At 48.2% G+C, this 72089-nt stretch overlaps 1 protein-coding gene and 1 long non-coding RNA gene across 4 annotated transcripts; both read left to right on the forward strand.

Annotated features, from left to right (window-relative positions):
• Positions 1–39269: 39269 nt before the first annotated feature.
• On the forward strand, positions 39270–40144 carry LOC120646347. Of its 3 annotated transcripts, none has more exons than XR_005664397.1 (3): positions 39270–39611; positions 39683–39814; positions 39897–40144. It is a non-coding gene; the product is annotated as an uncharacterized LOC120646347 (long non-coding RNA). The 3 variants fall into 3 exon arrangements; XR_005664396.1 differs by having other exon boundaries at positions 39274–39611; positions 39765–39814; XR_005664395.1 differs by having other exon boundaries at positions 39280–39611; positions 39715–39814.
• Positions 40145–42674: 2530 nt separating this feature from the next.
• LOC120645806 (PE-PGRS family protein PE_PGRS33-like) lies at positions 42675–42971 on the forward strand. The gene has a single exon (XM_039922542.1). The coding sequence runs from the start codon at positions 42675–42677 to the stop codon at positions 42969–42971; it is 297 nt and encodes a 98-aa protein (XP_039778476.1).
• Positions 42972–72089: the final 29118 nt, after the last annotated feature.

Below are 72089 nucleotides of genomic sequence, written 5' to 3' on the forward strand. Positions count from 1 at the left end.
CATTAATCTCATGAAATGGCTTAATTTTATCTAAAACTCGCTTTTTAAATGTTAATATCGTGATAGAACCCACTTTCTGTCGAAAAGCAATAGTTTGAAAAAATTTATTCACCTAATATATTTTTGCATGGTCAAAATAAAAATATAATATGAAAAAAGTTATATACTTCGTTGACCCAATCACTTGAATGAAAATTAAATATTTTTGTTGCGTATATCAAGTCTATATACAATAAGAAATTTTGTTCCATAATTTTTGGATTCATAATTTTTTTTACTCAATTAACAAATGAAAGCCTATTTTAAAAAGAGAAGTAAAAAGAAACAAATGAAAAAGAGAAAGATTTGGCGGGAAGAATGGAAAACGGGCCCCTTTTGTCCCGGGTGGTAGATCCACCCAGGACTAAAGATGGGCCGCGGGCTAGGAATTTCCCGGCCCGCCAAAAAAAAACACTTTTTGTCCCGGGTGAAGCCACGACCCTGGACAAAATGGCCTTTTGTCCCGGGTCGTGGCTTCACCCGGGACAAAAGGCCCCCCCATATATTTCCTTTCTCCTTCGCCCTTCCCCCAAACACTTGGTTTCTTGATCTGCGCCTAGTGCCGCCGCCGTCCCCTACTCCCCCCACCGCGCGAGGCCAACGTCCCCGAGCACCGCCACCGTCGACGTCGCCGCCCAGAGCCCCGCCGCGCGAGCCCAACGTCCCCGAGCGCCGTCGTCCCCGCGAGTGCCGCCACCGTCGACGTCTGCCATCCCGGCCCGGCCCCACCCGCGCGAGCCCAATGTACCCGAGCGCCGCCGACCTCACGCCACCACCCAGAGCCCCGCGTGCTCCCCGAGCACGATGTCGTCCTCCTCCTCCCCGACTTCGTGTATTCCACCGCCACGCCGTCGTCCCCCTCCCCGGCGTGTCGTCCTCGGCCCTCGCCTCAGGGCTCCGGCTCCATCTCGGTGTGTCCTCGCCCCTCGCATCCGGCTCAGGCTCCGCCTCCCCGACGTGTGCTCCGGCTCGCCCCGCCGTCGCCTGTGCGCGCCCTCGCCGTACGTGCGCCGCGCGCCGCCCTGGCCCTGCCACTGCAGCGCCCGGCCGTGCGCCGCGGGCCGGCGCCGCCCTAACCCTAATGTTGATTATTTGTTTAAATTTGTTTAGAAATTGGTTTAAATATGGATTATTTGTTTAAATTTGAAAATATGGATTATTTGTTTAGAAATTATGTTGTAAAATATAGATTATTTGTTAATTTGTTTAATTTTGATGACAATTAGGGTGTTAATTACTTTTGAAATTATATTATTTAGAGTTCATGTTATTTAGAGTGAAATCATAATTTGTTGTTTAGAGTGAAATCATAATTTGTTGTGTAAATTAAGGTATATTTACAAATTTTTAAATGTATGAATGTGTATGTATGTATGTGTAAAGTGAGTTTAAATTTCTTTTAAATATTTCATGTATATTTCTTGAATTACTTAGAGAATATTTCTCGACCTCATCCATGGATCATTACTTAGTGAAAAAACCATCTAGAATATTTCATATATAGATGATTTCAAGTTTATTTCTTGAATTACTTAGAGAATATTACTCGACCTCGTCCATCGATCGGTACTTAGTGAAAAAAACCATCTAGAATATTTCAGGATCGGCACTTAGTGAAATTATAGATAGAATATTTCGTGTATATTTTTTAAATTACTTAGAGAATATTTCTCGACATCATCCATCGATCGGTACTTAGTGAAATTATCGATAGAATATTTATTTTATATTTCTTGAATTACTTAGAGAATATTTCTCGACCTCATCCATCGATCGGTACTTAGTGAAAAAAACGTCTAGAATATTTCATATATAGAATATTTCAAGTTTATTTCTTGAATTACTTAGAGAATATTACTCGACATCATCCATCGATCGGTACTCAGTCAAATGCTCGCAAATATGTGGATTATTTAGAGATTTTTTTTAATGGTTTTATTTGTATTCATATTTTAGTTACGATGGACCCGCGACACACAGACGCGGAAGACGAACAGTTCCTGTTGAATATGATTGCCGAAGGTCAAGGAGATGCCCCTGAACAAAGCTGATGATGGCAGCAATACCGACATATATTTGAATATGTCCGGTGATGGAATTGAGCCACCATCTATTCAGGATGACGCTGCTGGTGAACAAAGTGCTAATGTACATATCACAACTATACTTATTTGTAGTGAAAATCATATTTTCATTTGAATCTATATGAATACTATGAATGTTTTTTATAGCCGTCTGGATCATCATCGCAGCAGAAAAAGATGAAGCGAGGCACGACAAAAAAACTGGAAGGGCGGTTCATTATAATGGAAGTTGGTCCAGATGGCGAACCGATCGCTCTAGAAGCTGCCGCCAAAAAATTCATAAGACAATCCGGACGTATTATCAGGGACCACATCCCGATCAGCTTCAGGCTTTGGAAAGCTTCCAATCCAAGCGAGGAACGGGATGCTGTACCAGAAAGAGAAAAAGAATGGTGCTGGCGGGAGTTTAAGAAAAACTACACGGTTCCAGCTGAATCCGAAGAGATGTGCAAGCGCTGGACCCTGAGCAAGATGGCCGAACAGCTGCAATCATTCAAGAAAACTTTGACGAAGAAATATATCAAGACCGGGACCACACCCGTGTTTACCGGCGGGCTCGAAAAGCTCAGGGGCCACTGGGATGCATTTGTGCAATACAAGTCTTCAGAGCTTGGGCTTCAGAAGGTGCAGAAGGCCCAAGATAACGCCTCGAAGAAAGTGTACCATCACACTCTAGGCCAAGGAGGCTACAAGCTTGCAATACCCAAATGGGAGAAGATGGAGCAGGATCTGCTTGACAGAGGCATCCATCCTGCGACCATGAACTGGCCTGAAAGGTCAAGGACCTGGTTTTATGGTCATGGTGGAACCTTGGACCCATTGACTGGGGCCTGCATCTATGGGTCAAACATCCAGCTAGCAGCCCAAAGACTACAGGAGGCCATATGTAACACCCTAATTTAAATTTCAGCATTTATTAATAAATTTAATTGGCTTTATTTAATTTTCTAAGGTTTATTGTGATAGACTTGCATTTAATCTAGAATTTTGTTCCTTAAGTAACTAAAATTTTGTCTAAGGTTAAAACTTTGTTGATGCATTCATGCTGGTGCACATTTTGTTTAAATTGTTTGAGTGCTTGAGTGAATTCAAATTCAAATTTGGATTCATTTGGGTTAAGTTTGTTTGATTTAGAAATAGAAAAGAGAGAGAGAAAATAGAAATAGAAAAGGGGCCCAACAACCCAACCCGCTAGCACCAGCCCCCTCACGGCCCACTCCTCCCTTCCCCTTGGGCCCGCTCCTCAGCCCAGCACGTTCCCGCCCCACCACGCGCTTTCACTCCAGCGTCTGCTCGGCCCGCTCACCCAGCACATGGCCAGGCCCAGCTCTCACGACCCAAGCGACGCCAGCCTCGCGGCCCATCCCGCGCCCCCGCTCTCACGCCGCGCTCAGCTCTGAGTCACCGCACGCCCCGCAGCCCGGCCTGCCTCGCGTTGCCTCTCAGCCCGCTCGCCCCGCTCCGCAGCGCGCGTCGCCCTCCCCGTCCCGCTGACAACCGGCCCCGCAACCCAGTCGGCCCACCTGGCAGCCACACCCCGCTCGGCCCGCACTGCGCCGCTCGCCACGCCTCTGACCGGGCGGACCCACCTGTCATCGCCCTCCTCCCCCTTTCATTCTCCAGCGCGCCAACGGAACCCGACTCCCCCGCCGGAGATCTCGCCCGCGTCACCCACGGCATGCCTCCCCAAGATCCCCGCAGGCCCTTAAATTAGCACCCCACGGACCCCTCCTGCATCCTATCCCGCTAGCGCCGCCACCCCAAAACCCTAGCTGCGCCGCCCGTGTTCCCGGAGTCGGAGCAGAGAGCCTGCGCCGTCGGGGACACGCTCTTCCGCCACCACTCCGCCTCCGCAAGTCGACGCCACGACTTCACCTTGGAGTCAAGAGCACCGTCGACCCCTTCTTCCACGTCCTCGGCCCGCTGCGCACGGAGTTCTTCGTGGAGGGGCGCTGCCGACCCACCCCTACGCCGCCGCGAGTCCTCGTCGCCGACCACCCTACGCCGCTCTCTCGCCCGATCCAGGCCCTCGGTGAGCACCCCCAAGGCCCCGTCGTACTTTTGCGCTAGCTACTTTAGTCTGTAGCGCACCCCAGAGGCCGCGCGAGCTCACCCCGGCGATGCCCCGCCGCGTTCGCCCGCCATCGCCGCCGCGCACGGCGTCCCGCGCCCCAATCCCCTCCCCTGAGTGCCCCAGTGGCTTGCGCGTGCCACTGGCAGGCTCCCGAGCCAAGTCGCGGCCCGAATCGGCCACGGGGACGCCGGTTTGGCCAACCCCGGCGACCCCCCCCCCCGCCGCGGAACAGAGCTCCGGCGACCAACCGCCGCCGCTCCCGCGCGCGAATCATGTCAGCCGCCCGATCCTGAAACAACGGCCACGATTAGATCCCTAGGACGTCAGATCTGGACCGCTAGATCTCGATCCAGCGGCCTGGATCCACGCGTACCGGTTCGGCCTTGGATTTTCGCTAAAGAGCCCTCGGCCTTTTACTGATTCAACCCGCAGTCCTATTTAGTGTAAAATATTTACACTGAGGCCCAGATTTTAGCGCGTAGGCCCCTGCACTTTCCAGTAATTGTACCCGCCGTCCTTCCAGGGTTTTTTCACGCGTTAGACCCCAGAACTAACCTTTATTTACGTTTAGGCCCTCGGTTTTAGCAGAAAAGTCCCTGGAACCCTATTTTTATTACAAATAAGCCCCTGAACCTTGTTTTAGGCCTAGTTTATGCGTTTTAGCTCCGTTTTTAGCGTTCTTTATGTCCACGCGATCGTTGTAACGCGTAGAATAGTTTTAGACTAGTTTAGTATGCTGTTTTTATGTATTGATGTATTGTTTCTTAGTTTTTGTTAGTGTTTGCTTGTATGCTTATTGTTGTGCCTCGTTTTGGCCATGTGTTCGTGAGTAGACGTCGAGCTACCGGAGGAGCCCCAGTACCAGTACCTGGAGCAGCCGTCTTCTGACCACTTTGAGCAGCAGCAGGAGCAGTACGAGGAAGGCAAGTATAACATGAACAACCTATCACTTTTAAATACAATTTCATACTGCATTTTAATACTGTATGCCTATAAGGACTTTCCTAGCCACTTTATATCCTTTATATATACCTTTGGGTTGCTTTTTGGTTAGTTGTGCTAGGTTGTTGCGCTGTAACACATTCTGGTCCTTTTTAATTAATTTGATTAATGGTTTACCTGAATTTAATTCTGAGAGTGGCCCTCTGTGCTTCGTGCTTGAGTGGCTCATGTCTCGTTAAAATATGGTTTTTGTAGAAACATGGTTTAGGGGGCCAGCACGGTGCTTAGTGCTTGGTTGGCCACTCTCCATAAGGACCGGTTCATAGAGCGACAACCTGGGACAACAGCGCTACCACAAGGCTAGAATGGGATAGACTTGGCATAATAATTAGATCCTTTTGGTTTGGAGTAACTTACCTGCGGGGCAGGGGCGGTAAGCTTCTATGGCCCTCGTGCTGAGTGGCCTCGTCTGTGCTTCGTGTCTTGACGCCCGCTAGACCTGCTCCATAGTCGCCGATCCACCCTCGCGGTTACTCCCTACCAACGAGATTCTTTGTAAAGGCCTCGTAGTGAGCCGCTGGCCATCTCACCTAAGTAAGTGTGATGAACAACTGGCGTAGCTCACGACTTGTGGGTAAAGATGTGCAACCTCTGCAGAGTGTAAAACTGGTATACTAGCCATGCTCACGGTTATGAGCAGCCCAGATCCTCCTTTTGATTAGTGGGGTTGTCTCCTTCCGACGAGGGAGGTGCCTCTCGGGGTTACCTTGGTATGGTTTGGTATGGTTCTCAGTAGTATCATGATTAAATTTGACTAATTACTATGTAACTGGGTTAATGGTAATTCATCAACTTGTAGTAAATAGCCTTAATAAAATTTTGCCAAGACTTAAAAGCTAATGCAGTCAGTCAGCCAACCTAGAGCCTCATAGTTTGTGTTATACTTGTTGAGTACAAGTTGTGTACTCACTCTTGCCTCTTCTCTACTTTTTCCTCTTGGCTACGCTACTGCTGCTCAGTTCCTGCCGACACGAGGGAGTTCACTCAGCGCTACCAGGACTACGAGGACTTCTAGGCATTCGTCTCCCAGTCGACGTCCCTGTGGCGCCCTGCTCAGCTTCGGAGAGTTCTTTTATCGTATTTGTACTTCGCTTCCGCTGTATCAGACATTTTTGTCATTAATGTAATAAATATATTTGTATTCGTTTTATTATATCTTTATTCGTGATATGTGCTGTGATATACTGTTCATTCTGTTGTATATACGTGTGACTTGATCCTGGCACGTATATGATTGCTCGGTTTATGTCCTTTTATAAACCGGGTGTTACAGAGTGGTATCAGAGCCGTATCGACTGTAGGACGAAGCCTAGATAGAACTGGTCGAGTTTTAGGACTTCTTCTCTCCAATCCTTGTCTGCTGAAACTATTCTACTATTATACCCCTTGAATTCTATGACTCTTACTCGTCTCGCCTTGATTTCTCTCTCTGAAGAATAGTTATCGTAGATTTTGGCCTGAATCAGTCATCTGACCACCATTGGTATGAGATAGGTGACCCTTTTATAATAATACGATAGCACGTTCTGCGACGCGTTGTGTTAGTCGAGTCGTATGTTAAACTCGGCTAAGTTGTGGAAATTGTCTGCTTGTTATTATGCTACATGTTTGGTTTGGATTTTTGAATGATTGCATAGCTTAGTAGTTTAAATTTGTTTAGAGAAAATTACTCTCATGTTAAGTTAACTAATTAATAAAATGAGTTAGATCGATGGGGGTAAAACAGTCCACTCTATCCTATCTACTTTATCATGGCTGAGTCTTTTTCCGCAAAGAGTTATCATATCCATCTAAATTTATTCCTGCAATATCCTTACTCGTGAAATCTTTTGTCCAAAATCAGATGGTGAACACCAGGCGTGGTTCTGACCAGCAGGGGCAGAACAACCAGGGTCAGAACACCCAGGGGACCGGGATCCCGATGCCTCCGCCTCTGACTCCGGAGCAGTACTTCCAGCTCCAGATGCAGATGAAGGCCACCCTGAACAACATGGTTCAGGCTCTTCAGCAGGCTCACACTCAGCCTCCGCCTCCTCCACCGCCGCAGCCTCGCGACAGGCGTGCTGAGTTCCTGAGGGGTCACCCGCCGACGTTTTCTCACACGTCCGACCCTCTTCAGGCTGATGACTGGCTCCGTGCAGTGGAGCGTCAGCTGGACATCGCCCAGTGCGATGATCGTGAGCACATCTTGTATGCAGCAGGACAGCTGCGAGGGGCAGCTTTGGACTGGTGGGAGTCCCACCCAGTTCAAGACCGTGAGGCTCTCACTTGGCTCCAGTTCAGGGAGCGTTTCCGCAGCCACAACGTCCCCGCGGGCGTTATGAAGATGAAGCAGAAGGAGTTCCTTGCACTGAAGCAGGTAATCTTAGATATAATCATTCAGCGGTTTCTTTTGAGCTAATGCCCCTTGTTCTATCCTTATGAATCTTGAGTTAATCTTTCGATATCTATCTGTCTTTGTCACTTCAGGGTACTATGTCTGTCACGGAGTATCGTGATCGCTTTCTGCAGCTTGCTCGCTACGCCCCTGCCGATGTTGCGGATGACCGCAAGAAGCAGGAGCACTTCATGGAGGGCCTTGAGGACTACCTCCAGTACGCGCTGCTTAACCTCCGCTTCGACGACTTCAACCATCTGGTTGACAGCGCGCTCAACACTGAGCGCAAGCACCTGGAGATGGAGGACAAGAAGAGGAAGATTGTCCCCGTTGCTTCCGGCAGCAACACTCGTCCTCGCCTCCAGCCGCCCCAGCAGTACCAGCAGCAGTACCGGCCTCCCCAGCCGTACCAGCCGAGGCCGCAGCAGTACCCGCCTCGACAGCAGTAGCAGGCAGGTCAGGGCCCGAGGTTACCGGCACCTCTGGCTCGTGCTGCTCCACCAGCTCCACCGGCACCGCAGGCTCCACGTCCGGCAGCTCCTACCGGACAACAGTCTTCGACACTTGCACGTGTCTGCTATCACTGCGGCCAGCCGGGGCACTACGCCAACACTTGCCCCCAGAAGGCGCAGGCGGGACAGCAGGGGCGCCCAGCTCAGCCCAGGGCGCCAGCACAGGGCAGGGTGAACCACGTGATGGCCGAGTCAGCGGCCGAGGCTCCTAACGTGGTTATTGGTACATTCATGGTCAATTCTCACCTAGCTACAGTGCTTTTCGATACCGGTGCTACCCATTCTTTCATTTCCAAGTCATTTGCCGAGCAGCATGGTATACCGGTTTCTTGTATGAGGACAGCTATGGTAGTTACCTCACCTGGGGGTCAGATACATACATGTTCTATATGCTCCAGAGTTAGTATTGTCATAAAGGGGGTAGAATTCCGCACTGGCTTGATAGTTATTGACTCCTCGGGGATAGATGTGATTTTGGGCATGGAGACACTTACCAGATGGGGAGTCCGTATTGATTGTGCTCAGCGGACAGTTCACTTATCGGCATCTGATGGCCAAGAGGTGACAGTCAGTGCTTCAGAGCCTTCGGGATTTCTTCATCAGATGAAGGCTAGACCCACAGACGGTATTCGCGTGGTGTCTGAATTCCCGGACGTCTTTCCGGATGATCTGCCAGGTATGCCGCCTGAACGCGCCATTGAGTTTTGTATTGACCTCTTGCCTGGCACAGCTCCTATTGCAAAGCGGCCCTACCGTATGGCACCTATAGAGCATGAAGAAGTTAAGAAGACTATTGATGAGTTGCTAGCCAAGGGCTATATCCGTCGCAGCTTCTCTCCTTGGGCTTTTCCATTGTTGCTGGTAGATAAGAAGGATGGCTCGAAGAGGATGTGTGTCGATTATCGGGAGCTGAATGCAGTCACTATCAAGAACAAGCATCCACTACCCCGTATTGAGGATCTCTTCGATCTGCTTCGAGGTGCCCGTATATTCTCGAAGATTGATCTTGGTTCGGGTTATTTTCAGCTGAGGATCTGTCCTGGGGATATTCCGAAGACTGCATTCACCTGCAAGTACGGGCTATATGAGTATACGGTCATGTCCTTCGGCTTGACTAATGCCCCGGCCTACTTCATGCACTTGATGAACATGGTTTTCATGGACTATCTGGATGTCTTCGTGGTGATCTTTATTGATGATATTCTGATCTTCTCCAAGACAGAGGAAGAGCATGAGGAGCATCTGAGACTCGTATTGCAGAGGCTGAGAGAGCATCAGCTGTATGCCAAGTTCAGCAAGTGCGAGTTCTGGATTGACGAGGTTCCATTCCTCGGTCATGTTATCTCTCAGGGAGGCGTTGCTGTTGATCCGAGCAAGGTGAAGGATGTGCTCGAGTGGGAGACACCGCAGACAGTGAAGGAAGTCAGGTCATTCTTGGGCTTAGCTGGATATTATCGGAGGTTCATTGAGAATTTCTCCAAGATCGCAAAGCCTTTGACTTCTTTGCTTGAGAAGAATGTGGCTTTCGTATGGACTGATGAGCGTCAGAGGGCCTTTGATGAGCTGAAGAAAAGGTTGACTACGGCGCCAGTCCTGACTCTGCCAGACCAGACTAAGAGGTTCACGGTATATTGTGATGCTTCGAAGGATGGTCTTGGGTGTGTTCTGATGCAGGAGGGCAGAGTGATTGCTTATGCTTCACGGTAGCTACGCCGGCATGAGCTGAACTATCCTACTCATGATCTTGAGTTAGCCGCAGTTGTGCATGCTCTGAAGATTTGGAGGCATTACTTGTATGGGCAGCGGTGTGATATCTACACTGATCACAAGAGCCTCAAGTACATTTTCACACAGAATGAGCTGAACATGCGGCAGAGAAGATGGCTAGAGTTAGTCAAGGATTATGACCTGGAGATTCACTATCATCCGGGCAAGGCCAATGTTGTAGCAGATGCTCTGAACAGGAGAAGCTATGTCAACATGGCCGTGGCTTTCCAGATGCCTCCAGAGTTAAGCGAGGAGTTCGAGCAGTTGAGTCTGGGCTTCTTGCATCATACCTCCAGTGCAGCATTTGAGGCAGTACCGACTCTAGAGTCAGAGATCAGGCAGCATCAGAAAGATGATGAGAAGCTGCAGGAGATCCGTGAGTTGCTCAAGAAGGGCAAGGCTCCTCATTTCAGAGAGGATGATCAAGGTACCTTGTGGTACAAGAACCGGATCTGTGTGCCAGATGTGAAGGTTCTCCGGAAGTTGATTCTGAGTGAGGCCCATGATACAGCTTATTCTATTCATCCGGGCAGCACGAAGATGTACTATGATCTGAAGGAATGCTTCTGGTGGCATGGGATGAAGCGTTCAGTGGCCGAGTACGTGGCTATTTGTGACACCTGTCAGCGTGTCAAGGCTGAGCATCAGAGGCCAGCAGGTCTGTTACAGCCTTTGAAGATTCCAGAGTGGAAATGGGAGGAGATCACGATGGATTTCATAGTTGGATTGCCTCGTACTCAGAAAGGGTACAACTCCATTTGGGTAGTAGTGGATCGATTGACGAAGGTTGCTCACTTCATTCCAGTGAACACTACTTACTCCGGTGCTAGACTTGCAGAGTTGTACATCTCTCGGATTGTCTGCTTGCATGGTGTGCCCAAGAGGATCATATCTGACAGAGGGTCTCAGTTCACTTCTCGATTCTGGGAGCAGCTCCATGACTCATTGGATACGAAGCTGCGTTTCAGTACGGCTTATCACCCTCAGACAGATGGGCAGACAGAGAGAACCAACCAAGTGTTGGAGGATATGCTGAGAGCTTGTGCCATTCAGTACGGTACTAGTTGGGATAAGTGCCTGTCATATGCTGAGTTCTCATATAACAACAGCTATCAGGCCAGTCTGAGGAAGTCCCCCTTCGAGGCATTGTATGGCAGAAAATGCAGGACTCCTCTCTATTGGGATCAGATTGGTGAGAAGCAGCTCTTTGGCCCTGAGATCATAGATGATGCAGAGCAGATGGTTCAGGCTGTGCGAGAAAATCTGAGGATTGCACAGAGCAGACAAAAGAGCTATGCAGATGGCAAACAGAGGGACCTGACTTTCAGTGTCGGTGACTATGTGTACCTGAAGGTGTCTCCGATGAGAGGAATCCGCAGATTTAATGTCAAGGGGAAGTTAGCACCTCGGTATGTGGGGCCATTCAAGGTGCTAGAGCGGAAAGGCGAAGTTGCCTATCGCCTGGAGTTACCTCTCAGCCTCTCAGGAGTTCATGATGTCTTCCATATATCTCAGCTGAAGAGGTGTCTGCGAGTACCCGAGGAGTAGGCACCACTGGATGGAGTAGATGTGCAGGAGGACCTGACTTATATACTGAGCATCCGGTGAAGATTCTGGAGACATCAGAGAGGGTTACTCGGAACAAGCGCATCAAGATGTCCAGAGTTCAGTGGAGTCATCACAGTGAAGCTGACGCTACATGGGAGCGAGAAGATGAGTTGAAGAAGACGTATCCAGATCTCTTTGCTAGCCAGCCCAGCTAAATCTTGGGGACGAGATTTCTTTAAGGGGGTAGGGTCTGTAACACCCTAATTTAAATTTCAGCATTTATTAATAAATTTAATTGGCTTTATTTAATTTTCTAAGGTTTATTGTGATAGACTTGCATTTAATCTAGAATTTTGTTCCTTAAGTAACTAAAATTTTGTCTAAGGTTAAAACTTTGTTGATGCATTCATGCTGGTGCACATTTTGTTTAAATTGTTTGAGTGCTTGAGTGAATTCAAATTCAAATTTGGATTCATTTGGGTTAAGTTTGTTTGATTTAGAAATAGAAAAGAGAGAGAAAATAGAAATAGAAAAGCGGCCCAACAACCCAACCCGCTAGCACCAGCCCCCTTGCGGCCCACTCCTCCCTTCCCGTTGGGCCCGCTCCTCAGCCCAGCACGTTCCCGCCCCACCACGCGCTTTCACTCCAGCGTCTGCTCGGCCTGCTCACCCAGCACATGGCCAGGCCCAGCTCTCACGACCCAAGCGACGCCAGCCTCGCGGCCCATCCCGCGCCCCCGCTCTCACGCCGCGCTCAGCTCCGCGTCACCGCACGCCCCGCAGCCCGGCCTGCCTCACGTTGCCTCTCAGGCCGCTCACCCTGCTCCGCAGCACGCGTCGCCCTCCCCGTCCCGCTAACAACCGGCCCCGCAACCCAGTCGGCCCACCTGGCAGCCACACCCCGCTCGGCCCGCACTGCGCCGCTCGCCACGCCTCTGACCGGGCGGACCCACATGTCATCGCCCTCCTCCCCCTTTCCTTCTCCAGCGCGCCAACGGAACCCGACTCCCCCGCCGGAGATCTCGCCCGCGTCACCCACAGCACGCCTCCCCAAGATCCCCACAGGCCCTTAAATTTGCACCCCACGGATCCCTCCTACATCCTATCCCGCTAGCGCCGCCACCCCAAAACCCTAGCTGCGCCGCCCGTGTTCCCGGAGTCGGAGCAGAGAGCATGCGCCGCCGGGGACACGCTCTTCCGCCGCCGCTCCGCCTCCGCAAGTCGACGTCACGACTTCACCTTGGAGTCAAGAGCGCCGTCGACCCCTTCTTCCCCATCCTCGGCCCGATGCGCACGGAGTTCTTCGTGGAGGGGCGCTGCCGACCCACCCCTGCGCCGCCGCGAGTCCTCGTCGCCGACCACCCTACGCCGCTCTCTCGCCCGATCCAGGCCCTCGGTGAGCACCCCCAAGGCCCCGTCGTACTTTTGCGCTAGCTACTTTAGTCTGTAGCGCACCCCAGAGGCCGCGCGAGCTCACCCCGGCGATGCCCCGCCGCGTTCGCCCGCCATCGCCGCCGCGCACGGCGTCCCGCGCCCCAATCCCCTCCCCTGAGTGCCCCAGTGGCTTGCGCGTGCCACGGGCAGGCTCCCGAGCCAAGCCACGGCCCGAATCGGCCACGGGGACGCCGGTTTGGCCAACCCCGGCGACCCCCCCGCCGCGGAGCAGTGCTCCGGCGACCAACCGCCGCCGCTCCCGCGCGCGAATCATGTCAGCCGCCCGATCCTGAAACAACGGCCACGATTAGATCCCTAGGACGTCAGATCTGGACCGCTAGATCTCGATCCAGCGGCCTGGATCCACGCGTACTGGTTCGGCCTTTGATTTTTGCTAAAGAGCCCTCGGCCTTTTACTGATTCAACTCGTAGTCCTATTTAGTGTAAAATATTTACACTGAGGCCCAGATTTTAGCGCGTAGGCCCCTGCACTTTCCAGTAATTGTACCCGCCTTCCTTCCAGGGCTTTTTCACGCGTTAGACCCTAGAACTAACCTTTATTTATGTTTAGGCCCTCGGTTTTAGCAGAAAAGTCCCTGGAACCCTGTTTTTATTACAAATAAGCCCCTGAACCTTGTTTTAGGCCTAGTTTATGCGTTTTAGCTCCGTTTTTAGCGTTCTTTATGTCCACGCGATCGTTGTAATGCGTAGAATAGTTTTAGACTAGTTTAGTGTGCTGTTTTTATGTATTGATGTACTGTTTCTTAGTTTTTGTTAGTGTTTGCTTGTATGCTTATTGTTGTGCCTCGTTTTGGCCATGTGTTCGTGAGTAGACGTCGAGCTACCGGAGGAGCCCCAGTACCAGTACCCGGAGCAGCCGTCTTCTGACCACTTTGAGCAGCAGTAGGAGCAGTACGAGGAAGGCAAGTATAACATGAACAACCTATCACTTTTAAATACAATTTCATACTGCATTTTAATACTGTATGCCTATAAGGACTTTCCTAGCCACTTTATATCCTTTATATATACCTTTGGGTTGCATTTTGGTTAGTTGTGCTAGGTTGCTGCGCTGTAACACATTCTGGTCCTTTTTAATTAATTTGATTAATGGTTTACCTGAATTTAATTCTGAGAGTGGCCCTCTGTGCTTCGTGCTTGAGTGGCTCACGTCTCGTTAAAATATGGTTTTTGTAGAAACATGGTTTAGGGGGCCAGCACGGTGCTTAGTGCTTGGTTGGCCACTCTCCATAAGGACCGGTTCATAGAGCGACAACCTGGGACAACAGCGCTACCACAAGGCTAGAATGGGATAGACTTGGCATAATAATTAGATCCTTTTGGTTTGGAGTAACTTACCTGCGGGGCAGGGGCAGTAAGCTTCTATGGCCCTCGTGCTGAGTGGCCTCGTCTGTGCTTCGTGTCTTGACGCCTACTAGACCTGCTCTATAGTCGCCGATCCACCCTCGCGGTTACTCCCTACCAACGAGATTCTTTGTGAAGGCCTCGTAGTGAGCCGCTGGCCATCTCACCTAAGGAAGTGTGATGAACAACTGGCATAGCTCACGACTTGTGGATAAAGATGTGCAACCTCTGCAGAGTGTAAAACTGGTATACTAGCCGTGCTCACGGTTATGAGTGGCCCAGATCCTCCTTTTGATTAGTGGGGTTATCTCCTTCCAACGAGGGAGGTGCCTCTCGAGGTTACCTTGGTTTGGTTTGGTATGGTTCTCAGTAGTATCATGATTAAATTTGACTAATTACTATGTAACTGGGTTAATGGTAATTCATCAACTTGTAGTAAATAGCCTTAATAAAATTTTGCCAAGACTTAAAAGCTAATGCAGTCAGTCAGCCAACCTAGAGCCTCATAGTTTGTGTTATACTTGTTGAGTACAAGTTGTGTACTCACTCTTGCCTCTTCTCTACTTTTTTCTCTTGGCTATGCTACTGCTGCTCAGTTCCTGCCGACACGAGGGAGTTCACTCAGCGCTACCAGGACTACGAGGACTTCTAGGCGTTCGTCTCCCAGTCGACGTCCCTGTGGCGCCCTGCTCAGCTTCGGAGAGTTCTTTTATCGTATTTGTACTTCGCTTCCGCTGTATCAGACATTTTTGTCATTAATGTAATAAATATATTCGTATTCGTTTTATTATATCTTTATTTGTTATATGTGCTGTGATATACTGTTCATTCTGTTGTATATACGTGTGACTTGATCCTGGCACGTATATGATTGCTCGGTTTATGTCCTTTTATAAACCGGGTGTTACACCATACAAGCAGCGGCCGATGGAACATTCCAGCCGGATAGAGAGAGGGATGAGCTGACTTATGCCCTTGGGAATCCAGAGCATCCAGGCTGCACAAAAGGCAAAGGCGTGGTTCCGTGGAAGTATGGGTTCAGGGATTACATTGAATCATATAGAAGCCGGCAAAGAAGAAAGAATGATGAGCGGGAGCACTTGCGAAGGCTAGAGGAACGGCTCATGTCACACGATCAAAGACTGGAGGAAGAGGTTCAACGCCAAGTGGCCATAGCAATGAGCTAGCAACAGCAAGCGCAAACGGTGCCTCTAGAGCCTAATGTCGCAGCCGATCATCTGTCTCAGCGGAAAAGCATCTGCGCTTCCACAAACGTCGCCGTCGAGCCAACGGGGATCCAGGCCGCAGTTGAAGCGACGGCCCCGCAGCGATTTTCAGTAAATGAGATCACCCAGCGGACACCTTATGACCTGCAGACTGCCATTAAGAACTTAATATTCACTATTTCGTACGGTACCGCCATGCCAACCCAACCAGGCGACGTGTACCACGAGTAGCAAATTCCGGCAGGATATACAAGAGTTGGCATGGAGAAGGTGTGCTAGGGTTGGGAGATGCTCGAGCTTGATATTCCTGGAGGCGATGGGGAGAGGACACTAGCAGAAACCATTCATGGCTACATCTTATGGGATAAGCGCTACAATGTCCTAAAGTCGGATGATCGAACACCAAGACCGGCATCTCAGCATACCTCTCCAAGGCCGTTATCTCCACAAAACCCCCCAAGGGTAGCACTGTCTCGGAAAGGTTCACCGGCACATTCTCCATCACCATCATCTTATGCGCCGATGAACACTCAAGCGTCACCGTCGCCTCCATGGTCACCCCCTCCGCCGCCGGCAAAGAAGCAGAAACAGCCGCCGGCAAAGAAGGTAGCTGCACCGGCTAAGGAGCCTCCAAAGAAGAAGAAAAAGAAGAAGAAAACCAAGGAGGCTCCTATTAAACCCTGGGACGTGTGCCTTGAAGAATGCGATCGGATAACTTAAGAAAGAATTAAAGAGCACTTCAAGCCGAAGCCGAAGCCGGAGCCCGAGAAAGTGATAAATCCGAGAGATTTGAAATTTTTTAAGGGAATGTGCGAAGAAAATAAGAGAAAATTCATTCCGAGAGATCCCCCTTCAGACTACAACCGCACAATTATCAAAACTACTGAGAAAAAGAAGAGACAATCATAGTCGTCGTCGTCCGACGTTCCACAGCTCAGAGCCCAAAAGAAATAATCAATAGAGCCTCTCGTAGTGGGACGGACGATGCAACAACAAGACTTTGTTACATTTTTGAAAGAATCAAACCTGACGGCGGCTCAGATTGCAGGGGGAGAAGATATTCCTAAGGCCGATGTGGTCGTCATATGGACGTATGAGCTGGGCAAATCTCTTGTACCCCCCGAAGTAGTGTCCGTGCTTCCAACGCAAATGTATAAGCTGCACCAGCACTACATGCGTGCGATGGCCGATTGCATCTTCATGCAGGGCGCAAAGATTAAAGATGACGATTTCTTACGGGGGGGAGGCCATTATATGGATAAACTGGGAAGAAGTTTACCAACTATTCTATCAGGAGGACCTCGACATCTCTATGGTCGGCTTGTGGGTTCTGTAAGTATTTTACTCTCCTTACGTATTGTTTTGCATGATCTCAACATACTGGTCCCTTGATTTATTCGGTATCATGTAGAATAGAGCTACAAACTTGCAGGAGAAAAGGATACTCACACATCGGCTTTATCGACCCAATTACTTGTAATTGGAGGCTTCTATGCAATAATTCCGATGAGATATTCCAAAACTTGTTCAAGTACATAAGCGTTCATCACAACAAGCAAATGATATTGTTTCCTTACAACTTTGCGTGAGTGATTCCTCCCGTCTAACTCTTTCTATTCTGTAATCGAATTGTTTAAACCTTAACTACCAAGAACTGCCTCCATATAATTTTGCAGTGAACACTGGGTCCTAATTATCATAATTCCCGAGAAGAGCCTACTCGTGGTTATGGACTCATTGAGGAGAAATCCAGAACAATACGAAGATCTTCTTAACATGATGAAAAAGTAATTCTACCACTACTCCGTCGATGACCGATAATTTGAATCACTTTGTTACTTGACTATAATTGTTCTAATCATGCACAGGGTTTGGAAACAAGTCGCTAAAAATCATCCAGGCAAATTGGACAAGGAATTGAAGATCAAGACAGATTTTGCGGTACACACTTGGATGATTCGTTGCACGTTTCATTAGTTTTATTATATATTCATGTAAATAACTGATAATTTCTTTTCTCTTAAAGTGTATGAGGCAGGAACAAGGCACTAATTTATGCGCATACTATGTATGCGAGAACATCTATGGTCTGGTAGGTCCTCCAAGGGCCTGGACAGATTGAGAGGAGGAAGTAAGTAAAAAAACTTGTTAATGTTTGAACTCGTATTTTAATTAGTCGAAATTAATTATCCCCTTTTTCCATAGGTCGAGGACATGCGCGATAAACTCATACTGGAGGAAAAGATTATGGCGATTCAAGAACAATTGTCCAGATTTATTGTTGAGCAAGTCCTCGATCCAAAAGGCGAATTCTACTATGATGGACAATCTCAAATTGACAATCACAGCAAATATGATAATATACGCGTATATATGTAATTAAGAACGAATATACCTATGTAAATATATATGTGTGTGTATGTATTATATTTCTATTTATGAGTATGTATGTATTATATATATAAGCATTCCAATGATATATATATATATATATATATATATATATATATATATATATATATATATATATATATATATATATATATATATAATTTTCGTCCAAGACATTTTCATATGTAAAAGAATTCACACGTATAGATATGTGTATACATATATATAAGTGAATTAATTTATATATGAAAATTATCTAGGACAAATATTATATAAGTAACTATATATATATATATATATAAATATATATATGTATATATTAGTGGAGATCATACACACTGAATTCCAATACATAAATTTAATTAAAATGCAAAAGTATAATTGAAATAGAAAAAGAATTGAGAAAAAGAAAACATGGAAAATGCGCCATCCACGAGGCGCTGGCAGCATCTTTTGTCCTGATTGGTGTTAGTCTTTTGTCCCGGTTGCCAGACCCGGGACAAAAGGGCCCCCCTTTTGTCCCGGTCTGGCGTTCCTGGCAACCGGGACAAATTAGTGTTTCTGTAGTAGTGCACGTGGACATACTCTGGAGGATAAGCTCGACGGAAAATAAATTCATTGATATATAGTACAATGAGTACTCGTACTAATGCCACTAGTGCACTCAGTACCAGCGAGCACATCAAAGTCAGAAAAATAGTTTAGGCTGTGTTTAGATCCGTAAAATGGTGGTAAAAAAGGTAACATCGGATACTGTAGCACACTGTAGTACTTTTCGTTTGTTTGTGGTAATTATTGTCCTACCATGACCTAACTAGACTCAAAAGATTCGTCTCGTCGTGTACATCAAAACTATACAATTAGTTTTTTTATTTACCTACATTTAATGCTTTATGCATGAGGCAAGAGATTTGATATGATAGGTGAATAGTAAAGTTTTGAGAGAGAAATTTTGGAACTAAACATAGCCTTAAAATATTATGACACTAGTGCGTACTTGCTTTAAAATATGATAGGTGTTTAAAATATGTATCAGTACTTGCTTCATCCTATTATTTCACAGCAGTAAATTAAATAGTAATAGAACAACAAATATTATCTCTAGCATGAGCAGCAGTTAAAAAATAATAAAATATTGTACTAGTAGTAACCGCTAACCAGCAGCCATAAAAATATTACTCCCTCCGTCCCAAAATATAAGTATTTGTGGACTTTTACTGATCACGTTTGATCATTCGTCTTATTTAAAAAATTTATAAAATTGTAAAAACATTTATAACATATTTAAAATATATACGATGACAAAACATGTCATAACAAAATAAATAATATTTTCATAAATTTTTTGAATAAGACGAATGGTCAAACGTGAATCGCGGAAGTTGATAAATGCTTATATTTTAGGACTGAGGGAGTATCACTGAAAGGGGGCGGCGGTTCAAAAAAAATGAATAGTGAAACTTTCACTTGCTTTTCACGGTCCACGAGACTTTTATGTCAACCATCTGTCATGGGGACTGCAAACATGTGTAGAGATATAACAATAAAAAAATAAAAATATATAGTAATACACTCATATAAAATAAGATGACACAAATCTCGGTACAGAACCAGTGGACACGATAGAATCACCCGCAGTAGTCGGGTCCAAAATCGTATTTTCTGCTATCAGCCAGCTAATATAAGATGGCGAACGGCAAACTGTAGAATGGGATAGGACCATGACGCACTCCCACGGTTGCCCCAACTGTGGAGGACAAGTACGATAAAGATGGGTGGTATTGAATGCGGCCGTTGCGTCTAACCGATACTATCTGCCATCCTGTCACGTCCCATCTGGGTTGGCACCGCGCATCGAGCCATTGATAAAATTATGTTAAAGCGCGACCTTCACTTGCTTACCCTGTCGCCCGTTTCTATCAGCCACATGGCATGCCCGCCGAGCAGGTCATTGTCTGGTATTTTCTTTGAAGTGGCTGGGACAAGTGCACTCGCTGTTACGTCCATCTATCATTGCCCACGCACTGCATGCGTGTTGTTGGCTCAGCCACTGCCTCATGGCCATGGCCTCCCACCCCCATCGGCCACTCAAAAAGCCACGGCTAGCTAGCTCTCGGAATCCCATCAGCCCATTGTTAATGAAAGGGTTCGTTTGGAAGAATTTGTACATATAAAAAAGTTGAGTATTGCATATACAAAAAGTTGTGAAGTGAAAACCCAATTCGACTGTCAGTTTGGCTCGAAATCTAAACGATTCCTTCTCGACTCTGTGGATCTTCTTCGGATATGTTTCGATCTGTAAGGAGCATATGTCAAACTTATGCGAAACCTTCTCAATTTTTTATCATAGACTCAGCACATGAAATTATGATATCACAATAAATTTTATGATTTTTAGACTTCATATGTTATTTATAGAATTTTAAAATAATTTGGCCTCATGTTCCCAGTCATGGTTCCGGAAAAAGATGTTCGATATTGCCTCCCATTTCATGGATACGGCTTCAGATTGGACTCAATAACATGAATATGATCTTTCAAATGCCAATAACTTAAATACCCTTCAATAGATGAAAATAAAAGGATTTTTGTATTTTGACAGTAAAATCATGTTAGAGCCATTCTATTTAAATTGGCACTTTCTCCGTCATGACTCGTTCGAAGAGACATCGGCAATAATTCACTTTGGACAATTTATTTGTGAAAATGTATATCTATTTAAATTGCACATAAAATATTAGGTCATTACGATCAAATTTAAATGCAAGTAGATGATTATGTTCTCTATCAATCTATATTTTTATTGTGATTTTAAAAACATCGGTTTAGATGCTACCGTATTTGGTAAAATGGTACGTAACATTTAATCCGTTTGTAATATACAAGACATCTGATGATTGAACCCATCGTAAGAATAGGATCTGTGACGCACTCTCACAGTTGCCCCGACCGTGGAGGACAATCACGATAAAGATGGGTGGCATTGAACGTGGCCGCTGTGCCTCACCGACGCTACCTGTCCACGTCCCATGCATCGAGCCATTGAATCTCTATCTCTATACTTCTAAACCTGGACCAAGCTCTGGCCAGGGATCGCGCCACGTCGCCCGCAATTCGCGGCCGTCGGATCGGCCGGGCGGACGGCCTAGATCTTGCGTTTCCCGGTCATTTTGCAAAAAAGTCCTCGAACTTAGGTCGTTTTGCAAAAAAAAACCTCGATATTTTGCAAAAAAGTCCTTGACCTTAGGCTATTTTGCAAAAAAACCTCGACATTTTGCAAAAAAGTCCTCGAACTTAGGCCATTTGGCAAAAAAGCCCCCGGTCATTTTGCAAAAAAGTCCTCGAACTTAGGCTATTTTGCAAAAAAGCCCCCGGTCATTTTGCAAAAAAGTCCTCGTACTTAGGCCATTTTGCAAAAAAATCCTCGTACTTAGGCCATTTTGCAAAAAAGTCCTCGAACTTAGGCCATTTTGCAAAAAAATCCCCGGTCATTTTGCAAAAAAGTCCTCGAACTTAGGCCATTTTGCAAAAAAGTCCCCGGACATTTTGCAAAAAAGTCCCCGGACATTTTGCAAAAAAATCCTCGAACTTAGGCCATTTTGCAAAAAAGTCCTCAAACTTCCTTGGAATACCAGATCTTGCGTTTCCCACTCATTTCGAAAAAAAGTCCTCGAACTTAGGACATTTTGCAAAAAACAATCCCCTAACTTCCTTGGAATACAACCCGCCGTCTTTTCCCTCTCTCAAGAATTTTCTTTGAAATACCCTCGAATATTACTTAAATTATGTAACAATCCATTTCATTCATTACTTCTACACTAGCGACACTATACATACAATTCGACTACCAAGACACATTCGAACCAAAACGTGTCCAACATAAAATTTGCTTAACATTTCAAAATATACAGCTTTATTACAGAGCATATTTGTAAACTCAAAACACTTCCACAATTCATTCACACCAATGCTTATATGAAATCCATTCTACCTATGATTCGGACACTGAATACTTCTAAACCTGGACCAAGCTCTGGCCAGGGATCGCGCCACGTCGCCCGCAATTCGCGGCCGTCGGATCGGCCGGGCGGACGGCCTAGATCTTGCGTTTCCCGGTCATTTTGCAAAAAAGTCCTCGAACTTAGGTCGTTTTGCAAAAAAAACCTCGATATTTTGCAAAAAAGTCCTTGACCTTAGGCTATTTTGCAAAAAAACCTCGACATTTTGCAAAAAAGTCCTCGAACTTAGGCCATTTGGCAAAAAAGCCCCCGGTCATTTTGCAAAAAAGTCCTCGAACTTAGGCTATTTTGCAAAAAAGCCCCCGGTCATTTTGCAAAAAAGTCCTCGTACTTAGGCCATTTTGCAAAAAAGTCCTCGTACTTAGGCCATTTTGCAAAAAAGTCCTCGAACTTAGGCCATTTTGCAAAAAAATCCCCGGTCATTTTGCAAAAAAGTCCTCGAACTTAGGCCATTTTGCAAAAAAGTCCCCGGACATTTTGCAAAAAAGTCCCCGGACATTTTGCAAAAAAATCCTCGAACTTAGGCCATTTTGCAAAAAAGTCCTCAAACTTCCTTGGAATACCAGATCTTGTGTTTCCCACTCATTTCGAAAAAAAGTCCTCGAACTTAGGACATTTTGCAAAAAAAAATCCCCTAACTTCCTTGGAATACAACCCGCCGTCTTTTCCCTCTCTCAAGAATTTTCTTTGAAATACCCTCGAATATTACTTAAATTATGTAACAATCCATTTCATTCATTACTTCTACACTAGCGACACTATACATACAATTCGACTACCAAGACACATTCGAACCAAAACGTGTCCAACATAAAATTTGCTTAACATTTCAAAATATACAGCTTTATTACAGAGCATATTTGTAAACTCAAAACACTTCCACAATTCATTCACACCAATGCTTATATGAAATCCATTCTACCTATGATTCGGACACTAAAATATTTTTATGTCAAAAAGTTTTGAATACAAAAAATCACTCAAAATTTGAAAATCTAAATCCCTGCTACACAACAAAATTTTAAATTAAAAAATATTTTCATAATTCGTTCACATAAATATTTACCCCTAATTTCTTAAAAAAATACCATCACGTGTCTACAGATTGCTAACTTTCATGATTCTAGGTTGAACTCTCCCGTTTTCGCATTTATATTAAGCTTCCAGCTTAAGAAAAAATGTACAAATCTTTCTTTCCACAATTACAACATAAATTCTATTTACAAAATTCCCAAACCTACAACTAAGATCTCCGGGACTCCATCATCGCTTTCTTTGTCCACTTAATCCCCACCTCCATGTCAATTGTATAATTCTCTAGACATAGCCTACGCTAATACTATTCACAGACCATCTACTGTACCAGCCCAAGCTGGCGCGCCAAAGGCGCGCCCCAGTTTCTAGTAATAGTGTTAAAGTAGGACCAGACGACACTGCAGGTAGCCCCGCGGCGACCTTGACTTGCTTACCCTCTCGCCCGTTCTATCAGCCACAGGCAAGCCGTGGCCGCCGAGCCGTACGTAGCTCATTGTCTGGTCCTAATCTGCCACTGTCCCACGGCACTATTTTTTTTTTTGACAAGTGCACTAGCTGTGTACGTTACGTCCCTATTCATTGTTGCTCACGCATGTGTTGTTCGCTCTGCCAGACTGCCACTGTCTCATGGCCGCCCACCCCCATTCGCCACTCAAAAAATCAAGAATACGGATGCAAGTTATACATATTTTGAATAATTGGCTTGATTTAAAAAATTAATAAAATAAATTAGAATAATATTCTGCGTAAATATTTTAAGAGAAAAAATAAACTAAAATAATATACCATTATAATTAATTAGTTAATTAAAAAATACTATTAGATATCCAACTGCATCCTTACCTATCAAACATCAACCCCATTATTAATGAAGATGTTGTCACCCGATCTGTCACACTGCCAAACGCCGCGCGCACACACCCATTGGCCACTCCAAAAGCCAAGGTTCTCGGATCCCGTCTCATTGCTCACTGTCACAACGACCACCAAGCTCAGTCACCCCTCTCTTGCGTGAACTAAACATTAGATCTGGTTTGGTTGGCTAAAATTAATTTTTAACTCGGACTAAACATTAGTAGCTTGCTAAAAATAGTTGGCTAAAATTAGCTATTCATGTGTTGTTGAGATAAGGAGTTCCCTCCGTTCCAAAAAAACTGTTCTTTTAAAAAAATTTAGATACATTACTCATCCTAAGAAATAATCTTATTGCCCATAATTAATATTACAATTGTGATTAAAAACTGTATTATTTATTTAATTTTCTATATCCTCAATAAATACATATGCATTGGAACTAGAAAAGTAGAATGTGCTAAGCATTTGATTGGTCGGATGCGTTTTTCTATATAATTTTTTTAGTACTTGGTATTACTTTAATTATATGGATCTTACTACAAGCTAAACAAACACTCTTCGTGACACAAATTTTAAAGGCTAAAATAACAGTCTTTCTGGGAGTGAGGGAGTAATAATTAAATTGTTAATACATTGTTGTAAACCTATTATTAGTAGCCCAAATTAGTCACCCTCAATCAACTAATTATGGGCTAGCAATTAGTAAGGGAGCTTGTTAAAAATTAGCCCATCTTTTTTTATGAAAAAAATAGCTCATCTTTTAGCAACATGTTTGGATTAGCTAATGCTAATTTGTAGCTGCTAAAAATTAGCAATGGAATCCAAACATCATTTTGGAGGTGCTAATCCCAAGTGCTAAAAAGTTTAGCACCCATTAGCTTTATCTCCTCCTCCAATGTTTTGCATTTATTTTTTTCAATCAGCTAAACTTAAAAGTTTAGTTAGGGGCTAAACCACCGAACCGGACAAAACACACCATAGTCTATGTAAAATGGAACAGGGGCATTGATGTGCAGTTATCGCCAACTTGCGAGTGTCGCTGACAGCTAGCTGGTCCCTCTTGCGTTCGAGTGCCGCTGAGTGCACCGAGCACACTGATGCCACACGTAGAGCCCCCCCTTTGGGTGTCGCCGGAAACGGCTTCAACTTCATGCTACAGTAATCGAAGAGAGGTGAAACCGGTGGCGTTGGAAAAATGTAGCTCAACCAGCTCGGGGGCTATAGTAGCGCAACAATGCGGTACAGTACACGGAGCCGGAGCATTCCGCAGCTATTCCAAATCAGCACACAGTGGCTGTAGTTGGCGCCGTACCGTACGTTACATTAGAGCCATTGAATCGTTGTAATTAAATATGGGACATTGTAATTAAATACCAAGTATGGGAGAGGTGGTCGTGGTGGCCCCGGCCCCGACGACCTTGACTTGAGCCCTGTGGCGAGCAACAGCTGCTCGCAAGCCGCCTCTGTAGAAGTTTTACGGGCACAATTATCTAAATTAAGAACTAAATAATTGTGCTAAATGAATTTTATGGTGATAAAAGTCTCCTCACATCTCATAAAACTCTATCATTTTCTTTTCTTGTCATGTCAGCAAAATTAATAATATTTAATGTCATAAAACTCTCCATAAAATTCTTATTGAGACTAGCCTAAGATCAAGATTTGAAATGTTCTCTTAAGTCGTGACCCCACGTGGGGTCCATGTACTGTTTATGCAGGATCCACATGAGACCCACATACTATTTAGGTGGGACCCACGTGAAACCCGCGTACTATTCAGGTGGGACCCACGTGGACCCCGCGTGCTATTGAAGTGGGACCCATATACTATTCAGTTGGAACCCGCGCACGAAATATATTTAATTATTTTCTATATATAAAAATAATAACAAGATTTTATATACTACGTCGTAGCTCTACTATTTATTGAATTTTACTTTCACTAAGTAAATTCGCAAAATATAATTGAATCATCCATTCATTGCTAATTTTATCTTTTTTTTCCCTACCACAACCAATAATTAATGTAAGCCAATCCATCAACTATACCTACTAACATAAAAAAAATAAATTCCTATATGTACGACTCATGCAGGACCCATGTGGGACCCACGTACTATTTAGGTTGGACCCATGTGGGGCCCGCGTGCTATTCAGGTGGTACCCACGTGCTATTCACTTAGGACCCATGCACAAAATATATTTAATTATTTTCTATATATAAAAAAATAACAAGATTTGTGTACTACGTTTACACGTGGTTGCTCTGCTACTTATTGGATTTTGCTTTCACTTCGTAAACTCGCAAAATATTAATTTTATATTTTTTATTAAAACTAATAATTAATATAAGTCAATCCATTAATTATACCTACTAATATAAAAAAATTTAAAAAAATTATTCGTACATATATCGCACTCTCGGACTATAAACTATTATGCCAATCTACCGGAGGTTTGGCGGCAGACCAGCACGCGGATCATTGCTGGGACCTCGCGGGCCGTGTTCGCTGGGTTGGAGCTGGAGCTGGTGGCTGGAGTGGTGTGAGAGAAAAATACTGTTGGCTGGCTAGTGGCTGAAAACTGGTGATGGTGCGGTGTGAGAGGAAAATACTGTTGGGCTGGAGACTGCTAAAGCTACCGAACAGAGTGACTAAACGTGAGCATGCGGAAAGGAAATATTTTATTTCTGAAAAAGGAAAGTGTAAGCTGTGGGAAATCGATTGTTGGTAGGGATGAAAACGAAAATGGTAGTTACCGATTTTTCCGATGATCGTTTCTGAGATTTTATCGACTTTTAAGGCTAAACGAAAATGAAAACAGTTATTGAAAAAATGAAAACGAAAATGGTAAAATAATATGAAACTGAAAACGAAAGTGATTTTAGCATCTTCCGATCGTTTTCGAGAAATATCGTATTTTAGCAGTATTCTACCGTATTTTACCGATTGAATACCGTATTCATATATAATGCCAGCACACCCTACTATCTATATTATTAAAATGTCATATCTATATTTTTAGAGAGTCATGACTCATTATCCTAACCCTAAATCACAACCTAGCGACATGAATTCATGGGACTATGTATCGTTTCATGGATGACGAGATTAATGTCTAACATTTTAGTATTATGAAATGAGATACATGTCATCGATGGACTGATATTTGGACTAATATCTTAACAATTAGTACTTGTATATAAAATATGTCAAATCAGGTCAGTGTTGTGCTCTATGGTTTGATATATTTATCGTTTTTCAAAATATCGTTTCAATGGTTTCGATCGTTTCCGATGTATCATCGACCATATATTTTCGTTTTCGAAATTACCGCATTACCGATGTCATTTTCATTTTCGATAATATCGTATCGTTTTCGTTTCCGATGAAAAAATATGAAAGTGAAAGTGGTGAAGCCTTTCGCCGATCGTTTCCGACCGTTTTCATCCCTAATTGTTGGTTTCTCTCCCAGCAAGCGCGCGTATTAGCAAGACTCCTCAGCTGGCCCATGTCGATTTGTAAGGACAAAAAACAGTTGATTAACTCTTATATGCTTGACTAATGCCACATGAGTCCGTTCTACACAGTCAACCACGTCAATAATTGTGCATTTCACTGGACATGCTAGCATGGGGAGAGCATCTGTCTCGTCCAATTCCTCTGTTGCGTAAGCTTAAATAATGTGCAGACACATGGCAACAAATCCTGAGTCTGTTAACTATGAATTAATTTGTCTGTGGCCTTGTTTGGTTTGGGGAGGGGGAAAAATCCCGATGATGCAATTCATGTGTTTGGTTGAAATAGTGTGGAATTTGAGCCCAGATAATGGGGGCATAGGCGGAGTCCACGGAGTTAGTTTTACCAAACAGAAATGTTTTATCAAACATATAGAAATATTTTGATGAATTTTTTTTCACTACGTAACCAAACAGGGCCACGATAAAGATGGGTGGTTTTGAATGTGGCCGTTGCACCTCACCAATACTACCTGGCATCCTGTCACGTCCCATCAGGTTGGCACCGCGCATCGAGCCATTGATAAAATTGTGTTAAAGCGCGACCTTCACTTGCTTACCCTGTCGCCCGTTCCTATCAGCCACATGGCATGCCCGCCGAGCAGGTCATTGTCTGGTATTTTCTTTGAAGTGGATGGGACAAGTGCACTCGCTGTTACGTCCATCTATCATTGCCCACGCACTGCATACATGTACATGTGTTATTGGCTCTGCCACTGTTTCATGGCCACCCACCTCCATCGGCCACTCAAAAAGCCACGGCTAGCTAGCTCTCGGAACCCCATCGGCCCATTGTTAATGAAGGGTTCGTTTGGAAGAATTTTTACCAGTTTTGGTTTCACCTATTTTACATAAATTAAGATACTATAACATAAAGCTGTTTTATAAGCTAGGATAAAAATGAATTGGAAGCCGACTTCACCATCTTTGATTTTACCGGTAAAGCTATATTTTGGTGGAGCCCTCCTGAACAGCCCGAAGATGCTCACGGAGTTCAAGTCGTTGTCACTCGATCTGCCACGCTGCCAAACACCACCGTTGCGGTCACTGTCTGTCACACTGTGACTGTGTGCCCATACACACACGCGCCGGCCACTCCAAAAGCCAAGATTCTCGGATCCAGAACTCTCGTGTCCTGTCTCATTGCTCGTTGTCACGACGACCACCTAGCTGGGCTTGTTTTTGTTTGGTTCCAAGGATTTTTTTAAGTCCCTGAAATTTTTTAGTATTTAGAAGTATTAAATAAAAATTAATTATAAAACTAATTGTAGAACCCTAGGGCTAAACTGCGAGATGAATCTAAAGAGGTATAGTAATTCATGATTAGCGAATGATTACTGCAGCATCACGATAGCAAATTATGAATTAATTAGACTTATTAGATTCGTCTCGCGAATTAGCACTCAGCTGTTAAAAACATTTATAAACAGATTTTATTTAATATTATAAAATAGTAAAATTCTTTTTAATGTGATAGGGACTTTTGAAAAAAGTCTGGAAACCAAACAGCACCTGAGTCACCCCTCTCTTGCGTTAGATAAACATGGGTTCTTGTTTGAGGGGCCAAGGGCTAGAGCAGTCCCTGCGTACGCTAGGCACCAACAGGGTTCACCTAATCGGTGGTAACCTGTCCGGTTTGATCGGTTCGGTTTGGGCCAGTACCAAACCGGCCTAAATTCAAATTCAAATTTGAATTCAAAAAAATAAAAAATTCCCCAAAAATTCTTAAAAATACTTTAAGGTGCGACGAATCTAATGGTATCAAATTTTCTCAAAAATTCGTTCATTTAGTATAGTTGGCGGAATTTAGAAGTTAAATCAAAAAAAGAAAAAGAAAAAAAGCGACGGCCCATTAAGGCCCACGGCGCGCTGCATGCATAGATAGGGTTCTGGACAGCCTGGGGGGGTTCGCGCGACCCCCAGAACCCTGTCCGCCCCCCACCAGCTCCCTGTCCGCCGCCCGCTGCCGGTAAGCCGCCCTCCGCGCCCATCTAGCCGGCCGATTAGTCCGGTAAGCCGGCCCGGGCTCAGATTTGGTCTCCGACCGGCGCTCAGGGCCGGTTAGCCGGCCGGTACGAGCGGTTAGCCGGCCGGTATCGCCGGTAAGCCGGTGCGACCGGGAGAGAAGGTAAGAAGTGAAATTTTTTTAATAGAATGATTGGTTAGGTGTATGATTTAGAATATTAGATGATTTGTTTTAGAATTTAGGTTAGAGTTAGGTGTATGGCTGATATGTTTTAGGTTTTAGGTAATATTTAGGTGTAGGAATTAGGATTTAGGTAAGATTTAGGTGTAGGATTTAGGATTTTATTTATGTGATTGATATGATTTTGTTGTCCATGTATGCAGATAGACAATGGCAAGCAGAGATGTTGTATGGGAACACGGTGAAAATCTTTATCCCGGATGGCGATGCAACTATTGTCGTACGCAGAAAGGAGGAGGTGGTGCGACTAGATTGAAACAACATTTGGTTGCGCGCAGGGCAGATGTGGTCAATTGCAGGAATGTGCCACCTGATGTGCGGGACTTCTTTTAGCGTGAGTTGGATAGGGCAAAGAAGGCAACTGCTGACCGGGCCTGAGAGAGGTTGAGACGGGAGAAGGCTGCAGCAGAGGGAAACTATCCCGGTGATGAAGAAGATGAGGAGGCTCAGGTGTAGTGTGCCATGGATCTATCGAGAGCGGAAGCAGAGTTCCGACGGGGGGTGGAACAGAGAGGAGGTGCATATGAGCGTGGAGGGGGTAGTGGTTCGACGAGGGGGAATGTTATGCAGAGGATGTTTCGAAGGTCCACTTCGCAGAGGGAGAGTCCTGTGGTGGAGGACTATAACTTGGCAGCTAGTGGGAGAAGAGGAATGACGCAACCAAGGATTGATACAGGCTCCTGGACGCAGAAGGGTAAGAATGCAAAGGAAGCTATTGGTAAAGTTTGGTCAAAGTTTTTCATATTGCTGGAGTACCTGGAAGACAGGCTGACAGTCCATACTTTGTCAGCGCTTTCAGGGAGACACAGAAGTGGGGTAAGTCTCCTTTTCATTAGAATGATACCTATGAGATTACATTCTTGTATCTCATGATTTTCATATGATTGCAGGTGAAGGTATCGCATCACCCACTGGACGGGATATTGATGGCAAGTACCTTAATCAGAACGAGCAAGACTTGAAGTCGAGGTACGTAAAGTTTCAGAAAGACTGGCCTTTATTTGGCGTCACGTTGATGTGTGATTCATGGACTGGCCCGACGAGAATGAGTGTCATCAACTTTTTGATATATTGCAATGGGGTCACGTGGTTCCATAAATCTATTGATGCGAGTAGAAGAACTCAAGATGCTGCATATTTGTTCAAGGTACTCCCTAAACATGTTCAATTCACATTGATTATGTAACTAAACAATATGTCTTTGTTTGCAGGAGATTCGAAAGGTGGTGGAAGAGATTGGACCGGAGAATGTCGTGCACGTAGTCACCGACAACGGCTCGAACTACAAGAAAGCATGCAAGGAACTTCTAATTGAGGTGTATGAACACATATCTTGGACACCTTGTATAGCACACACCGTCAATTTGATGTTGAAGGATATAGCTCGAAGGCCTGAACATGGTGTTATGATCAAGCAGTGCAAGCGAATTTCAAATTGGTTACACAATCATGGTCAGTTGAATACAATGATGAGAGACACAATCGGTGGTGAGTTGGTCAAGTGGAATGCCCTATTTTTACACTATGTTAGTTCAGGAATGGCAGACAACATCGGCGTGGACGGGCCAAACTTGGCAACACTATAAGGCTGACCTGCTTAGAGTACGAGGTATCGCTTTGATGTCCACCGCCGAATACCAAACCGCGTCACAAATGGGGGTCTTCCCATACCTACGTTGAACTTTTATTTCATGTGTACAAGTGTATGACTCCGTATTTGTATGCACGCTTATTACTATTGTATTTGTATGCATAATTATAAATTGTTGCTTTGGTGTGGTCATTTATATTAATATTTGCATTGGTCATGCCGAAATTTCCTTTTATTTCACACTGGGGATCTATTTTGTAACCGTCGGAAAATTTCTTTAAATTACCGGTAAACCGGGAAAACCGACCGGTATACCGGTCTAACCGGCCGGTATACCGGTATTCTCAAATCACCGGTATACCGGCCGGTATACCGGTCTAACCGGCCGGTATACCGGTACGAACCGGTTGAACGGGGAAATTTGAATTCAAATTTGAATTCCTCCGGTTCCGACTGGTAACCGGCCAAACCGGACCGGTATACCGGTACCGGAGCCCGGCGGTTTGGCCGGTCCGGTCGGAAATTAAAACCCTGGGCACCAACATACTCTATTCCTGGTCGCACCGCCCTCCACTAGCGAAAGCGAATCTTTCCACCTTTAAAGCCGGTGCAGTCCAGCGCTCCTCATCGATTCACGTAGGTCATATCAGACACTATATCACACTCTAGCACTTTTAAAGCGAATCTTTCCACCTTTAAACATGAGTTCTTGTTTAGATCTGTAAAATAGTGGTAAAAAATGTCATATCAGACACTATAGCACACTATACCACTTTTCGTTTGTTTGTGGTAATTGTTGTCCTATCATGACCTAACTAGGCTCAAAAGATTCATCTCGTCGTGTACATCAAAACTATGCAATTAGTTTTTTTATTTATCTATATTTAATACTCCATACATGAGACAAAAGATTTAATATGATAGGTGAATAGTGAAGTTTGGAGAGAGACATTTCAGAACTAAACACAGCCGTAGCTAATTTTCTATCCGCCGTCAGATTTGCAGCTAACTTTACATTAGTTGCCAGATCCTATGCTGGAGAATGCCTACGTACTAGCAGAGAAATCAAGAAAGAATCTGGAACACTCCGGAGGATAAAAAACTCTGGTAAGATGGTAGTACTTATTTTTCCCATTAGCCTTCAGATCCTATGTTAGCAAATGGCGACGGACCAGCACAGAGAGAAATTAGAATATTTCAGCATAGGAAAAAAAATCTCATGCTAGATCACATTAAAAATACTTAAAGTACAAAAAGAGAGAACGAGTCAATAAAATATTATTAAAATGCAGTTAAGCCTTGCATGGAATCTTCAAGCAACCAATCCACTTTTACAATACATGCACCGATAGATAAGGTACTGTTGCTCCAAACAAATATATTAATTTGATAATTAAATTTGCAATGCATATTAGGCTATGTGCAGTTTACAATATCAGTAAAGTGTCAAACACAGGGGCAGCAAGAAGTGCTCTAAACTCTGTCATGCTAGCAAGCAGTCCACGTGGTGTAGACGCAGAATTAGGTCACACACTCGAATGCGCTAGAACGTGCGGATCGTCGACACGATCTTCACCAACAGGCTTCCTGCGCGCCGACCGGTCAGATCGGTCAGGGCAACCGGTCAGACCGGTTCTACAGAGAACGCCGCGAAGACCTAAAACCTCGAGCTCGGAAGGGACCCCGTCGGAGCTCGTAGATCTAGGATTGCTCTGAGGTCAGCAGGCCACTCAGAACGTCATCGAATGCCGTGGAGACGTGCGAAGAACAGAAGATAGGATTGGAAAAGTTAGGGTTTGAAGGATAAAAGGTAAAGGTAATTGTGTGAATCGATTGTGATTACCCTCAATCGGCCGTGGCCCTTCATATATATATATATATATATATATATATATATATATATATATATATATATATATATATATATATATATATATATATATATATATATATATATATATATGGTGGGGAGGTCTGTACCCATTAGGAGTCAATACCCTAACAAATTCCGTGTCAAAACACAACTCCTAACTCGGATTTCTGCTGAATTGACAAGTCAACCGGTCCGACCGGTTGTTCAGGGCAGTCAGACCGGTCGGATGTATCGGTCAGACCGGTCGGATGTATCGATCGGACCGGTCACCTGAGGCAGCTTGACTAGTCGTGCTGGCTGGTCAGCTGCTTTGACCCTCCATACCTTGCTCTAAGGGACCATGGGTCTGCGCTGATTGAATTGTTTGTCCTTCAGCTTCATGATCTCCTGCTCCTTCTTCTCTTGAAAGCGTAGGTGTTGCAGCTTCCTCTTCTGAGTACGAGTCAACCCTGAAGGACACCACCTCGGTTGAAAGTACTTTGATGCTGAACTACTGCTGCTGGCCTTACCGCTACTGGCTTTATGATCATTAGCCATGATTGACCTTTGAACAGAAGGATTGACCGATTTACCGAAAACCATCGGTCTTTTACTCACATCATTAACGACCATCTTGACATCGCTGATCTGCACAACATCATCGGCTATGGTCTTCTCTGGACCAACCTGCATGGTCTTCTCCTCTTCCCTCTTCTCCTTGATGCGATATTCTTGCCTTGGAAAAGGAGCTTTGCTCGGCCTCTGATGAGACCGGTTTGACCGGTGCAAACTGCCGCCTCTGACCTGATTGGTGTGGTCCCAATCGATCGTGCACTGGGCATGCTAACCTGTCGAACACAGGTCTTCTGTGATCCTCCTCCCTGCGGTGAGATGGTGGGTGTAGCATCGGATAACAATACATCCAAATTCTTTCATGTACCCATGCAGGATAAGAAAAAACCCGATGTCGGTGACGCCCACGGTGTAATAGTATACACCTTCTGAGGAGGGAACATTGTAGTGCTATCACCCCTACGCTTGCTGGATTCTCCCCTAGGAGAAGAACGCTTGCCTTGATGCGGAGGTGAACTTGGTTCTTTTTTAGTGGCCGATCTTTTGGAACGGCCTTTGTGTACTTGTTTAGTAACTGATCAAAGGTGAGTTTCTGCTTCTCTAATTTCCCTTGTACCTTTGACTCATTAACTTTCCAAGTACCCACTTCCGGGTGCTTAGGCTTGAAAGTCCTGGGTCGTCTATGTGCCTGACCGGTCTGACCGGTTGAAGCGACCAGTCTGACCGGTCGTGCCTGGGCAGCACGCCGACTCGTGTCTTGCGAGGAACTCTCTTGCCCCCTGGGTCTTGAAGCTTCGACAGTAATTTTTAATGACTCCTTACCATCAAGAGTCTTCTCCAATGTCACTTCCCTAGCTAGAATCTTGTCATTAACAGTTTTCAACCTTGCCTCACCAATGATAACATTTTTTTGCTTTAGCTTCTTCGGCTTGTTCCGGCCGAATGAGCACTTTGGCATTATCTAGATCAATGGTATGAGCAGGGAATGATGCCTTGTCAACTTGCATCTCATGCATCACTAATCGTCCTTCGTTGACGGCTGATTAGATCTTTCGACGAAAAATATTGCAGTCATTAGTATCATGAGAAAAAGTATTATGCCACTTGCAATATGCATGCCGCTTTAGCTCCTCAAGCAGCAGTATGGCATGAGACAATTTGATGTTTCCGCTTCTAAGCAATTCATCAAATATGCGGTCACACTTAGAAACATCAAAAGTAAAACGAGCTTGTTCTTGCTGATTCTTTGGAATCGGCTTGAGCGATGAACAAGAGTATGGATTAGCTTCTGATAGCCATATGAACTCAGCAACTTCCTTTTTCTCATCGTCCGAATCAGATTTACATTCAACATGTATGGACTGATGAGTCTCGAAAGTATCTTTTGCATTCTTAACCAATGGCTCTCATTTGCAAATGGTTAACTGTGAGAAACTCAAAGCCTTCAAGTTTTTCTTTTAAGTAAGAACACAAACCATTGTAAGCCAAGTCCGCCAAATCTTTTTCAAAAATTGTCAAATTAAAGCATCGGTTTTTTATAGCTTTAAATCTCTGGAAATAATCCAAGATAGTCCCATCTCGGCCTTGCCTAACCGATGTTAAATCTGACAACTTAGCTTCATTGTGCCCTGCCAGATCTTCTTTTAACTTCGCAAGATCGGCTTCGTATGTACCACTCGTGGATGCTTGTGCTGCAGAAGTAAAACGATGTGCTATGGGATCATCTTGTACCATCATCTGTATTGAACTCATTGGTGCACGCCCGAGAGGATTTTCATGCACATTATCAGAAATCGGTTCGTAAAGAAAACCATATTCATGTGAAAGCAAAGGCAGCATAAAATTTGTCAACTCATTCATTCGGCTAGGAACTGCTGAATAAGGAATTGAAACGATTGGCGGGTTGACCACCAATGAACTGGTCTGATCGATCATCTGACTGGTCTGACCGGTCACCTGGACCGGTCTGACCGGTCCTGTGTGGACCGACGAAGGAGGTGGTGTTTGCCCTGCAAAATAAGTCATCGGCATGGCATACGATGCTTCTTGGGCAGATGTTGGCGTAGCCGATGAACTAGTAGTTTGGAAAGCACAATTATCATCTACAGATTTGCCCTTTTTCATAATGTCTAATTGACCCTTTAAATCACCAAGCAAATCGTACGTGAGTTTATACATATTGGCAATTTTTTGATCCATAATAGATGATAATTGGCTAAACAAGTCGGAAGATGAAGTGCTTACCACTATGTAGGAAAATGCCTATAGTGACGGGCGTCATCTCCCTAAGTTGACAGGCATCGCGCTCATCACTCCTACATCGTCACTGTTTAGAACAGAAGGGTGACGGGTGTTTGCCCGTCACCTATGTGTCAAAAAGATGACGGATATCAATAGACAACCATCACCTTTTTTAGTGACTAGGCCCCCCGTATGAGGTCTTAACCCGTCACCTTTGTCCATTGCTGGTGACGGGCTTTTATCAAAACCCGTCACCTATGAGAAGAAATAAGTGACGGGTTGTGCTTTCTTGCACCGTTACCTTGTGAGTATACAGAAGTGACGGGTTTGTTTGTTGCCCGTCACCGTGGAACCTGACCCCTGCATGCGCGCTCATATTTGCTTCCCGGCTGCATCCTAGATCACAGTTAGAATTTGGCAGCCTTCTTTGTTGATCCAGCAAATACATAGCAAACACACAGAATAGAACTCAATTGATATCTCACAAAGGTTACATCAGAAACAACCACACCGTACATGACAAACTATATATCGTATATGTGCACTACAAATTATTGTATATCTGCACTACAAATAATCACATGAATCGAGAATCCATGAAAGAAATCAGTTCAGCTGCGACAGTCCATGAAAGAAGCTGAGAGCTGCTTGTTGTCGAATTGCTTGTCCTTATGACCCCGCATGTCCTAGCAAAAAGTGATAGTCAAATGATGAGTGCTTGTATGACATATATATATATATATATATATATATATATATATATATATAGTATTATATTTGACAAAGGCTTACTTCTTGTTGATCCACTTGGTCACGTTGTGCATTTGAATCGGAGGATCCAATTTCTGACATGGCTGCTTGCACTAAACCTGCAAAAATAGGCAGCAATTCATACACATCATTATTTGCAGAAAGATCCAATAAAACCAAAATGATCCAAAAATACATAAAAGATCAGCGGACTAGGTTCTCAACTATAAAAAATATAACATAGAAATGCATCAGAAGTGGGAGAGATATGTTTGGATTAAATAACAATCCATTTGTCATTCCGATACCACTCTCAAGAATCCATGAAAACCTCAGCCTCAAAAGACAGAAACATATGTCACACACCAGCGAGTGCACATGACATATGTTTCATGCCATTTGAGGCCGACCTGTTCATAGCAAGTACTCAATCTCTCAATTTTATTTGGCAAAGGTGGCAGTGAGTGATTCCCTCTCAAGAATCCATGAAGAGCTCAGCCTCGAAGGGCAGAAACATATGCCACACACCAGCGAGTGTTCATGGCATATGTTTGATGCCCTATGAGGCTGACCTGTACATGGCAAGTATCAATCTCTCAATCTCTCAATTTTATTTGGCAAAGGTGGCAATGAGTGATTCACTCTCAAGAATCCATGAAGAGCTCGGCCTCGAAGGGCAGAAACATATGCCACACACCAGCGACTGTTCATGGCATATGTTTCATGCCCTTTGAGGCCGACCTGTTCATGGCAACTATCAATTTCACTCTCCCATATCATCATTTGCCTCTAATTGCAAAAATATGCAGCAAATCCAATTACTATTTGCAAATTTCAACATGAACAACAAGCATATGTATGACAGCAAGAACAATATTGCCTGAAGACGGCGACGGGCGCGACGGTGTCACCGGCTCTGGATCTTGACTGCGGGCGGTGGCTGGGCTCTGGATCTTGCCTGCGTGACGGCGTGCCTAGCTCTGGATCTTGCCTGTGCGACGGCGTGACCGGCTCTGGATCTAGATGCGGTCGGCGGCTCGGCTCTGGATCTTGACTGTGAGCGGTGACTGGGCTCTGGATCTTGCCTGCGTGATGGCGCGCCCAGCTCTGGATCTTGCTTGCGGTCGGCGACGAGGAGGCGCGACAGCGTGCCTGGATCTCCTCCTTGCCCGCGACGATGATGCGGCGAAGAGGGCGGCACGACCGGAGGTGGCGAGGAGGTGGGCGGTGAGGCGGCGCGACCTAGGGTTTGAAATGGGAGATGAAGACCTAAGGCAAAGGGGGATGGCTTTATATCCAGTTCCAACTTGACATAGGCGACGGGCAAAGTTCGTGGCCCGTCACCTTTCTTTTAGGTTCCCAGTGCAGAAAATGAAGATTCTTTCCAGTGTGGCCTGTCACCTTTGACTTAGGTGACGGGCGATGTTTCGGATCCGTCACCTTTCAGACATAGGTGACGGGTGTCAAATATGTCGCCCGTCACCTATGACTGATAGGTGACGGGTATTGCAGTTGCACTTACACTTCTAGGAAGCAATTCAGAATGATGTACATTGCAGTTGCACTTACACTTCCATAAAGCAATTCCAGGCCAACATATTACATCAAAAAACATATTACATTACACTATAATTATTTGGGACATCAAAATTCAGACTTTGACCATGTTACACTTGGTTTCTTTACGTCCACGCCCACATCCACGCCTACGTCCACGGCCTGACTTTTACCTCACACGGATTTTTTCGTTATGGTCGGTCCGCAGGTACGGGGTCTTGTCGTTGGTATTTAGGCGGGGGAGGTCACAAGTTGCAAAAGGAGGGATTTCATCAAATTGATTAAACTCCTCATCCACTGCATTTTGCACCCCAATGATCCTTCTCTTGCCAGGAAGGACAATATGCCGCGTCATCCTAACTGTATCAGGCACATAAAACACTTGCAGCACATCTTTTGCCAAAACAAAGGGTTATGTTTTGTACCCAACATTGCGAAGATCAACGCACAAACCCATTCTTGTCATGTATCACTCCCTGTGACCCTTGAACCCATTGGCATTTGAATAGGGCAACCTTGAATTCCAAGTAGTTGAGCTCCCATATCTCCTCTATTTGACCATAGTTTGGGGCCTTTTGCATGTTGTTATCATAAGCATCATTGCGGACCCCACTGTTCTGGTATATGCTCTTCTTGTCCTGCTGTACTGTGTAAAATATGTATCCATTGATATCATAGGCCTGATATGTCATCACAGTGAATATGAAGCCTGCAGCTAGTTTCTTAATGTCATCATTCGCTACATTGCTTGCTGCCACATGATCTTTGAACCAACTGTTGAACTTGTCGGTGTCCGGACCTCGCGGTCTAGCACCAACTAGTAATAATGCTGCGCGTCCCTGTCCCTAGATGGTTGATGCAAGAAGAAACACAGTGACACCGAATTTATCCTGGTTCCGGCCGATGAGGCCGTACGTCCTGCGGAGGGAAAGGTATTGTATTATCTTGCACCGGGGTGCTTGTAGTAGGGGGTACAAACTTAAGCGAGAGAGGGAGAGAGGCTCCCAAGTCTATAGATGGGCTAGAGTTTGATTGAGGCAAATGCCAATATCGGAAGCGAGTGCGAGTGGCTGTTCGTGTGTATCTGTCCGGGCCCCCGTGTTCGTGCGCCCCTCCTTCCTTTTATAGACTCAAGGAGAGAGGGGTTATATATGTGAGATATCCACGGGGTTGTCCCTTTCTCCCCGAATCGGGGGTGAACAGTTGGTCATTCCTGTCGCTAAGCATGGGCTTGGAAAAGTTTATAACCACTCAAGTGCTAAACACTATATTCATTACTTATTTGGTGTGCATTGAATCATTGACTGCTGCACTCACTAGCTAGTAGCTACTGTATGTTCCTCATGACCAATTGAGACATGGCTGAAATGCATACTGCAATATTTGTTTTTCAAAAGTGATGTTGCATTTTTGGTTAACTGGAGTCTGCAAGTATTAGTTCACTGGAGAAAGAGCAACAACATACTGTGAATGTCTTATGATTTTGTGGTCTCTTTAGACTTTGTGGTCTCTTTTGGTAGGTGGCGAACAGGCTCCAAGCTCATGTGCAGCTGTACATATTTTCTAATTTTGAAATTGGAGATTGTAATTTGTAAGGTATGTTTCCTGTCCAAAACTGAATTTCTAGCACCAAAGATGCAATTGATTAATATATGTCCCTTCGCCAGATGTTTAATGTGCTAGTAAAATTCTACATCAGATCTCGTCTCTTCGCCAGATGTGTAATGTGCTGCATAATTTCCATTGCAGACGTATCACCAACGGTTTCTGTTCAACTCTTGCTACCTATTGCCTTCGAGGTACTATCAATTCATTGCAGAGTCTGATGTTTCTTGGATTTCTTCAACAAGATTTTTTTTAAATTTTTTTTCCTTGAGCCAGCAACTGCAAAGAGGAGCACCAAGTCTGATGTTTGTTCACGTCAACAACAACTTGAGTCTGAACTTGAGAGTCCGAAGCAAGGTGGTAATCAGAAGCAAGTAGCAAATCTTAGGTTACCAGGATGAGTTGCATTCTTTGAGATTTTAATACTGTAACATGTATCTGTCTGGATTCTTGTAATTGTGGAGTACTATATGGCTATCTGAGATTAAATATAAATTATTTGATTTTAAATTTGCTTTGGGCTATTTGGACTGTCAACTGGGCCTTTTTGGGCCAAATGGGCATATATTGTTTAATGGTATTGTCGTATATTCTATTGGCCCAATCCAAAATGAAGTGGGCCTAGCCTAAAATAAATTGGCCCAGCCTAATATTTTGCCGGGCTACTAAACTTATGACGAATCAAATCGTTGCAAAGGGACCGCCATGTCATATCCTAATCTTTGCCATGTCAGGCAAGAATAAAATTTTGTGACGTTTTCTGTCCTAGGTGGCACTTGCATAGTTATCCATGGCATTGATTCCGTGTCATTTTTTGGGCTGGTAATGGCGAAAAGCAAGCATCACAAATTAGTGACACTATTAAGATCATCACAAAATTTGTGACAAAAAAAAATATTTTTTTATCGCAGAAGACCTTTTATGATATGGTATAGGTGACGAATCAATTTTCGTCATACAAATATCACAGATTATAAAAGATGACGAAAATACCACTTTCAGTGACATAAATGAAACATCGCAGAAGCTCATATGTGTTGTAGTGTACAGAAGCTGCAGCACATTCGTGCAGGCACAACTGTGCAACTGCACGATAATACCAGCACTATTGAAAGCCTACCACCACCACCAGCAGCAGCAGGATCAGTGTCACCTACGACAAGCAGACCATATGCTTCTACTCTGGTGTCCAAGCTCCGGTTGCCAGAGTTTCACAAGCGCAGCCATCAGCGGCCTTCTGGCTCTCATAATGGTGGCACTGAGGCACCTCCAGGTATAGGTGGCCAAACGGGCGGCCCGGTCCGGCCCGGCACGGGCCCGTCTAAGCACGGCCCGTTTAGACACGGCCCACTTAAGCACGAAAATATAAACGGGCCGTGCCGTGCCTGCCCATGGGCTGAAGTGCCGGCCCAGGCACGGCCCGAAATTGATTTAATCAGGCCGGGCCGGTCCGTTTGGCCCGGCAGCCCGAAAATATTTAAATAGGGTTTGATAATGGATAACATAGTATTTAAACGGGCTTATCGTGCTACCCATCGGGCCGATCGGGCCACCCTTTTTCGGGCCGTGCCTGGACGCGTCCATGGCCTGACAGTGAGGCCCAGACACGGCCCGGCTATCGTGCCCGTGCCACCCGGAGCCCAATAATAATCGAGCCCGGATCAAGCTCGAGTCGGGCTAAATTGGGCTGGGTCTCGGGCCCCCGTGGGCATCGGGCCAAACGGCCATCTATACCTCCAGGGCTTGGGAAAATGATGGCCTTACACAATATCAGTGTCATCGATGTCAGTGTTGCAAGTGGGAGAGCAATCCTGGAAGAGCTCAAGAATCTTACACAATTGCGCAAGCTTGGAGTCTCAGGCGTCAAACAGGTAAACTGCAAGGAGTTTTGTTCTGCCATTTCGGGGCACCCCCATTTGAAAACCTTGTCAGTATGGCTCGACAAGAATCAAACTGGATGTTTGGATGCCATTTCCCCACCTCCTGAAGAACTACAGAGTTTTAAGCTGTATGGATCTGTAGACAAGTTGCCAGCATGGATGAAGCTGCTGTCGAATCTCAGTAAATTGAAATTAAATGTGGACATGATAACGCAAGATGATGTGGACCTTCTCACACATTTACCAAGACTAAATTTTTTATATCTTTGTTCCAAGGAGTTTCATTATGGAGAACTCCGGTTCAGGGGAAACTTTCGCCGACTCCGGGTCCTCGAGATTGATTGCAACTCCAGGTTACAGTCTGTTACCTTCCAGCATCATCCAGTAATGCCACACCTTGAGGTCCTGAAGATCCACTGCTCTAATGTATCATCCTTGAAGTTTTATGGGCTACAGCATCTCAGCAAGCTCAGGGAAGTCTCACTTAGCGGATCCTATGATGAAAAAGTGAAGAATGACATGAAGAGCCAACTTGAGAAGCATCCGAGGGAAATCAAGCCTGTTTTGAAGTGGAACTAAGTTTGTCCTGAGTGCTGAGCCCGTGATGGCCACCACCTATACTGTTCCATTCACACATTTGCAGGACTTGGTTCAGGAGCTCGAGATCCTATTTAACTTCACCAATCAAGAACCCTGTTCTAGTATCCATGAACTGAATCTACATTATGGCTGGGCGTTCAGGCTACCCGAAAATTTTGGGTCGGGCTTTTCGGGTTTTCTAAATTTTGGGTTTTGAAAACTGCAGCCCAAAATTTACTCAAAATAAACAAAACCCGACATTTCGGGTACCCGACATTTCGGGTTCGGGTTCGGATTTACCCGAATAACCCGAACCACCGATACGCCACTACTCGAGGCTGTTCCACCCCGCATGCGTTGCGGGCGACCTGCCGCCAGCGGCCGCGGCTGCGCTCCCAGCGCGCGGCGGAGTAGGCGTGCCCAGACTGGCCGCCGCCGCCACCGAAGGCCCGAAACCTCACCCGCCGCCGCCGCTAGCAGGCTACGAGAGCCGGGAGCGGAAGTTGGGGGCGTGGAGGAGGCAGATCCGGCAGGCGCAAGCTCCTGGCCTCCTACTCCGGCGGAGAGATGGAGAGGATTGGAGAGAGACGGAGAGATGGCGGCGGCGGGTGAGGCTCCGGCCTCCTGCTCCGGCGGAGAGATGGCGGCGCTGCTGGGGCGGTGCCACGGTGGCTGGCCGCTGTGGGGGCGTGGGGCGGCGGGCGGCGTCCCCAACACGGCCTCTGCGCCTCTGCGAGGCGTGGGCGTGGCCGCGGGGGTGAGGAGGCGACGCGCCGACGGGGAGACCGGCATGGGCGGGGGCGGGGGCGGGGGAGGCGGCGGGCGGGGTCGGTCCGTCGGGTCTGGGGACTCGGGGGTGGGGGGCGACGGGGCGTGGCAGCGTGGGGGCTAGGGTCAGTGGGAAGGAAAGGATTGCGTTTGGTGGGCTGGGCCGACTCAAAATTAGTTGGGTTGGGCTGTTTTCGAGTAGTTCGGGTACCGTGGCCTGATACCCGAATTACCCGTAATAATTACGGGTACCGTGAGTTGGAACCCGAATTAGAGTTCGGGTTTTTCGGGTTCGGTCTTCGGGTTTCGGGTATTTTGCCCACCCATAATCTACATCACGTTATTCATCAACCAGGAGCAAACAGCTCCTACTCTGGTGATAGTTCAAGTCTATGTCATCTACATCAACTCTTCATTGATTATAGAGACATCTATGGATTCCACACTATGTTATGATTACTGATCATGATTTGGTTAAGTTAAAGATTCTGTTATATGAAGTTAAAGACATCTTTATGTTATTTTTCAAGTTGTAACAACGAGGGTACTTAATATTTGCTGATGACATAGGCAGAGGAAAAACTTGCACTTCTGTGGTGAAAAATTTGCGCCATACAGCAGTGGCAAACTTGTCATCTTGGATCGAGCTGAAGGCCAGAGAACATAGTGATTTTTCGTTGGTTGATTTTTGCCATTTAGCCCTAACCCACCTAGACCAAAACCCACACCCCGTCCATCTCAATCAAAGCCCACTGGCAATTTTGGCCTGCTACCCCTAAACAGCCCAAAACCAAACCTTTTTTTTTAGATTGCCCAAAACCAAATCTTACCAGCCCATGTGGTCGGGAGTGGTTATATGTCACTTCAGGTGACAGATTTCGCACCGTCACCCGAAGAGGTGCGCCCTCTCGCTTCGGCCAAAAATAATTGTTGAGCCTAATAAACTAAATTAATATTAGTACTCTTCAACTATCACCTTATTGACCATCAGCCCAGCAATATAGTGCTCATATATATATACTACACACAAAAGAGGAAATCGATTATATGCATGCATGCAGGAGAGGACAACCACCATGACGTCACGGCATGCATGCAAATCCAAAACAAAAAATGCTATAACTATTAAACCAAGCATCAAAATTAAATTTAGATTGCATCATTATTTTTTTCATAAAAAGATCTTCAAAAGAAGACCACACTTGCTTATGTTCACATGATATTTTAAAAAAAATATTTTTCTTAGTACTAAATAATTAGTTTCAACTACTGGGAACAAATATTTTAACAACACGAACAAAAAAATATTTTTACGAACAAAAAATTAAACATAACGAACAAATAATAATGTATAATGAACAAAACATTAAACATTCCGAACATTTGATTGTACGTACTAAATAGTAGAAAACAAATATCACAAACAAATGAAATAACATTGCCGAACAATTTAATCTTTAAAGCGACCAAATAAAGTATACAGCTGGAACAATTATATTATGAACTGAGAATAAAAGATTAATAAATAGTTTGAACAATAAGTAATTAAAAAAAGGAATAAGAAATTAAATAATAAAAAATAATTGATAAGATATAATAGGAAAATCATATTAGGTAAAAAATTATCAATTATCAGTACAACTGTCATGAGTGAGTATGTAAAATAGAATTGATTAAGAAGTAAAAAATTAAATTAAAAATTATCAGATGGGAATGATAGAAAAAAAAATGAAATAAAAGGTTTAATAAAAAATAGGAAAAAATATCAAGTGTTATAAATCACAAAATCTATATTATATAAAAAGAGAAAATCGAAGAAAGAAACTTATACATCTAGAATCTAATTTTACGAAACCGAGAAACAAATTAGAATACAAAGTAACCTGCCCTGTCAAGAAAAGAAAAAAAAAGAAATAGAAAAGAAATGTTACAATGAAACAAGAAAAAAAAAGAAAGAAAAGAAAGATGATCACGTCAATGAGAAAAGAGAAAATAACAACAGGAGGGAAAGAAAAAAAATGGAGAAAGCAAAGCAACTAATGGAATGGACAGATAAGTGAAAAGAAAAGTATAAGAAAAGAAAATAAAAATTATAAAGAAAAATATGAAAAAAGAAAAGTAGAGCATGGTAAAAAAAATTAAAAATAATAACGTGAATGACTAGCCTTCATGCTTGCCACAAAATTTTTTTTGAAAGATGCAAGCAGAGAAATATTTTAAGAAAAACAAAGGAGGAAAAGAATAAAATAAGTACAATAGAGTAAGCTTGCCATGTTGCAGTATGCATGTGTAAAAAATCACATGCATCTGCTATCACATGCACGTCGCTATCATATACATTCGTGTTGCTATCACATGCAATAAATCTATCTGGTACATGCTGTCGCAGCTAGCGTAATTATTGCATCTATGCATAGGAGGCTGATTTGAGGAAAAAACTATTGGGCCTAAAATAGTCCAACAGTGGGCGCACTTTTTCAGGTGATGGGTCTGAAATTTATAGCCCGGGCGATATAGCATTCCCGCATGTGGTCACCCCAACCCGCACATCCGCTTCCGACCTGCTAGCGGCCCGCTCAAACACGCGCGACCAGTCCAGCTCGTTCGTGCGGCCCGAACCGCCACCTCGCCTCAACAGTCAACACACACACAGCCAGCCCAACACGCGGGACAACCCATTCCAGCGCATCACCTCGCTCCGCCGGCCCGATCCGCTCCACCAGCCCATCATTGCCGCTCCGCCTCCTTCAATCCCCTCGCCCCTGTCGCTCGCGGGGCCAAGCATCCGCTTTCCCCTCACCTCCTTATGCCATGCCAGCCGACAGTGCTGCCTTCGTCTATAGCCAATGATGGGCGTTTGCATTGTGGGCAGGTCTGGTGACAGAGTCTAGTAGTTAATTAATTTACTACGATGATTATGAGCCCATACATGCCACTGGGGCTCAAGTCAAGGTCGTCGGTGCTGGGGCCACCGCGACCACCTGTCCCCTATTTACCACGATTCAATGGCTCCAATCTAACGTAGTTGCCGATAACAGTAAGCCAAAGGTTTAGGTTTTGGTATTATAATATATTTTGTTGTTATTTGACAAACAATGTCTAATTATGAACTAATTAGACTTAAAAATTCATCTCGTGCTAATCAGTTAGACTGTATAATTAGTTATTTTTTTTAACTACATTTAATATTTTATATATATGTCAAATGATTCGATGTGACGGGTACTGTAGATTTTTTTTTAAGAACTAAACAGTACCTAAGGCTAATAAGGTTTGGCTTATAGCCAAGGCAAGACATTAAGAGACAAGCTAACCGACCAGTTCATACAATAACTAGTCTGTTCGTTCTTCCGCATATCTATTATTTTATTACATGGGACCACCAGGTAAAGGAAGAAATGAAGCGTGAGGAGACCCTGCACGAGAATCGCAGTCTTGGGTTTTGGCCGTGTTTGCATGACACCCACGAAAAATTTTCAAAAAAAAAAAAAATGAATGCGTGCATGGAGTACTAAATGAAGTTTATTTGTGAAATTTTTTCACGGCTGGTGTAACTTTTCGAGATGAGTCTAATGAGCTAAGTTCCATTATGATTGGCTACAGTGATTGTAACGACCCGAAAAATTCACCAAATAAATCACACGCTAAACATATTTTTTTCAAAACTCTTTTTCATCGTTGAGCTCAGTTATCTCTAAACCCAATACCTTCCCAGGATCTGTTGCCGTTCCAACATTTGATTCCATTCGTCGTGACCGCGCTGCATGCCGCGCCGCTCGCTGCTGCCGCCCTGCCTAGACGCTGCTCCCACGCGCGCCGCTCGCCGCTTTACGAGCAGAGCCACACGCGCGTGCCAGCGCCGCTCGCTGAGCCGTACCCGCGCCGCTCACCGTGCCCCGCCCTCGCCGCACGCGCCGTCAACCATAGTGACGCTGGCCCAAGCCTGCCCGACGCGTCCCATCCCGTGCCGCCCGGCGGCCTGTCGCACACGCGCGACCGCCGACCGCGATTATCGCCGGCCGCACGCGCCGATGCCTCCCCTGGCCCGCGCGCCATTCCGCGCACGCCTCCCCTGGCCCGCGCGCCATGTCGCGCACGCCTCCCCTGGCCCGCGCGCCATTCCGCGCACGCCTCCCCTGGCCCGCGCGCCATGTCGCGCACGCCTCCCCTGGCCCGCGCACCCCGCAATCGCCGCCGGCGCGCACTCACTCTCCCTCCCCCTCTTCCATTTCCTTTTTCCCCATTTAATTTCGTTCCTTTTCCTTTTTCTATTTTTCCTTTTCCTTTTTCTATTTTTCCTTTTTCTTTTTCTTTCTTTTTCCTTCTCCTCTCCTCTTCCTTCTCTCTTTCCCCCTTCTGCTCTGCCCCGCTCCCGCGCGCCCCCTCCGAATGCCCGCTCGCCCATTGTCGGGTGCCACAATTAGGGACACCCTAATCGGAGTACTAAGACCACTTTCGAAAACACAAACACATGTTAAGGCAACTGGGCCCACGAAGGCCCCCGGCCTCCTTCCAAATCCGGAAGAAAGGAAAGGACTCAAAGAAGCCCAGCATGTGGCCCATTCGCATCCCTCTTAGGCCCACCGAACAATCCCTGCCTCGCTCGAGGGTAGCGGATCTACCCTCGAGCGGGTCACTCATCTCCGCCTCGCTCGAGGGCTCCCCTCGGGACCCTCGACCGCGCAAACGCATCTCCGCCTCACTTGAGGACAGCGGACCTGCCCTCGAGCGGGTGGCCAATCTCCGCCTCGCTCGAGGACAGCGGACCTGCCCTCGAGCGGGTGGCCAATCTCTGCCTCGCTCGAGGCCATCTCTCGGCACAAGGGACAAACGGCCCCGCCGCCCAACCAACCGCCGTACGAAGGCATTAAAGGCCAGCCACTCCACCACGGCTCAAAGGGCGGGCGGCGTCAGACTGCCACACCCGCAGTGGATGTGACCGGCGCCCCATTCACTGACCCCGGTCACCGCTCAGCCACCCCGGTCGCTGTAGCAACACTGTGGGGCATTCAACGCAGCACAAGACAAGTTGGCGCCGCCCCCGTTACTGTTCTGCCGACATCAACCATCCGAGCTCACCTCCCGCTGGGGAAGGGGTCTGGCGATGTCACGTGCCCTTCCGAGAGGGGCACTCTGCATGCGCGGGCGGGACCCCGGACCTCCCTCTTGTGGGGTCCGGGACTTCCACGCGCCCCCGGACCTTCTAGTGCGCATGCTCGCACTCCGACCAGGGGGTCCGGGACCGTCCCTCGCCATTACTACCGCCAGGACACTGCAGGACGACCAGCGCAATCTTCGCGGGACCAAGGACGAAACCCAGGATGACAGCGACGCGCGCCGCCTTCCCACAGTGTACTTCCTACAGTGTTCGACCACTGTACCCGCGATTCGGGGGAAAACGACGACTTCCGCGCCCTACACTCATGTACACCGCCCCTCCTTACAACTATAAAAGGAGAGGGTGGGCTTCCTTTTGCAGGGGCTGATCAGATCTCTCCAATCCAAGGTTGGAAGCAGGCTCTCTGATTTTCCCTCAGAGAACTCTCAGCACTACTGAGCGCTCATCTCAACCGACTCCACTTCTAGCAGAGACTTGGGAGCTTTCCTCCCTCTCTCGCCTCGCTTGTATCCCCTACTACAAGCACCCCGGGTGCAAGATAATACAGTGCCCTCGTACACTCCCTTTGCTGGACGTACGGCCCTGCGGCCGGAACCAGGATAAACCGTGCGTTACTGTGATTGCCTCTTGCATCATCATCTGGGACGAGGAAACACGCAGCATTTACTAGTTGGGATCCAGGCCCCCAGGTCGGGACACCGACAGTTGGCGCGCCAGGTAGGGGTCAGTCTGCGTGACATTTTCTCTCTTTTTTCCATTTGATCTCCAGGAATGGCGAGCAGATCCAACCCGTACCCTATGGGTGTTTCGGATCCGTTTCCAGCGGGACGCGCGATCTCGTTCGGGAGTCTCGAGTTCAGGACAACCGGCAACGGTTACCTGATGCCGCTCCTCTCCTCCGAACGCAACCTCATCGCTCCAACTTCGCCAGCCCGGCGCAACAGGCGCTCGGGTCAGCGTTCACGACAAGCACGCACGGAGCGGTGTCATGCGGCCCGCCACAGCTCCCCCACGTGGGTCGAGGCTGGCGTGTCACAACTCAGCATCGCGGCCAGTAGGGCAACCGTTTCATCATCGCGTGCCTCGGCGTCATCTGCGCCGGCACCATCGCCTGCGGCAGCACTAGTGCCTCCCAGGGGGGACTCGACTTCGGCGTCTCCCTTCCCCTTCGGGATGCGCAACGCTGCCACCCACGCCTCGTCAACCGTCGCTGACTTCTTCGAGCATGAGGATACGCCGGGTCATCATCTTCGGCCGATCCGCAGCCTCAGCGCGTCGTCCCCTGACGAACCCTACCCCGAGACGGCGAGCTCGATCGCCGACGACGTCGACTTCTTCATGAACAACTTCACGGCCGAGGAGGCCGAGGACTACTCCGGGGTCCGCGACCCCGACTCTCTCCGCGAGTTCCAGCTGGCGACGGCCTACTGCCTCACCTGCTCCGAAGACTCCAGCGAGGGGGATTTCGGTCCTTCCAGGGAATGCTTCGTGGCAGACCTCGTGGATGAGCAAGACGACAATGCTCCAGCCAACGACGAGGACGGCGGGGCGGACGTACGGGCAAAGCAACCGGTGGTCCCGCCTGCAGCCCCTTCCTCGTCAGGTTCAGCGGCGCGACAAGCTCAACTGGCGCAGCTCAACGAGCTTCAAGCCAAGCTCGACGAGCAGCGTCGGCAAACCCAGGAGCTACGCGCCGCACTCGAGCAGCAGCGTACCGTGCCTGGTGCACACGCCCGGGCGGCGGGACGTGTTGCCCGGGAGCGCATCCTGGCCGACGACAACGTCGACAAATCTCCGGAACTGCAAACAGCCGGCGAGAAACTCGTCGCTGCGGCCTATCTACTTCAAGCTATGCCTGAGCCATCGACACCTTCGGGTCGTAACCTGCGCCGCGAGGCACAGGAACTCATCGAGCAAGCTGCTGTGCAGCAGGCCGAGAGTTCTGCGTCTCGCATGCGCTCGAAGGCCCCAGAGCAGTGCGATGGGACTGCGCACCAGGACTGTGAGGTTTCTGTGCACACACCCCCAGCAGGGAAGGGCAAGGCAGCCGTAGCACCCGGCGCGAGGGCACCCTCGGTACACGAGCGCATCGGAAGAGTTCCCGTAAGGGAGCGAATCCGCGACACTCGCGGGCACGCTGGCGACGGCGACGCCCGCAACGTCATCAACGGCAGGAGGTACACCCCTCGACGGGGTGGACGCTTCGACCCTGAGCACGACAGGGGTGAGTCACCGGAGCCTCTGGGCACCCGGGTGTTCAGCCAGGAGATCCGGACCGCGCCTTTTCCCCCGCACTTCCGACAACCCAACACCCTCGTCAAATACTCGGGCGAGACTGATCCTGCAGTCTGGCTCAACGACTACCGCCTAGCGTGCCAGCTAGGCGGCACGACGGAAGACGCGGTCATCATCCGCAACCTTCCTCTTCATCTTGCTGACGCCACACGAACGTGGCTCGAGCACTTGCCTGCGGATCAGATCTACAACTGGGCCGACTTGGTCCACATCTTCGTGGGCAATTTCCAGGGCACGTACGTGCGCCCTGGGAACTCCTGGGACCTCAAAGGGTGTCGCCAGAAGCCCCGCGAGTCCCTACGTGACTACGTGCGACGCTTCTCCAAGCAGTGCACCGAGCTCCCCAGCGTCACCCATGTCGAGGTCATCAACGCTTTCCTCGAGGGTACGACGTGCAGGAACTTGGTGCATGAGCTTGCGAGAAGCCGACCCGTTAACACCAATGAGTTGTTCGACGCTGCCACCAACTACGCCGCCGGCGAGGAGGCAGTTGGTGCCATCTTCGACGACAAATCGAGCAAGCGCAAGGACGATGCGCCCGCGGAGGGCAGCAACGTTAAGCTCAACGCCCCCGCCAAGAAACAGAAGCGGGGGAGGAAGGGAAATAAGCCGGCCCCGCCAAACCAGCGCGGGTTGGGGCAGGCAGAGGACTCCGAGGAGGCTTTTGCAGCCGCCCCAGACCGCAAAGGGCCTCGAGGCCCCCCTCGAGGCGGTGGTGGCCAGTTCGACGACATGCTTAAGAAGCCGTGCCCTTACCACAAGGGCCCGGTCAACCATACCCTCGAACAGTGCGAGATGCTCAAGAAATACTACAACCGCGTCGCGCATCGCGGCGAGGACAAGAAGAAGGATGCTAGCGACAAAGGTGGAGATGACGAGTTCCCCCCAGTGGAGAACGCCTTCTTCATCTTTGGAGGAACGACGACGAATATGACTTCTCGGCAGCGCAAGCGTGAGCGCCGCGAAGTCTTTTCCATCACCAAGGCCACGCCATCCTACCTCGACTAGTCGAAGGACACCATCGCCTTTGGCCGCGAGGACCACCCCGACTACGTCCCGCATCCGGGACGGTATCCGCTCGTTGTCGACCCCATCATCGGCAACACCCGCTTCTCCAAGGTGCTCATGGACGGAGGCAGCAGCCTCAACATCATGTACGCCCCCACCTTGGAGCTCATGGGGATCGGACTGGACAAGCTACGCCCCAGCAAGTCGCCGTTCCACGGCGTTGCACCGGGGAAGCGGGTCTAACCCCTCGGCCAGATCGATCTGCCTGTCTGCTTCGGCACGGCAGCCAACTTCCGCAAGGAGATACTCACCTTTGAGGTGGTGGGGTTTCGAGGATCCTACCATGCCATCCTTGGTCATCCTTGCTACGCCAAGTTCATGGCCGTCCCCAACTACACCTACCTCAAGCTCAAAATGCCGGGACCAAAGGGCGTCATCACCATCGGCTCTTCGTTCGAGCACGCCTACGAGTGCGACGTCGAGTGCGTTGAGCGTGCGGAAGCTCAAGCGGAAGACGAGGCCCTCGCAGCCACCCTCGACAAAATGGCAAGCGAGGCCTTGGATTCCACGCACCGACATGCCGGGAGCTTTGAACCCGCCGAGGGTATCAAGAAGGTGCCCCTCGACCCGAGCCACTCCGACGGCAAGGCGTTGCAGATCAGCGCCACCCTCGACGACAAATAGGAAGTGGTGCTCGTCGATTTCCTCTGCGCCAACGCAGATATCTTTGCGTGGAGCCCCTCGGACATGCCTGGCATACCGAGGGAGGTCGCCGAGCACTCTCTTGATGTCCGACCCAACTCCAAGCCAGTGAAGCAATGCCTACGACGCTTCGACGAGCTCAAGCGCCGAGCGATCGGCGAGGAGTTGCAGAAACTTCTGGCGGCCGGATTCATCAAAGAGGTATTCCATCCCGAGTGGCTAGCTAATCCAGTATTAGTAAAGAAAAAGAGTGGAAATTGGAGGATGTGTGTGGATTACACTAGTCTAAATAAGACATGTCCGAAGGTTCCCTTTCCTTTGCCGCGGATCGATCAGATCGTAGACACTACGGCGGGATGCGAACTTCTATCCTTTCTTGATGCCTATTCCGGTTACCACCAAATCAAGATGAAAGAGTCCGACCAGCTCGCGACTTCCTTTATCACACCATTCGGCATGTACTGCTACGTTACGATGCCCTTTGGCCTCAGAAACGCCGAAGCTACCTATCAATGATGTATGCTCCACGTTTTCGGAGACCAGCTCGGGCGGAGCGTAGAGGCATATGTCGATGATATCTCGGGCGGAGCGTAGAGGCATATGTCGATGATATCGTTGTCAAGACCAGGAAGGCGGACGACCTGGTTGCCGATCTCAGGATCGCATTCGATTGCCTACGGGCCAAAGGGGTAAAACTTAACCCCGAGAAGTGCGTGTTCGGGGTGCCTCGAGGCATGCTCTTGGGCTTCATTGTCTCCCAGCGGGGCATCGAACCCAACCCTGACAAAGTCTTGGCCATCACTCGGATGGGACCGATCCGAGACCTAAAGGGGATACAGAGGGTCATGGGATGCCTGGCGTCCCTTAGCCGTTTTATCTCGCGTCTCGGCGAGAAAGGCTTACCCCTGTATCGACTCTTGAGGAAAACCGAGCGCTTCACGTGGACCCCCGAAGCTCAAGAAGCCCTCGAAAGGCTGAAGGCATCGCTCACCTGCGCTCCCATCCTTACACCACCTACGGACGGCGAGCCCCTCTATCTATACGTGGCCGCGACGACCCAGGTGGTCAGCGCGGTGATCGTTGTGGAAAGACAAGAGGAGGGTCAAGCTCTGCCCGTCTAGCGGCCGGTGTACTATATCAGTGAGGTATTGTCTGAAACCAAGACACGCTATCCACAGATTCAGAAGCTGCTTTACGCAGTAGTATTGGCTCGACGCAAGCTGCGTCACTACTTCGAGGCCCACCCCTTCACCGTGGTCTCATCTTTACCCTTGGGAGAGATAGCCCGCAACCGGGAAGCCGAGGGCAGAATCGCCAAATGGTCTGTGGAGCTGATGGGAGAGACACTCACCTACGCCCCCCGCAAGGCAATCAAGTCCCAAATCTTGGCCGACTTCGTGGCTGAATGGACGGACATTCAGCTACCCCCATCACAAATCCGGGGCGAATGCTGGACTATGTACTTCGACGGGTCGGTAATGAAAACTGGTGCCGGTGCCGGCCTCCTCTTCATCTCGCCTCTCGGAGAACACATGCGGTACGTGATCCGCTTGCATTTCCCTGCTTCGAACAATATGGCGGAGTATGAGGCCCTTCTCGGTGGCCTCCGCATCGCCATCGAGCTCGGCGTCAAACGCCTCGACGCGCGCGGTGACTCTCAGCTCGTCGTCAACCAAGTGATGAAGGAGTCTAGCTGCCACGACCCGAAGATGGAGGCGTACTGCAACGCAGTACGCCGCCTCGAGGACAAATTCGACGGCCTCGAGCTTAATCACGTCCCGCGCAAGTACAATGAGGACGCGGACGAACTGGCCAAGATAGCCTCGGGGCGGACCACCGTCCCCCCGAACATCTTCGCCCACGACATCTCCAGGCCCTCCGTCGAGTTCAAGCAACCGACGGAGTCAGGCCCCTCGTCCGCCGGGCCCTCCGGCGGGAACCCCCCGGCGGACGGGGTCGGGCCCATGGATACTGACTTCGGGACAACCGCCGCGGATGAGGCTGAAGCGATGGAAGTTGACGAGGCCCCCGCTTCGCGAGACTGGCGCGTTCAGTACCTCGACTGGATGGTTCGAGGGGTCCTACCCTCGGACCGCGCTCAGGCGCGACGCCTTGCCAGGCGGGCCAAGTCCTTCGTTCTAATCGACAACGGGCTACACAAGCGCAGCCCCTCGGGTGTCCAGCAACGATGCATTCCCATCCCCGAGGGCAAGGAGCTGATCCGCGACATCCATGCTGGCATCTGCGGCCACCATGCCGCGCCACGCACCCTCGTGGGTAATGCGTTTCGGCAAGGCTTTTACTGGCCCACCGCGGTCGCCGACGCCACTGACGTTGTGCGGACTTGCGAGGGATGCCAGTTCTACGCCCGAAAAACACACCTCCCGGCCCATGCTCTGCAGACCATCCCCATCACGTGGCCGTTCGCCGTGTGGGGGCTGGACCTCGTCGGTCCGTTGAAGAGGGCGCCCGGGGGCTACACCCTAAACAAGTTCGGCCGAAGGTGGCTCACAGAGCTACCCTCGGTCATCTGGAGCCTGAGGACGACCCCGAGCAGAGCTACGGGTTTCTCTCCGTTCTTCCTCGTCTATGGCGCCGAGGCCATCCTCCCCACCGACTTGGAATACGGATCGCCAAGGCTCAAGGCATATCAAGAGCAACGAAACCAGCGAGCTCGCGAAGACTCGCTGGACCAAGTGGACGAGGCTCGAGACGTGGCACTCCTGCATTTCGCGCGCTACCAGCAGTCCCTACGAAGGTACCAAGCGCAGAGAGTCCGGCGCCGAGATCTCAACGAAGGGGACTTGGTGCTGAGGCTTCGACAGGACAACAGGGGCAGCCACAAGCTCTCGCCCCCATGGGAAGGACCGTACATAATCGCCGAGGTACTCAAGCCCGGCACGTACAAGCTGGCAAACGAGAATGGTGAAGTCCTCACCAACGCTTGGAACATACAACAGCTACGTCGTTTCTATCCTTAAGCATTTCAAGCTATTTCTATATTGTTCATAATCGCATTTTCAATTTCCCGAAATAATAAGGAAGCACCCTTCACTTATCGCTTTTTGGGAACCTTCCCGACCCTCGAGGGCTCGGGCGCGCACGAACATTGAGGTACGCTTGGCTTTACCCTCGGCAAAGCCGAGCCCCCCTCGGGGGCTACTACGGGGGGAACCCCCGAACGTCCCCAAAAAAGTCGCCAATGTTTTTTCGAAATATTTCCGTCTCGACCCTAAGCTTCTCGTATCCTTGGAAAAAACGGACGCGAGGCGTAAGCAACCACGGTGCGGGGCTGGCCGAGTCGTGGGGCCGCCTACGCCTACGGGATACGGCACCCCCCTCACCACCCTACGCCTACGTTGCTTATGAACGCGAACTTCCTCGCGGATGTTTATCTAAGTTGTATACGAAGAACAAGGAAATAAAGTAAAGAAACACAGGCTCGAACACGCAAGGCCTCGACGGGCCACACATTCAAATTACGAAAACAAATCTCTTATATTCATAAGGCGCGATTACAAGGCACGACTATGATAAACACTAATCTATCTACAATGGGCTTCGAGGCCCAACCTTCCTACAGGCTACCATCCCCCCCTCGCGGGCCCTCAGGGGCGTCGAACTGGCGATAGGAGGGATGTCCGCTTCGAGCTTCTCGGCAAGAACGGTGGCGAACTCCTCCGCGGCTGCATCGGCTTCGTCCATGATGACCGACGCGGCGTCCGCATCCGCATCATCGGGAACAACGTACCCCGACGACACCCTCTGGAGATCCATGAGGTAGTGTGTCGAGGCCACGGCGAGAGCCTGTAGGACACCAAGGCGGAAGGTGCTCTTGGCGTGTTCGGCTATCCGGCCACCCAGCGCGCGCAGGCGGCTGATCACCGAACTGCCCGAGACGGCACCCTCCCCCTCGAGCTCTTGACACACACTCACGGCGGTCTGTTCCAGCTCCGCAAACTCCATCTGTGCCGCCGTGAGCGCGGTATGGACCACTTCCTTCGCCGTGGTCTCGTCCGCCACCTTCTGCCTCAGCTCTGAGCAAAGGAAATCAACGTCAGTTACGAAAAGTAACAAATCAACGAAAAATCGAAGGTACTCACCCGCCATGTTCTTCTGCGCTTCCTCCCTCTGGGTACGGGCGGCCTCTTCGAGCGAGGACAAGGAGGCTTCCTTTTCTCTAAGGACGGCCCCCATGTTCTGAAGGGCCACCTCCTTCCCCTCGAGGGCCTCGCCCTTTTCCCGGAGCGCCCCGGTGAGCGCGACCATGGCCACCTCTTTATGGAGGAGCTCGCCCTTCTGCTGCTCGAGCGCCGCGCTGAGGCGCTGCAGCTCAGTGCTCTGCCCCTCCGCCTCGCGAGCCCTCTCCTCGAGCGCCGTCCGAAGGCGCTGCAGCTCGGCAGCTTGTGCCTCGGCCTCTTGGGCCTTCTCCTCCGCTGCCGCCCTCTGGACGTCCCGCTCACCAGCAACCCCCGCCAGCTCCTCCTCCAGCGCCCGCTGACGCGCTCCCAGATCGGCCATTTTTGTGTTGGCATCGATGTTTTTGAGCACCAGCTCGGCGTTGTGTTGCCCGAGCTGGCTCATTTGGGAGTACAGCTGGTTCATCTCGGCGCTCTTCTCGCGCGAGATTTCCCTCAGCTGCTGCAAAGGGGGACGGCGTGGGTGAAGACGCGCGAAAGGTTAAAACCAATCCGAGCAATTTCTGGGGGAAATACTTACCTGGCTGACCTGGTAATCTGCATTCTGATGGAGCTGATAGGCGCGGTCGAGGGCCTGCAAGATCTCGCGCCCAACGCCCATCTGCTTGTTCCAGGCCTCCTCCTCCTCCTGCTCCTTGCGAAGGAACTCTGAGGGGACACCGGACGGGACGATCACCCCGAGGTGGCTCCCCTCGGACGCCCCCGCTTCGAGCACGCCCGCACTGGCCGACGCGAACTCGACGATGTGTGCGGCGGCGCTCGCCGCAGCAGCGAGGCCGATATCCATCGAGTCCCCGTACTCCCCGCTGCTGTCCGGCAGCTCCACTCCGTAATACTCGCACAGGGCCCTCATAAACTTGCTGATGGGGACACCGAAGCCCCGTTCGTGGAGGCGCACGAAGCTTACGACGTAGCCCTGCGGGGGCTTCGGCTCAGACTCATCCGGGTGCGGGGAAATCCACGCCGGCGCCCCCGTGTCGGGGTTCCGCGGCAGCAGCCGATCGGCGACCAGCTGCTCCAGAACTGCAACGGTGGCGGAGGACTTCCCCCATGGCAAGGGCTCCTGGATGTCCGACATCTCCGAGAGTCGAGGGGGAATGGGAAAAGGGAGGCCCCGAGATAGCTAAGTCTCTCTCTCTCTCTTTCTCCTTTCTCCTTCTCACTCTTGGCTACGGGTTCAGGAAGCAATAAAGGCGGAGAAGGCGAAGGCGAAGCAGGATGGAGGCAAATGGCCAGGTGAAACCAAAACATCCCCTTCTTCTCCATATTTATTTACCACGGGGGGCGCACCCACAGCCACGGCCCAAATCTACCACATTCAATGCGGTAGATTTTGCTATCACTGACGGGTGGGCCAAACGACCGCGGAGTTTCCCACGCGCGCACGCGGCGATAAATGCGGCACGGTAACCGGCGGGCGCGACGCGACTGTTGTGTTATCCCATCCGTCAGCCGCCGCCCACGCCGCTCCGTCTGCCCGAGGCCGACGCCTGAAAAGGCGCGCCCACGCCGCACCGCACGAATCGGGCCACGTTCGCCCACCACCAGCGGAAGACCCGCGCGCACGACTTGCGACTCTGTGTCGTTTCAAACCAAGACGGAATATTCCTTCAGGGGTCCCTTTACCCCCGAGGGAATCGCATTCCGAGGCCTTACTGATCAGGGGTTCGAAGCCTGGCCCTTCGAGGGGTTCGACAGGCGCCTCAGATCGCCAGAGTCAGGAACTGCAAGGATGTGCCGTACAAGCTACCCTCGAACGCGGAGTTTGAGACATCCTACGCAGTGTTCAAGGCCAGTCGAGGGTGCCTAGAAGGGGGATCCCATCGAGGGAGAGCATCGAGCCCTCGAACCCTACCGAATGGGTTCGAGCCCCGCCTAGCGAACCCTCGCAAGCACTTTATGAGACGTGTCTATGGACCACAAGCCGACCCCTATCGAACGGGGCACGGACGTCTGCTTGAACAAATCCGCTAATAGCTCACTGAAGCAACCATAGCTCGCGGCCCGGGCACGGGTAGCATGGTGCGCTTCTCCCCTCCTCCCTGCGGAAGGGCGACGAGGGTCGTAATCGAAGTCGAGGGCTCCCCTGAACGCCTTCACACGGGCCTGGGCTCGGGGGCTCCCCGCACACTACGGCTCCAACCACACCCTCGAATAAATCAACAACCGTCACTTGTGAAGCTCTACGCATAAACCGAACCCACCGCTATTAGCGTATGTTCCCCTGAGGGTCAAGCTGAACGCCGGGCCGTTGTACCAGCTCAGAGAATGCCGAGACCGACTGAAAGAGTGCCGATGCCGGCTGAAAAAGGTGCAGGGCAGCCGCCGCAGCAAAGCTACCCAGTGGGACGACGTTTACAGCCCTTGGACGAGCACAAAATCTCCTCCAAGGCCTCGGGGGCTACACCCGCGGGTGCGCTGACGCGCCCCCGCGAAAATGACTTCACACATATTCGAGGGTCGTAAACTCTATGTACGCCCCTGTACCCTCGGTAATCTCCTCCGTAGGAGAAAAAGGGGGACTTTATTGCTCAAAATGCAAATAAAGATTACAAAGGGTTGCCGGCGCGAAACTATCAAAAGATACAAACACATTGCCACCTGCGTGGCAATTTTCCCTGTCTTGGGGAGGAGCAAGAGACGAAGAAAGGCACCGAGCCCTTAGCTGACGCAACAGCGAGGCTGCTAGGGATGCGAGAAGCGGCCCCCAGACCTCACGGGTCCAGCGGGACGCTCTCCTCGCAAGCCTTCTTCTAGCGTCTCCTCCACCGAAAACCGCGCGGGGGGTCGAGCTGGCGGACAGGGCCCTCCGCACCGTCTCCCCGAGAGCAACCTTGTCGCTTGGGGGGGTGATGCAAAGAACAGCCGCCTAACCTGGCACGAGCGTCGTGGTCAGGCGTCTCCATCCCCCTTCAGGCTAGGGGACATCGCAGAAGCATGACCCCACGGGCCCAATGCTCTTCTGCTGATCCCACTGAGCCTGGGGGATGGAGCGCACGCCCACTCCGGTCTTTCCCTGCCGCTCGCAAGCATTCTTCTAGCACCTAAAGTCTAAAAAAGCCAGGCCACCCCATCTGGGGGTCGGTCACGAAAAGGCAAAGGAAACATTACAGGATTTAGGCAATGCTGGAAGAAAGAGTTGGGAGGCTGGAGAAGAAGGGGAAACCCCACGACCTCTATTTATAGCTGTGCCGGGCACCAAGCTCCAAGCTGGTCGGAAAGCAGAGGCTTGTGTCGCCCGTGACGACACGGCACTCCACGGACAAAAGATGCACTCGGTCACCGCGCCAAGACACGACCGAACGAAATAAAGCGGAGCTGAGCCCCTGGACGCTAAGCGGTGCAGCATTGGCTCTGGCCGGCTGCCCTCGAACGGCGCGCCGCAAAGCAGTCCGGAACGCCGGGGCCAAGGCCCTGCGCACGGGTGCCACCGTCGCCCTGGCCCCCCTCTCAGCGCGCGGACACGTCTTGTCCTTCAAACAAACAAACAAAGAGGCGCGTGCCTCGAAGTACACCCCTCATGGGCGTACTATCCCGACCGGCGTGTTGTCACACCCGCCGGGCCCGCGCTCAGGCGCGCCCAGCAGGTGCACGCCTTTGACTAAACACGTCGAGAGAGAGAAACCGCCGAATTACCCTTTGGACGAATCCCATGACTCGACCAAAGCCTCGGGGGCTACTGTCGGGTGCCACAATTAGGGACACCCTAATCGGAGTACTAAGACCACTTTCGAAAACACAAACACATGTTAAGGCAACTGGGCCCACGAAGGCCCCCGGCCTCCTTCCAAATCCGGAAGAAAGGAAAGGACTCAAAGAAGCCCAGCATGTGGCCCATTCGCATCCCTCTTAGGCCCACCGAACAATCCCCGCCTCGCTCGAGGGTAGCGGATCTACCCTCGAGCGGGTCACTCATCTCCGCCTCGCTCGAGGGCTCCCCTCGGGACCCTCGACCGCGCAAACGCATCTCCGCCTCACTCGAGGACAGTGGACCTGCCCTCGAGCGGGTGGCCAATCTCCGCCTCGTTCGAGGACAGTGGACCTGCCCTCGAACGGGTGGCCAATCTCCGCCTCGCTCGAGGCCATCTCTCGGCACAAGGGACAAACGGCCCCGCCGCCCAACCAACCGCCGTACGAAGGCATTAAAGGCCAGCCACTCCACCACGGCTCAAAGGGCGGGCGGCGTCAGACTGCCACACCCGCAGTGGATGTGACCGGCGCCCCATTCACTGACCCCGGTCACCGCTCAGCCACCCCGGTCGCTGTAGCAACACTGTGGGTCATTCAACGCGGCACAAGACAAGTTGGCGCCGCCCCCGTTACTGTTCTGCCGACATCAACCATCCGAGCTCACCTCCCGCTGGGGAAGGGGTCTGGCGATGTCACGTGCCCTTCCGAGAGGGGCACTCTGCATGCGCGGGCGGGACCCCGGACCTCCCTCTTGTGGGGTCCGGGACTTCCACGCGCCCCCGGACCTTCTAGTGCGCATGCTCGCACTCCGACCAGGGGGTCCGGGACCGTCCCTCGCCATTACTACCGCAAGGACACTGCAGGACGACCGGCGCAATCTTTGCGGGACCAAGGACGAAACCCAGGATGACAGCGACGCGCGCCGCCTTCCCACAGTGTACTTCCTACAGTGTTCGACCACTGTACCCGCGATTCGGGGGAAAACGACGACTTCCGCGCCCCTACACTCATGTACACCGCCCCTCCTTACAACTATAAAAGGAGAGGGTGGGCTTCCTTTTGCAGGGGCTGATCAGATCTCTCCAATCCAAGGTTGGAAGAAGGCTCTCTGATTTTCCCTCAGAGAACTCTCAGCACTACTGAGCGCTCATCTCAACCGACTCCACTTCTAGCAGAGACTTGGGAGCTTTCCTCCCTCTCTCACCTCGCTTGTATCCCCTACTACAAGCACCCCGGGTGCAAGATAATACAGTGCCCTCGCACACTCCCTTTGCTGGACGTACGGCCCTGCGGCCGGAACCAGGATAAACCGTGCGTTACTGTGATTGCCTCTTGCATCATCATCTGGGACGAGGAAACACGCAGCATTTACTAGTTGGGATCCAGGCCCCCGGGTCGGGACACCGACACCCATGACCCGCACCCCGCCACGGGCCGCCTCCCTCCTCCACGCGCCCGCGCACGCGCGCACGTGCGCACGCGACGCTCGGCGCGCCGGGCCGCAACGCCGCACCGCCCGCCCCGACACGCTGCTCCTAGCCCCCGCGCGTCGCGCCACTCGCGCGCACGCGGCCGCGCCGCCCCGGTCCCGCTCGCCCTTGCTCAACACGTGCACCGCCTCGCCGCTCGCCGCTGACCCGCCCTGCTCCGCTGCGCAGCGCTGCACAGCTTGCCGCTGCCCGCGCGCACGCGCCCGCACACCCTCCTCCCCTGCTCGGCCATGTGCGCGCCTGCCCGCGCCGCGACACGCACTGCCTCGGCCTCCTGCGCGCACTCGCCGTGCCGGCCGCCGTTGACGCCCTGCTCTCGCCGCTCGCGCCTGTGCCGCATAGCGCCCGGCCCCTCCCCCACGTGGCCGCACGCTGCCGAGCCGTCGCTTTACCCCGGCCTCACCGTCCGCGCTGCCGCGTCGCGACGCAGACGCCATTAAGGCGCCCCGCGCCGCTCGCCGGACAGCACCAACCCGCCACCGCCGCGCTTGATCCTCCCCACCGCCTTCCCGCGGCTATAAAGAGGCCCCTACCCCGCTTCCGAGCCCCGCAACCGCCACCACCACGAGCCGCGCCTCCTCCCAAGCTCCAGCACCGCCACCACCAGCTTGCTTCCCCCGCCGCGCCTGCCTCCCGTGAACCGGCTTCCCTGCTCCACGCCAATCCGAGGTGAGCGGGGGGAAATCGAGCCCCCGAGTCCCCTGGTGCACCTCCCCCACTCCCTAGCCGCCGGCGAGCTCTGCAGTGCCGGCCCAGCGCCGCCCGCCGCTCGTTGCCACCCGCCGCCGTGGCTAGGCCACCTCAGGCTGCCTCTGGCCGAGCTGCGGCCGGGGATTGGACCCCCGCACCCCCTGCCTCTTTTCCCCCGCATCCCGACCGCCCCCGAGGCCCAAGCCGCCGGAATCGGCCGCCGCCGACGCCGTTCCCCCATTCCCCTGTTTCTCGTGGAGGAAGGAGGAAGAGAATGGCAACTTTGCCAAAAACCCCTCCTCCTTTCCTCTATTCTATAAAGAGCCCCTCCACCTTTAGCCCTTTTACAAGTTAAACCTTCCCTTTAATCATATTTCCAAATAAACCCTGTACCATATAAACACATTTATAAATAAAACCTTATTCTTTTCCAAAATGACCCAAACAACTCTCGAACACCCATTAACTTATCATTTCATGCGCCAAATAGTTTCAAATCAACCCAAAACTTTATTACGCCTCTCATAACATAGTTTTGTCCATGCCATTAGGAAACCGCCCGAAAATATTACTCCGAACTCGGTATCTTAATTATTTCCGATTCGAGCTCAACGATAAAACTTTTATTTCTTTTTCTTGATTGTGTGTTTGTTTGTATGCATCGTAGACCACGGTGTGAACGAAGGAGAGGCCATTGATGAGCAGTATTGCGAGCCAGCGATCGAGGACCAGTTCCACGACCCCGAGCCCGAAGGACAGTGCTTCGACCAGGACCTCCCCGAAGGTTTTGAAGACGGCAAGTTCAATCTCATCCTTTGATGCATGTTTTGTCCTAGTTTTTATAAACACAACACATTGGCCTGTTGTACAAAATTGCATATGTTTTGCTTGCTGAAAACACGGTTGGATAGCCACCCCTTGATTTGTTATGATCATTCCTTGACCACCTAGATTAATGTCTGAATGTGTTTTGTTTGGACGTTAATCGCTGCTAGAACGCTTAGGATCTTATACACAATTCAACTTGTTTTTATAAAGAAAATGTGTGTGTGTGTGGGAAGGGATAAAAATGGAATTTTCGAAAGATGAGTTTAGACGGGATGGATGGCATTTCTGTGTGATTTGCCGATTGGTGTGCTCGTGCCTGTGTGGCATAGCAAGGAAGGGAGATATCCATCTTGTCACAATTAAGGACCGAGTTGATGTGTCATCTCACCTAACTCCACTATCGTGCAAACCACTCGACCATTGTATGGGCAACGGCTTAGCATAAATCCCACTAGTTAGTCTGATAGCCATCAGGAGAGCTGAGAGCAACGGGTGGCTAAGGAGAAGGGATAAGCTCTGTGTGATTTATGCCCCGGTTAAACCTAGGTGAAAGATCAATGACCCCTTGGTGCATCCCGTGATGGCTAGTCAGGTCTAGCTAAGGTGGGTAATGGCTTTGTTGGGATCTGCACTGACACTAAGGTGATCGAGTTGCGGTACCCCGCTTGTGGGTAAAGTTGCACACCTCTGCAGAGTTAAGAATCTATTCGAATAGCCGTGCCCACGGTACTGGGCGAGTTACGGTGTGGTCACATAACTAGTGTTTACTATGGGATGGGTTGGCGTGAGTTGTTTTGGAAATGTGTCCGGCAGTTGTGCCGTGTGCTACGGCGGATGAGGAGTCCGGTAGCAGTTTAAAACTTGGATCCTGTGTGGATCAACCCCTCGTGTTACTTGGTACAAGAAAACTGGTTTTGGAAAATGCTTTCTTTCAAATGAACCCCTGCATAAAATAATGCTTTGCGCAAAACAAACCCTAGCCTTATCCTTGATTTACCCTGTGCATTATATTCTGTTTATACCCCCTCTGTGGGTATGGTTGGACTTGCTGAGTATGTCAGCCCGCCACTGGCCACCTCTCCCACTTGCGCTACGTGCCACTGCTCACCTCTGCGCGCCTCATTAATGGCCGCGAGCTACCCCGCCGGACGCCCGACGCGCCCCGCCCTCCCCATCGCCTTACCCCGCCTATAAATAGGCCTCCCCATCGCGCTCCCCACCACCGCAAACCCCAACCGCCGACGCTAGCCCCTCCCCTCGCCTTGCAGCGCCGCCGCCAGGGCCACCTCCGCCCGCCGCTGCCGGCCTTCGTGGCTAGGCCACCTCGCTTCATCCCAGCCCGAGATAGGTAGGGGGATCGAACCCCCTCATCCCCCTCTCCGTTTTCCCCCCACACCCCGGTCGCCGCCGGTGCCCCTGTTCCCCCTCCCCTGTTTCTGTGTCGTGAGGTAGAAGAAGGAGGGCACATTTGCCCAAAAACCCTAACCTCCTTTCTATTCTTTAAAGAGCCCTTCCCCTTTATGTTATTTTTTTCCAAATGAACCCCCATGTTCTCCATAATTAAGAACTAGTCCCTCTGCCATATAGAAATAATTATGAATAGATCTTTACCCTTTCTGAGAGTAACCCTGATATTTCCAAATATTATAATCAAGTCCTTTCACCAATTACAAACAAGTCCCTGGATCCTTATTCAGCCCCTAATCACCTCGTTAGTCCATCATTTCATGCACCAAAAATCCTCCAATCACTCTGAAACTTTACCACATCATTTCTAAAATAGTTTCGGCTAGGCCATTAGGAAATCACCCAAAAATATTATTCCTATCTCCATATTTTAATTTTCTCTGATTCGAACTCAACGATAAAACATTTATTTCTTTTTATTTATTGTGTGTTTGTTTGTATGCACCGTAGACACCAGTGTGAACGAGGGAGAACCTGTCGAGGAGTTCACCGAGTAGTACCACGAGCTAAAGCCTGAAGAACCATACCGCGAGCAGGAACTCCCGGAAGGATTCGAAGACGGCAAGTTCAATCTCATCCTTTGATTGCATGTTTTAACCCAGTTTTATAAACACAACTTATCGGCAGTTTTACAAACTTGCATATATTTTGATTGCTGAAAACATGGTTGGATAGCCACCCCTTGATTTGTTATAACCATTCCTTGACCACCAAGATTAATGTCTAAATATGATTTATTCTATTTGGATGTTAATCGCTGCTAGAGCGCCGCTTAGGACCCGATACTCATTTTATTACACTCAAAAATGGTTACCACTTGCTTTATAAAAGGTAAAATGCGTGAGTGTTGAGACAAGGGAAGTTGGGTTATAGAAGAATAAAATGTTAAGATGGGATGGATGAATGGCATTCCCTAGGTGGATTGTCATACGTTGGAGGCTCGTACCGTTGTGGTAGAGCAAGAAGGTTGGGAGATATCCATCCTATCACAACTAAGGACCGAGTTGATGTGTCATCTTGCCTAACTCAATTATCGTGCAAACCACTCGACCGTTGTGTGTGGCAACGGCTTAGCATAAACTCCACTAGTTAGTCTGATAGCCATCAAAAGATCTGAGAGCAACGGGTGATCAAGAAGAAGGGATAAGGTCGTGGTGACTTATGCCCCGGTTAAACCTCAGTAATAGGCCAATGGCCCCTTGATGGAGCTCGTGTTGGCTAGTCAGGTCTAGCTAAGGTGGGTAATGGCTCTGTTGGGGGCTACACCGACACTAAGGTGATCGTGTTATGGTACCCCACTTGTGGGTAAAGTTGCACACCTCTGCAGAGTTAAAACCTATTCGAGTAGCCGAGCGCACGATATTGAGCGGGTTACGGTTTGGTCACACAACTAGACTTTGGGAGGGATGTTTTCATGGTGTGCGTTGTTTTGGGAAGGCGTCCGACAGTTGTGCCGTGAGCTACTGCGGATGAGGAGTCTGGTAGCATTAAAACTTGGATCCTTATGTAGGATCAACCCCACTTATTATCCGGTTAGTAAATAATTGCTTTGAGAAAACCCTTTTCAAAAATAAACCCTTGCATTTGTAAAATATAGCTTTACTGCAAATGAACCTCAGCCTCCTCCTTGAACTATCCTGTGCGTATCTGTGTTATCCCCCTCCGTGGATGGGGTTGGACTTGTTGAGTACTTTTTTACTCACCCGATATATATTTGTGGTTTTTCTTCAGAAGAAGATCCGGACTTCGTGGTTGAAGACGTTGAGTAGAGGTTGCGTCCGCGCCCAACCTTGCCTGTGGAATTGATCCCCTGCAAGATGCTTCTGCTAGCGCATTACCATGAGCCTAAGCTGGAAACAGTCTGGGTCGTGCTTTGGTGTATCACCGTAGCTGTTTTATTACTTATTATCATTTGTATCGAGTGTCCGCCTCCTCGGAGGTTTGTATGGTGATTGTACCATATGTTGAATAAATGTGTTATCAGCCTCCTGGGACTGATATTTGTATCACATTTAGTCTCTGCTTATGTGGGGATGCTTCAAGTACCGGGTAAGGGCTACGCCCGGTACTAACCTGCCCTATCTAGCGGAAAATTTTCACGTAGTTGTTTAGTACCGGACTAAGATTCTGCCCGGTACTAAACAGCTAATTAAATAGCTTTTTTGTTTTTTTGTGAGTGTTTTACATGTTGTTTATTCATAATAAATTAATTATAAATACAAATGTATGTTGTTTTCACCATGCATAATTATATTTCTGTATTTTAGGTCACTATGTTAGATATATTTAATGTGTATGCACTTAATTTATCATATTGAGTCCAAAATTTTTTATATCTGTTTCAATTGTGTTTTCTGTGCAAACTATTATATAAATGCATAAAAATCTTAAATATTAGTTATTTCATACATTTTAATTAAATAGTTAATTAATAGATTTTCTATTATCTTTGTGGGTGTTTTACATCTTTGTGGGTTTGCTTGCAATGTCCTTCACATAGAAAACCTGCGTCACATCCTTGGTGAGGACGAATGGTTCGTCTTTATATCCAATCTTTTTGAAGTCTACTATTGTCATCCCATACCGGTCGATCGTTATGCCGCCACCTGCTCGGTTCACCTATTGGCATCGAAACAAAGGAATCTTCAAGGGGCCATAGTCAAGCTCCCATATTTCCTCTATGACACCAAAGTAGCTGTCCTTATTTCCATCATGACCTATTGCATCAATACGCACACCACTATTTTAGTTCGTGCTCTTTTCATCTTGGGCTCTTGTGTAAAATGTATATCCATTGATCTCGTACTCTTGGTATTGCATGATTGTCGCCGATGGTCCCCTAGCAAGCCATTGCAGTTGTACATCAATCGTGCTGTCACCTATGAGTTTTCTTCTCAGCCAAACCGCAAAGCTATCTATGTGATGACGTGTAATCCAGGCCTCAGACTTCCCTATGTTTTCAGACCAGACAATATTGATGTGCTCATCCATATATGGGCCACGAGAGATGAATTCTGTAGAACGGTGAAATTTGCTTTGCGAATTTCACTTTTAGGGATTAGTGTGCCCATTCCTTTCAGTCGCCCATCATAGCGTGACATGGGGACCCCAATCGGACTAAGTTCATCAATGAAATCAACACAAAACTTAATAACCTCCTCTGTTCCATAGCCCTTGGCGATACATCCTTCTGACCGAGAATGATTCCGAACGTACTTCTTTAAGACTGCCATGTATCTCTCGAAAGGGAACATATTGTGTAGGAATACAGGGCCTAAAATGTTTATCTCTTTCACAATATGAACCAGGAGATGGGTCATAATATGAAAGAATGAAGGTGGAAAGACCATCTCAAAACTGACAAGACATTGGACCACATCATTCTGTAGCCTTGTGAGCTTATTTGGATCGATTGCCTTCTACGAAATTTCATTAAGAAAGGCACATAGCTTCACCACTGCTAATCTTACATTTTCTGGTAGAATACCCCTCAGCATGACTGGAAGCAATTGGGTCATTAGAACGTGGCAATCATGAGACTTTAAGTTTATGAACTTTTTCTCTTTTATATTAATTCTTCCCTGCATATTCGAGGAGTAACCGGACGGTACCTTCATACTGTTCAAGCAATCAAACATGCTTTCCTTCTCCTCTTTGCTGAGAGTGTAGCCAGGACATAAGTAGTGCTGTCCATTTTCTATCTTCACAGGACATAGGTCTTCTCGTTGTTTTGTTTCTTTCAAATCACGTCTTGCTTCCAGTGTATCTTTTGACTGCCCATACGTACCGAGGAATCCTAGCAGGTTCACGCAAAGATTCTTCGTCAAGTGCATCACATCGATTGCGTTGCGGACCTCCAGGACTTTCCAATATGGGAGCTCCCATAGTATAGACTTCTTCTTTCACATTGGGACATGGCCGTTTTCATCATTCGGAACTTGTTGGCTTCCATGGCCCTTTCCAAACACGACATGGACATCCTTCACCATCCAGAAAACACGCTTCCCGTTTTGAAACATAGGCTTAGCATGAGTTTCTGTTTCCCCTTTGAAATGTTTTCCTTTTCTTCTCAAGGGGTGGTTGAGGGGAAGCAATCGACAATGACCCATGTACACGATCTTCCTACAATTTTTTAGATACAAGCTGTCGATTTCTTCTAGACAATGAGTGCATGCCTGGTATCCCTTATTCGACTGTCCGGATAGATTTCTAAGTGCAGGCCAATCGTTGATGGTAACGAAAAGCAATGCTCGCAGGTCAAAATTCTCTTGTTTGTACTCGTCCCAAACACGTACACTTTCCTCCTTCCACAGCAGCAAAAGTTCAACAACCAACGGTCTTAGGTACACGTCAATATCATAGCCCGGTTGTTTTGGGCCTTGGATAAGCATCGGCATCATCATGTACTTCCGCTTCATGCATAGCCAAGAAGGAAGGTTGAACATACAGAGGGTCATAGGCCATGTAATGTGACTGCTGCCCCACTCACCGAATGGATTCATTCCGTCCGTACTTAAACCGAACCTTATGTTCCTTGGATCATTATCAAAATCTGGGAATTCTCTATCCACATTTCTCCACTGGGACCCATCCGCAGGGTGTCTCAGCATCTGATCTTGCTTACGCCCTTCTTTGTGCCACCGCATCAATTTAGCATTGGATTTATTTCTAAAAAAGCGCTTCAAACATGGTATTACTGGGAAATACCACATCACCTTAGTGGGAACTTTTTTCTTGACGGACTCCCCATCGACCTCACTAGGATCATTTTGTCTGATCTTGTATCGTTTTGCATCACAGACAGGACAAGCATCGAGTTTCTCATATTGTTCATCTCGATAGAGAACACAATCGTTAGAACATGCATGAATTTTCTGTACCTCCAATCCAAGAGGGCAAACAACCTTTTTTGCTTTGTATGTTGTAGAGGGCAGTTCATTCCCCTCTGGAAGCATCTTCTTTACGATTCCAAGTAGCTCCTCAAATCCCTTATCGGTGACACCATTAGCTGCCTTCCACTATAGCATTTCAAGTGTGGTACCCAACTTTTTAAGCCCCTGCTTGCAATCTGGATACAATAATTTTTTGTGATCCTTCAACATCTTCTCAAACTTCTTTGACTCCTTCCAAGTTTCACAATCTCTTTGTGAATCCACTAGAACCTGACCTAATTCATCAGGTGGTTGGTCTTCTGCTGCATTTTCCCCAGCCTCGTCCATTTCTTCAGCATCATCCATGGGTTTATCTTCAAAGGCTCCCGCTTCATATAGGTGAGTCCAGTCTGCAATATTATGATCATCATCTTCTTCACCATCTTGCATCACAACTCCTGGTTCACCGTGCTTGGTCCAAAGAGTATAGTTATCCATGAAACCCTTTTCATAAATATAGGCGTGTAGAGTGCTTCTCTTAGAGTATTCCTTTTTATTTTGGCAAACGCGGCATGGACAACACATGAAACCTTTCGATGACTTGTGGGCCTCCGCCACATCGAGAAAAGACTTTAGACCATTAATCCACGCCATGGTGCACCGGTCGCCGTACATCCATTGTCGGTTCATCGATCTACAATTTTGTATTAAGTAACAACATTATTTTACTTGTATTCATATCATTTAATTTGGCACATAACATAATGAAATACAAAAGCCATTTCTGCGAATTTAACATTGAAATACAAAATTAATAGAAGTCCAAATTAATAGATACATTACACTACATGCTTAAATTACACAACATGATAAATAGAAGTCTAAATTAATATATACATTACACTACATGCTAGCTACCTAATACAAACTACTCATCATGAGATCTTTGGACCAATGCCTCGTGAACTGCCTCGCGAAGTCTTGACATGGAACAGTCATATTCCACTAGCCCCGACTCTTCATGTCTTGCATTATATCGAGCCATCAACTCACGATCATCATCAGTACCATGCAACTCGACATTAAATTCACGATAAAATTTACGGCTTTCTTTGCCAAGGGAGAATATATGAAAAGCTTTCTTAATCAAACGACGAATACGACCGCTAACAAGACCAACACGCTCTACAGGGTGGAACTCAAGTGAATGACCGGTGTGCTCCAATTGATTGCGTACTGCCGCCCGAGCCACAGCTCGACGCTCAAAGGAATCATGTTGCAAAGACATTTCTAATAAGTAATATTAATAACATGTCAATTATATGTGTCACTAAGAAACAAAACTAATTTGAGTACACTAATCAGATAGATGTAAAAACCTGAACAAATTATTAGAATTAAAATAAAAACATAAATTGTAAACCATAATTTTTTTGACACTCTTTAGTTCAACGCGAACACGTCGTTCCACGCCATAAGGGATGCGCAATCAATGTTCGCGGCTTTGTTTTAGGCTCACTTTCTCTAAAATCATCGAGAAGAAAAAATGTTTGTTTCGAAACATGTCTATGTCGTTAACCTTGACCCTGCAGTGATAACACTGACATTCGGGACTAGTATTTACATCCACGACACAGTGCGGTACAACAGGACCTGATGAAGGAGTACGGCCTTGGTCTGGATAATTTCATTCTCAACTCGCTAAAGGTGTGGATTTTATATTTGGGACCAAGACCGTACTCCTTCATCGCGTCCTCATATATACCGCACCGCATCGTGGATATCGATGCTAGCCCTAAATAACAGTGTTTTCACTGAAGGATCAAGGTTAATACTGCTAGAAAAACTCTCATTAGTACCGGGCGGGAACCCCCGATTAGTACCGATTTCCCGCCCGGTACCACTCCTTCGGTACTAAGTGCGCGTGCACTTAGTACCGGTAAGACTGCCCGGTACTAAACAGTCTATTTAGTACCGGTTGGTAACACCAGCCGGTACTAAACTGCTGTCCAGGCCAGCAGCTAGGCCGAGCAGTTTAGTACCGGCTGGTAATACCAACCGGTACTAAAAGAAGTTTTTTTTTCTTTTTGATCCTTTATATTTGTTCTCTTTTCCTTTCAATTTCAATTAATTAGTATTAGTAGTCGTACTCGCAGCGGTTTGTGTATTCATACTCGTACTCGTATCTAGAATTTGTATTTGTATATGGAGCAAAACAAATAAAAGAAATTATATACATACATGGATAAAAGAAATGTTAGAAATTATATACATACATGGATAAAAGACAATAATATTTACAAGTACGAATGCTCATAAGTTTTTTCTGACAAATTCTTCAATAATTCTAATCATCTTTATCATCATCGGCACTGGCATCCTTCTTGCGGCGTTTCTTGAGTTCAGCTCGAGCCACACTTATCCTTGAATCGGAATGAAATTCACCTTTTCGATTTATCACCTCATCCAACAGGAATCCACAGAGTGCTTCTTGAATTGCCCTGATTCTTTCCGATTCGATGAGGTTCTCTTTCATGTTCCAAATCTGTCAACAACAAATAAACACCAATATTTTAATTTAGTACCTGCATGGAATTAGATACAAGAAATTGTTACTAATGTTATACGTACTTCAAAGTTTTCTTGTGTCACCCTCTTGCTATCTCTGCAAAAAAAGTGCATGTGCTCACATACGTAGTATCCGTAGAGGTTGGTTCCTTGGTTGTCTCAAACACTATATACATATATACATGTTATGAAATATTCATGATATTTGAATAAATGAAAGTGGATGTGCGATATTCGTACCAGCTTGTTATGGTCGAATTCAAGTTTAGTCGGTGTTGACATGACTCCTAATTGTGTTTTGAGGAACCGAGACCA

The sequence above is a fragment of the Panicum virgatum genome, chromosome 8K, assembly GCF_016808335.1.
Source record: "Panicum virgatum strain AP13 chromosome 8K, P.virgatum_v5, whole genome shotgun sequence".
NCBI lineage: Eukaryota > Viridiplantae > Streptophyta > Magnoliopsida > Poales > Poaceae > Panicum > Panicum virgatum.

Bases quoted from the DNA above. Each gene is read 5' to 3' on its own strand.
- LOC120645806 (XM_039922542.1), top strand. From the start codon at position 42,675: ATGGCGGCGGCGGGTGAGGCTCCGGCCTCCTGCTCCGGCGGAGAGATG.